The following is a 68511-nucleotide window of genomic DNA, read 5'->3' as shown; positions in this document are numbered from 1 at the left end:
GGATGATCTGAACTGCTGGATCTATAGGGACTAGGTCTTCTTTAACAAAACTGCTCCGAGACTCGAAGGTTCAGGATCCAAACGCAGTATTTATTGAACAGGGTAATCCAAAAACGTAATCCAGATAACATACAAGTGGTCATAAACACAAAGTAAGCAGTTCAAACAAACAAACAAACAAAAAAGGCAGAAAGGGGAATCCAAGAAATGGGCAAAGTAAAAAAAACAAGAACACAGGGAGAACAGAGAATGCTCAGAATTGCAGTAGAGACACTAAACAACTAACAAGACTTTGCAGGGAATGAATGTGAAAACCAGGCTTATATGGGGTGAGCTAAACAAGGTAAAGAGTGCCCTCTGATGGTTATCCCGGGCACTCTCACTGGTGATCATTACACCAACAGGGGGGTCTCGGCCCACAAGGGGGCCTCAGCGAGCTCTGTGGGGGGTCGCATCATATTTTTGAGTAGTGATCATTAAAGCTGCAGTCTGTAACTTTTTTTGTGTTCAAAATTTACATAATGAGCAAGTATATCATGGATCCATTTTCCAAACAGTGTTTTTGGAAGCCCTAAATTAATTTAGGAGCCCTAAAATATTTTCTTGGGAAAAACGGGGTCTCAGACAATAAAAGGTTGGAAACCACTGTCGTATCGGACTCGTTCTGGGGAAAAATGGTATCGGTGCATCCCTACCTGAAATACATGCAATAACCCTGATCAGTCCTTTAAATATACCTTGTTACATATGCTTAACGTAATTGTAATTGTACACCCAATCTGTTGGTCAAGACATATTATTCAGACCTTATTATATGGCCTTTCTCGTCCATCTCCCTCAGCTGTCAGTGCTGCTAACCCTACTGGAAATGATTGCTTTGCTGCATGAATTCACTATATTGGGCATATTACTCCGTAAGTATGAAGTACAAGTGCCCAACCCCATAGGAATATGTATATTAAATACAGAAACTGTGCTGTGCTGTTTGTGCATGTCAGCTACAAAACTTTTATTTACTGTACTATGCAAAATAATTTGATGCACAGAGTGAAGGGTTAAAACAGTAAAATACCACATTGAAGTATCACAGTTGACCCTGTTTTTTTAGCCATGATATGATAGTTATGCTGAGCTTTACATATCAGGAAAAATAACATCTTTATTGCTCATTATCCTTTAATAAAAATGAATGAATGTATTTCCTTCTGTTAATAAAAAATACTTCCCAGGTACTTTTTCACATTTGAGGTTTCAGGTGCGATTTCGGACACTTGCCTTTTATATTTTCTCTGTTTTTCATCATCTCTGTTCATTAGCCTAAATGTTCCTCCATTTACCTGCTGCTGTTACTCTGAACTACAGTATAGAGAAAGTCATTAAAATAAACAATAAAATCAACAGTATTTTATACCTCTGCCTGTGGTTTCTCATGTTTATTTAATCTGTGATATTTTCCATGGTTTCCACAATTCCACCATTTAAGATGGTGAGCTGTAAATAATCCATCATTGGTTTATGATTTACATAGGCATAAGGAATAACAGTAAACATGTTTTGTTCCAGATGAGCCAATCTTAAGGTATTTTCTTAAGGTAATTAAATATTACTCTGAGATTCTCCGAAACAAATGGTATTTCAGCCCGCCAAAACGGACGGGGTTGACTGTCTAAGTCGGCGCTGAATGACATATTGTCAGAATCTTTCGTCTGAGGAGTGGTAGCATCAACTCGTGTGCAAGCATAGTAGCATGGCCAACACATTCTCACTCGCAACTCGTCACATATGGAGGCTTGGTCAGGACCCCTTGGCATCACTTTTTTATGGGTACACCTTTGGCGTAATTTTTCAACATGCAGGGTTTAACAACGCTCAACTGCAGGTCAAACAGCATTCAGAAGTGAGTTTAACAACGCTCAACTGCAGGTCAAACAGCATTAAGATGTGAGTTTAACCACGCTTCTGTAACCCGCACAAGGTTACTAGAGTGCAACCCTCTACTCTGCCAGAGGGTGGCGCGTACACCCCGGGGAATTTTCTAAAAAAAACAACACACCTTTCCTCCGGTGCAGACATTGCCAGAAAGCATCAAGGACTGGTTGAAAGCTGTGAGAGAGAGAGTTAAGCCGCATGACTCTGCGAGCTCCTCAAGATACCTCCGATTGGTTTTTAGAGAGGGATAGATCATCTGAATCTGACCCTGGCGGTCAGTGGCGAGCCAACCGCAGAAGTCAGTGAAGGAAGGAAGCCGGCTTAGGTAGGCAGGGAATGTAAATAACTGTCTTTTATTTTGTATAATACATTTCTCAAACTTACCTGTTTTGTGTTGTCTGTTCTCTGCTGACCTTTTACTACTTCAGGCTCCGTAGTCGTACCTAGAGTTTCTGATATTAGCCCAACTTTAATTCATAGCTAATTCAATTAGTTATCAGTTACACTTACCTGACGCGGGTTACACTCCAAGCCACGTGCAAGTAAGCAGTTTAAGCAATATCTTGTCAGAGGTGATGCATGCTGGATATTTTATTTTTATCGGAGGTTGGTTTATATTGATAAAGAATGATATGACAATAAAGAATCAGTCTGAATATATAATATGCTATGATTGTGTTCAATTAATTCATGTTTTTTTAAATGTATTTATATTTATTAAATCCTCTAAATTAATAACGCTGACATCATTGTATTAGGCGATCCCAAGGTCCATTGCAATTCTCCACTCGGTAAGTAGAAGAGTTAATTAATAGAGATGGAGACAATTCTTAAATTTACACATCAAAAACTGTTGAATCAGCACAGGAGGTTGTGTTTAGAAACTTTAGACATGTAAGGTGGCAATTTCTTATGACTAAATGATAGAAGACATTATAGAAAATATAGCTGGCTGCACCAAATGTGCAGGCTAGCAAAGTTAGCTAATTCAATTCAAGTTCATTTTTGTTGCATGTAATCATCCAAGGTACAATCATAGGGGAATGTAAGATTTTCATTTTTACATTAACTCACAACTACTATTAAGCCACTTCAGCCAACATTATAAATGTTCAGATGAAGAACAGTGTTGCCAGATTGGTTTGTTTTCCAGCCCAGTAATTGTTAAAAATCCAAGCAAAATTATATAATAAATGCCCAAACTGTCACGGCTCGACCAGATCTACAGACTCCATCCACTAGTTCACTCTCCCCTGATTACTAATCACCACACCTGTACCTCGTCACCTGTTCACTATATACATTCACTTGTCTGATCTTGTCTTTCCATGGACACACAGACTATACCTCGATCCTTACCTGTTATCCTCGTCTTCCGATCCCGTTCCACGAACCTGCTCTCATCGTCAGTGTCAGTGACTCTCTTCCACGTCTGCCATCAGCCTCGTTCCGTTCTCTACCTGTGAAGGACAATACTGTTATTCATCAGCTAAGTTCCATTCAACTATCTTCATTGTGTTCAACTCACCTTTTACATCTGCTGGTTTCCGTGCTTCTGTTCATAATAAACTTCAGTTACATTATACTCACCTGTCTGCTTCATCACTCTCCGTGACACAAACATTATCTATGATAAACAATATCAATTAATTCATAACAAAAACATTATTGTGGCTCATCACAAATTTTCAATATTAAATAATAAATAAATTGAGTTTAATTTGTTCTTTCAGAGGCTAAATAGGAGTCTATGTTGAACAGTGCAACTGTAAAATTATTTACCCTTTCTGTCCTTTGCCTTAAAATAACAAAATTCCACCTGCCCAAGTCTATTTTATCACACATAGTGTTAACCAAAACCAACTATTTGCTATTCGAATCAACAATGGAGTTTAAAGAATACGATCGATGGACCGAGAACGAAGGTAAGGCTTTATTTGTTACGTAAAGTATACGCGGATGCAAGATGCAAGTAAAAGATTCCTTTATTGGAAAATAGCAACTCAAAGTCCAACACCGCTGACAGCAGGAGAGTGGTGACGCAGGGACTTCGATGGGCAACCCCGGAATGATGAGTGATGATCAGAGTGTAGAATCCACGAAGGAACTAGAAACAGGAATCCAGCCCGGCACGTAGTACTCAAAAGCAGACGAGAGAGCACACGAGGAGAACAGGAAACCGGTAACGACACGGGGAAGCTCCAACAACAATCTGACAAACACAAGACGAAAGACAAGGCATTAAATAGGCTGGCTGATGGAATGCAGCTGGTGCTGATTAGGGAATCAGGTAATCAGTGTAACGCCCACATGAAACACTCAGTACGAACACCACACACACACACACACACAAGACGAGAGAGAGACAGTGGATCTAACAACCATGACATTATTAAGCTTTTATATGTGGAGGATGAAATCCAGTGGGAAATGTAAAGTCGCATGCAGGCCTACGTCACCAGACTAATTTCCTAAACTTCACGGTACTTTAGACCCCGATGGAAATGCAGACAGCAACAGGTCTGGAGGAAAAAAAAGTTCCCGGGACAAATTGGTCCGGGTATTTTTCGGTGGAAACCAGGCTATTCAGAACACTGAAAAAAACAGGCCTTCTTCCTTAAATAAAGGTAGATGTCATGAAGTTTAACCTGAGATGTCCACAAATATACATAAATATAATTGAGTGATGATTGAGCATTATTGAAAGCTCTAGCGTAAGTTCTGCCAGGAAGACTCAATTGTTATGTCACTTATTACCTTCACATCTATCCAATCATGTTCTAATACTTGTAGTATAAAAGATACTTACACATGTCTGAGTTTGCAGATGCTTACACCAACATTTACCTCCATCCTCCTCACCACCACCGGGATGGTCCCTGTCCATACCTCCCAGGGGGTCGGCTGCGCCCCTGCCTTCGTCTTCAGGCAGGAAATGCAGATTCTGTTACCCTCGGATAGCGAGCTACAGACGGGGCCAATGCCAAAGAACCTCATAATATAAAACTTGCTTGCTCTTGCTGGTTTGTTAATAAATTAATGTGTTTTTTTTTACGTCATTTTGCCTCCCGAGTGTTTCTGGTAGAACTGATCACTGCATGAAAAGTGGGATTTTCGACAGTTACCGGCACTGTAGATTGTCGTGGAAGTTCAGGTTTACGACTGCAAACGGCAATTTACAGGCAACACTGCAAACTGTCGGAAATTGTCGGAAATTGACGTGGGACTTGCTTGCCCCGTGACCCCCCTCCCTCTAATGCTTTAACATGTAAATGAGACTGCTGTGAGCTTTACAAATGCAAATGAGGGTAGCAGGGGGAGTTTTATCCTAGGTGACTCAAAGGTATTAACTTAATTCTAAAAAAAATACAATATTTATTTATAACGCAAAATTAAAAACAGCCAAGGCTGACCAAAGTGCTGTACAGGGCAATAGATAAAATGCAGGGCAGAAACAGGACAATTAAAAAAAAAAAAAAAATAGTTGTGTCAAGGGGTATTAAAGTTTTCAAGGATGTTTTGAAGATGGAAATTGAGGGAGCTAGTCTGATATAGAGGGGTAGACTGTTCCAAAGTTTTGGGCCAGCAGTCGCAAAAGTGCAGTCGCCTCGTTTTTTAAGTCTGGATCTGGGCACGATGAGAAGACAGTGATCACTGGATCTCAAAGTACGAGATGGAGTGTACAGGCAGAGGAGATTGGTCAGGTATTGGGGGGCCGGTTTGTTAAGAGCTTTATACACAAATAGTAAAATTTTCAAATCAATCCTGAATGTGACAGGTAGCCAGTGGAGTTTGAATAAAATAGGGGTGATCGACTCATATTTGCGTGTCCCGGTGAGAAGTCTAGCTGCTGCGTTTTGAACTAGCTGTAGACGAGAGAGAGAGGCCTGAGATAGCCCAAAATAAAGTGAGTTACAATAGTCTAAGGCCATCCTTAAAAATATTCTTGTTTGCCGTAACCCGACCGACCCTGTCAATTTAGTAGCCTACCGACCCAATTATTTATTTTTTCCCCCTTTTAGTCCGACCGACTTGCCGGCTGAAACTTGTGTTAAGACCGACCGCTTTTTTGTAACTCTTTAAACAACTAATATAAATGCAATAAAATAATATTAGTTATTAAGTATTGTGAATATAAATTCCGTAGGCCTGCATACAAACATAAGCTATAGCAGTGTGATTTTTATTTCAAAATAAGAGATTTTTGTTTAACAGTAACACCAGTGACACAACTCCAGGGGACCACTACTTTCATTATAAATTTTATAATATGTATTCTGCATTTTTTTTATATATATCATTTACATAATATATTTGATAGTTATGTATACATTATTGTATTTTAAATGGTGTAAAAATCTGTTATTGACCTCAAAATAAAGCATTTTCCCTCTGTACATGACTGTGGGGACGAGCACTTCTGTGGTGCTTGAAATTCTATATAATTCATAAAAATCAAATATTGCCACATTGATGGCTCAATAGGGTGTAATTGTTCAAATAACATATTGTTTTATTTTAAAATGTAAAGAAATTGTAACCCTAAAGTGTTTTTTAAGTGTAATATTTCTGTAAAGGCTAGGGACAGAAAAATGGACATTTTCATAGAATGACCCTCTTACATTTTAGCTTAAATTGATATATTTAATGAAAGTAGCTAGATTAGTTACTATGTGTCATTAGCAATAGCCAATGTTATGTAAAAAAGACACAAAACCATTTATTTCAACAATTAATTTCAATCGGGCTTTGCCACAAAGGTAAAATGTGCATTCCATGCAAACAGCATCACAATCTCTTAGAGCCCAACCACTGTGCATAATACAACACGAACAGAAGATTGTATTTGACTCATGCTGCATACACATACGCAATGACAAGAATTATGCCTACTGTACATATAGAGTTACAACTACGATTAGAGTTGTTTACATAAAATGTACCTCGTTTCTATTTTGCATTAAAAATGTTTGTGGCCCCTTTAAGAAATCCCTCTCTTCTCGCGATACTATTCACTTGTGCTGGACGCGTGCGCGCGACCAGAGAATGGCAGCCATTTTTCATTGTTCAGGAGAGCTCCATGACGGTGCGTGCATCGATCGGATTATGTGTTATACGTTCTTCTTTCTTGGTAAATATTACTCCAATATCTTTAATATGCACAAATAAGTTGTGAAGCGAAGTTAAAAGAACATTTGATGTGTACATTTTTGTTTATAGATTTATTTGGAGCGCATGTGTGACGAGGGAACCTCGTGGTGATCGGACGGTAAAGGATTGGGTATGTACGTTTTATGGTTTATGGGGGAAATTACTGATGGCATGTTTATTTGATAAATCTGTTAATGAGTTGAATCTATATTCTGTGATTATACAGTATAACTTTATGGTTAAATGCATATTTCTGGTTCTGCATGGCATGATTAAACGTGGGTTGTGGCTTTGTTAAAGTGCTTTTATTTCTCTTGTAACTTAGGCCTAAGTTTCCTCAGCCACTGCCGTATTCCAGTTTGTGTTATCGTATTTAATTGTAGCCTAACATATTTTAGTTTGGAGAAATCAATTTAAATCTGACCAGTTGCAGTGTATTACACTGCATTTCAGTTTGAATTGAGTTAAGTATTCTGTGGATTTGGGCATTGATCCACTGGTTAAGCTTTTTGTGACATTTGATTGTCATCTTCAAATTTACTGTAAACTGTTTCTACAATTTCTTTTCTTTTTTTTTTTTTAACTAGTGAAATCTATTTTTTTTTCTTGTGAAATCTCTTCGAACAAGGCAAACTTTTTTCTTGCTTCCATTGACCGCTGTCACTTATTTTAAACAGCAGTCAGAATAAAACCCCAATTTCAAAAAGCATAGTTTGCTTCCGGTGTGTATTTCTGCAATTTCACCCGGTTGCATTTTTTCTCCTTTGTTTAATTTTACTGTGACTTATGTTGTTCTTATTAATTTTACTGTGACTTATGTTGTTCTTATTAATATCACTCTCAATTAATTGTTTTCCAGAGCCTTTAAGACATATTACACGACAGTGCGCAGGAGCTTCAGGTACAAACAACCAGATCTTGCATTGCAGGCGGAAGCTGTGGTGAATTCAGCTCGGAGTCGAGCGAGAAGAAAGACGGTAAGATTTATTTGATTAGATTTGTTTTTGGTCAATGTGACTATTTTTCAGGTGCATTAATAGATGTGTGTTGTCCATACGCAGTGCATTGCGCAGTATTGATTGTCTTTATTGGTTTTAACAGCTGCTAAAAGCGAGACAGAGTGTGCTAGCTGAGGATGAGGTGGGCCTTCGGAAGTGTGCTACCATAGACCTGATGTCTGATGAGGAAGACGGCATCGTCTGCGGGGTGTCTGGATGGATTGTGCGACCTCCGTCCTGTCGCAGCCAGGAGCTCACCGAGCTCTGTGCTACGCTGCAGTCGAGATTAGAGGCGACTCCAAAGTACAGAGCAACGCACCACAGACGTCTGCAAAATGGACCGAATTCAGACAGAATGCCGCTAGTTACCTGCAGCTGTATTTTGTCAGGCCTTGTGAAATGTAAGAGTTTTTCATGATTTCATCATAAAGCAAGAGGTCATGGGATTGATGGCTATTATTTGTTTAATAATTGTAAATAATCCTGTAATTTACAGGAAGCAGTATGCCATCTTCTCAACTCTGAGACAAATTGTGGGAGCTACGAACTGGAGCAAGGTAAAAAAAATAAATAAAAGAATCTTACATTCTTTTATTTTTTTACTTTCATAAAAACTTACAAACATTTTAAAGGTAAGATTCAAAGAATATGCTTTCATTCTCTTGTATAAGAAAATAGATCCGTTATAGTTTACGATCTTAATCATACATTTTGTTTCCATAGAGTAACCTCGCCTCATAACGAGGGCGTAACCTCACATTTACTCAGAGCTATGTCTGCAAGTCCAGATTTTCATGACGCTGATCATGACGACATTGTAAGTAACTTTTACTATTTTCTCCTTGTTTCATTTTACTGTGACTTGCGTTGTTTTTATTCATATCACTCTCATTTAATTGTTTTCCAGCTGCCTGTAAGACATACTACGAGACTGTACCTGAAGCTCCTGCGTACTAACAACCAGATCTGGCATTGCAGGCCGAAGCTGTGAAGAGTTCAGCTCGGAGTCGAGCGAGAAGAAAGGGTAAGATTTTTAGTCAATGTGACTATTTTTCACGTGCATTAATAGATGTTTTGTGTCCATACACAGTGCATCACAGTACTGATTGTCTGTATTGGTTGTTTTTACAGCTGCTAGAAGCGAGACGGTGTGCTAGGTGAGGATGACGTGGGCATTTGGAAGTGCGCCACCATAGATCTGATGTCCGATGAAGTTCAACCACCAGCCAGGAGCTCACAGAGCTCTGTGCTACACTGCAGTCGAGATTAGAGGCGACTCCTAAATACAGGGCAACGCACCACAGACGTTTTCAAAGTGGATCGAATTCAGAGAGAACGCCGCTAGTCACCTACTACAGCTCCGAAGATGAAAACAGACACTGAGCTTCCAATTTGTTGTGTGTGCAGATGATCTATGCTTTGTACATAGGTGTATATTGTTTTGTGTCTGTGCTAATAAAGCTCTTTCTTTGAATAAACAGCATGTCCCTGGCAAATTTTCCATTCCTTTATAAATTCATGTCCTTGATGGTAATAATAGTGTAGTCCATAGGTTAACAATGACATGAATATACCACAGAATAGCATATTATGAATATAAAAAAATAATTTATATATTATTATTTATATGAATATTATAATTTTTTGAATTTTTAATGAGCGAGGGTGACCAATAGTAACAGATCTGCCAACCAATCACGAGTGATTTTTCTTGTTTAAACCACGCGGGTTCAACCAATAGTGAGTGAGGAAATTCAAGCCTTTCTCTGGCGGGAGCTGCTATTCATATGGTAATTAGAGCCATTCACACCTCCGGCGCGAGCGCTCTGCATACGTCATGGTTCGTTTCCGGCAATATTCGGCACAGACGAACGCGACGTTCACAGGCTGTAAATTGTCGTTAACTGCCGAAAATTAGGGAGATTTGGGGTCGGAAATCCCAATTTTCATGCAGTGGATGTTAACAAGCAGATTCACTGAAGAAAAGAGAAACAACAAGAACTACCACTGACTTCAAGACAGGGTCAGATGAAATCAACTGAAGATAAAAGAAGACATTAAAGGGGTCATAAACTGGATTATTTTATTATTTTATAATGTTTCCTGGGGTGCCCTTATAATGTTAGTATGATTTTTGCATCAAAAATTGTCATAATCTGAAATAAAAGGCATGTTTCCAAGCCTGATTTTAGCCTCTGATTTGAACACTCTGTTTGAAGGGGCGTGTCTGCTGTGAGACTTCAGTGTAAACGCCCACTGCTGTGATTGGCTGCTGTGAGACTTCAGTGTAAACGCCCTCTGCTGTGATTGGCTGCTGTGAGACTTCAGTGTAAACACCCACTGCTGTGATTGGCTGTGAGACTTCAGTGTAAACGCCCACTGCTGTGATTGGCTGCTGTGAGACTTCAGTGTAAACGCCCACTGCTGTGATTGGCTGACAGCTGTGCATATGAAATTGCTAGCATTACATGTGGAACACTCTCAAATACTTTTACTACGTTTTTACTATTACAGCTATCGAGATTAACGAATCGTAAGAAGTTTTTAAAGTATTTAGTCTATTTCATCACATTAAAGGTTGCCGTGATGAGCATTGAGCAGATGAAAGACAGTCTGTTGATCGTGAAAGAATTGATTTTCTTGCTCAGACAAAAGCTGATATAAAACTCACCCTACAATAAAGCAATAAAATGCACCCTGGACAGAAGATCGCAAAGAAAGAGCACAGGACATTGTCTTGTCCAAACTTTTCTCCTTCCTTATCTCTGCATCCCCCTCTCCCCCTCTCCCCCTCCCTTCCTTTCCCCCTGATTCAAGTCACTAAAAGTTCACTGAAAATGTCTATATATCACATATGATGTATCTTGTGAATCTATTGTTCTTCCTTTTAATGTTTGGTATCATTTTAAATGTCTCAGTGCGATTGGTAAAATGGTCTTAATTTCATTGCAGTCATTGGCATTATGAGAAAGATTTAAAACTCAGGAGAATTCTGTTCTCCTCTTTGGGTGTTGTCTCTTCAAGATACTTCTGCACTCTCACTAATGCTTTCACCAAATAACAATGCAAACATGACGTAAATACAGTAAGAGCTTCGTTGTGCAGTTTAACAGCGTCATAACATAACGAGAAAGATCAAGGAAATGAACCCTTAAAGCCCAATTTATACTTCTGCGTCGAACATACGCCGTAGCTACGTCATAGGCTGTGTGTAGCGCACGTACCCTTCGGCGTACCCTGACGTGCACCTCTCCAAAAATGTAACAACGCGTCAACTCTACGCGGACGCAATCGCTGTGATTGGTCTGCTAGGACCGCTCCCTCGGGTTTCACATGCTCCCTCTGCGCGCGTGAACGTGGACAACGACGCAGAAGTAATTCTTTAATTCTCTCAAGATCCCAGCAGAGGAGGATTAAACAACTCCACAAACAGCTTTACCAGCTTCACTTATCATCACAAAACCTGCCACTAAAAGTCAACACAAAAACAACAGCAAAAATAAAAGCAAAAAATTTAAGAAAATAACGACAAATTCAGCGGCATAATTTATTCATGTCACAATGCATGCTGGGAGTCATGGATAAGTTTTGATTGGTGGTACCCAGCATGCATTGCGGCATGAAGCTTTTGATTGTCACTATTGTTGAGATTCATACGCTGATTCTTGATGTCTGTGTGAGTCTGAAAAATGTCAATCCAAAATGTTTTATACACAAACTTTTCAAAATCCTCAATATTTTCTGGTTATCACTGATGGATCTCATGAAATCAGTGAATCAGGCCATTAGATTACAGTGATCATTCAGACTGATCTCATGAAATGGCGTATGTATGACACGCCAATTCGTATTTCCATTTTTGGCGTGCTACCAACACGCATAATCGCTTTTCAGCGTGTTTATCAACGCCGTTGACTTAACGTTACATTACTCTCTATATAAATATATATGACTTACCCCAACCCCGTCCCTAAACCTACCCGTCACTGGGGTTAATACCATTTATGAGTCTTCCCCTACCATCCTAGTAAAAAAATATCGCTCCCCAGATGTAGATTTACATTTTGCTTCGTTTCGCTCGGACATTTAACGGCGTAGACATACACGCGGAATCACTCTGACATTTAACGGCGTAGACATACACGCGGAAGATGACGGCGTGGACATACACGCGGATAACTCAAAATGCGTATAGATAACACGCCACTTGACTTGAAAGTGGCGTGTATGTTTACGCAAAGTCATGATGTCATGTTGGATCATTAATTAATAAATAGTCAACACTGTCTGATCATGTTTCTTTTGGCTTTTTTGCCATAACAAATGTATTTTAAAGACACAGCTACTGCAACCAAAGGAAAACTACTGTAAAAAAAAAAAAAGGTTGAGAGAGTCAAGAGCCCAACTACAGCAAACACTGATCATCATGATGGTAAAGTCAAACGAAACAATAAAACATAAACATCTAAAGCTCTGTTAATTCTCAATAAGAACCTCTATTGCCACATGACAGAAATAAAGTCAATCTGGTTAGTAATAAGTGAAGCTGGTAATGCTATTTGTGGAGTTGTTTAATCCTCCTCTGCTGGGATCTTGAGAGATTTAAAGGTGCTGTGTGTAACTTTTTCACTCTACTAAAGCATAAAAATACCATAATATGTTACCATAATATATTTAGGAAACATGCTAAGGCCACATACACGTTTCTCTGAAAAACACTTCTACAGCCAGTTATTTTACTTATTATTTTACATGTTCTGTGTTGTCAGTCTGTTTTTGTTTTGGTCTGTGTGACTCCGCCCACTGCCAGTTCACCCAATAGTGTTTTGACACCCCGGATGCCAGTTGGCAGAAAACGCAACGTATTGCAGCCAGAAAACAAAACTGGGTCAGAGATTGCAGATTCCACACAACCTAAAAAGCCTCGATATCCATCTAAAAATCTCAATGAACGAGAGCATATCAAAACGCAGATGAATCAACTCATCAACTTACAGTGTTGTAAGTCTCCTCGGCTTTCATTGTCAATTGCGCTCGTTCCTGTTGCGTGTCCTTAAACTGGCAACTCGCAACTCGCGTGTGCGTCGAGTCTGAGCCAGAGTTGCCAACTATTTTCAAAGGATAGTAGCTAATGCCTGCCCCAAAAGTCGCTAGATGATGTCATACGTTAATTAGCATATTCATGACGTCATCACGCCGTACTTGTGTTCTGCCTGCCTAATTTGTTTTCTCTCCAAATTCATGCTCACATAATGTATTTTAATATAATATAATATAGCCGATTATCCAATAAAGCTGTTCTCATTTATATTTTTTGTCAGACAATAGAACAAGTATGATATAGTGAATTACTACTTTTTTCATAAGTGTAAAATTATTTGAAAAGTTCGGCAACTGGATGAACTAAAGCTCTGTGATAGTGAGTATTTCAAGTGATAAGCACAAGAAAAGAATGGAAATTAAAATGGTCAAAATAAATTCTTTAAATATAAAACAAAAGAGAAGCTGATAAGTGATAATTCTGTGGCAAAAACACTGCTCGCAATTCACGTCTGTCAGATGCCGTGCGCAGAATGTGCTGCTCCTCCTCTCAGCCATTCACTGAACAGGGTAGATGCAGAGAGGGGTGTGACGGCAGGGAGAAAGCAAGACCTTGCGCTTGCAGGACAGTACTGGCAACATTTGGAAAGTTACTGAGGTTTGTCCAAAAAGTCGCTAAAGGGGTCTGAAAAGTCGCTAAATCTAGGCGCTAAGCTGGCAGCACTGGTCTGAGCAGGAGGGGGCGGGGGAAACAATGATCTCTGAGATTTTGAATTTGGACTGCAGTACCTATTTCGACCACTAGCTGTCATTCTTACAGACCGCACCTTTAAATGTCTTCTTTTATCTTCAGTTGATCTTATCTAAGCCTGTGGCTGGAAGTCAGTTGTATGTTTGGAGAACATTATTATTATAAAAATCTGTTAGCTGGGCTTGCCTCATACTGTGAGCTCACCATGTGACACCACTGTGATAGTGCTGAGAAACAGGAAGTAAAATACCCCCCCAGTGACCGATATTTGAATCGCCTCCTCTCAACCTGCTCAACATTTTGAATTCACAATGAGCTCACATATTACTATTGTCACTGTGATCATCGTATGATTTCAAGTGTTGTCTGGGTACGCACCACTCATCTCACTGAGTGACGCAACCCTCACCACAGGCTTCTACATGTCACATATTTGGACTGCCTTCAAATTCAGTTTCAACCTGTTTTGTCATATTTCCATAACTTCAATGACAGTGTTATAGTTCCTGAATTTTCAACTCTACATTGAGCTCCTTCCAGTGAAGCAAAGTTATAGCACTATCTGCCTGAAGAAAAGCAGAAGTAGAGGAGAAACCTTCAACACTGATGTGAGTTGTTTTATTTAAAAAAGATAGATCATATATAAACCACATTACCTCGACCTGCAGAACTAACATCCACATTTTGGGAAGGATCAGGTAACATTTTCAACCATTTTTCTTATTATCGCTACCATTGCACAGATATCTCAATGAACATACCAGCATACATTTTTTTGTTAGAATAATTATAAACGTCTCTGAAATGTTACCCACCACTTACGAGAGATATTAAAGATATCATTAAATTACTATATGTTCTACATTCTCTGTTGTAGTATATAATCTGGAGATTGTTTGAATAGATCAAATGTCTGAGTTTTTTTCTTCTTTTTCTGGTTAGCAAAATACAAGTCTTTGCTGTATATCAGTCGTACACTTTTAACAAGGTTGAGATGAAATTTAGGTCAGAGGAATATAGACTGTGTAAAAATTTAATGTCACCCTCATAAAGAATCATAAAGGTGTGAATCAAATTGCAAGCATGTTAACTTTGTGAACTGGTTCAACCGGGTTGTTGAAAAGAGCTGTCAAAAAAAAAAAAAAGAGAGAGAGAATTCCACTATCAGGTCTATGAGGGATTCTCAAAGTTACCCATTACACTTTGAAATGTTTGGAAGTAAAACTGTCCTAAAATTAAAGTCTGTACAACAGATGCCATATTAGTCATTGTTTTATGTACATTTCAAATGGTTATTTTTATTTATTTATTTATTTAATCAGGGACAGTACACATTAATAGTACATAACAATATAAAATGCGCCAGATTTAGCCAACACTGGCTAATTTTCATCCGTTGTCCCTGTTAAACTTCAAGCACCTCCTGTATCAGTCAACAATTATCAAAAATTCCTAAAAGACATCTCACAATAGCTGCATTTTGTTTAATTTCTTAATGCTTTGTAATGTTTGGAAGTAAAACTAAAATTAAAACAGTGTACAACAGATACTGTAAATACTTAGACACAGTGCTCACTGGGTATTTTATAAGGTACACCTTGCTAGCAGTGGAGAGTAGCTATCAGAAGATGGTACACTGTGGTCATAAAGGGGATTCGCTATCAGGTTTCATGTTGTTTACGCCAAATTCTGAACCGACTATCTGAATGTTGCAGCAGAAATCCAGACTCGTCAGATCAGGCAACGTTTTTCCAACCTTCTATTGTCCGTGTGAATTGTAGCCTCAGTTTGCTGTTCTTATCTGACAAGAGAGGCACAGGTGTGTCTGAGACTTGTAATATATCACAACTATGCAGTGCTTTCAACCACATAATGTTTATTTTAGATTTCAGTCATTTAAACCCATATAAGCAGCAGCAAACCGATTCTCAAAACGATTTTCATTATAATTAATAATGGATATAATTCATTATTCATCTTGCGAATCTCCAATCCCTTCCTAACAAAACGGACAAACTTCTTCTCCTCACCTGCACTAACAAGGATTTTTTAAACTCTTCTTCGGGGCTAACGGGGGAAACGAGAGGTGGTGGATTGTGTTTCTACATTACCGAAAGTTGGTGTTTAGATGCTTCAGATGTAACAACACTGAAGAAGATGTGCTCTCCTAATTTAGAGGCCCATTTCATAAACTGTAAACCTGTCTACTCGCAGCGGGAGTTTTCCTTTTTCATTCTCGTGAATGTGTACATACCTCCAGATGCGTGTGTGAGCGCGGCGCTACAGCAGCTGGCTGAACAAATAGCTGAAACGGAACAAAGGTACCCAGACTCTCTTTTAATCATTCTTGGGGATTTTAACAAAGCAAATCTCTCCTGTGAACTGCCAAAATACAGACAGCATGTCATGTCCCACCAGAGACAGTAATATACTGGACCACTGTTAAACCACAATAAAGAATGCGTATCTCTCCGTTCCACGGGCAGCTTTGGGGCTCTCTGATCACTGTTTGGTTCATCTAATACCGACCTACAGGCAGAAACTGAAATCAGATAATCCTGTAATAAGGACTGTAAAAAGATGGACTAATGAAGCAGAGCAGGATCTACAGGTCTGCAATATACTTTAGTCAAGGGCTGGAGCCTGCACTGGACTCTGGTGACATATCCATTATCATGCCAATCTCTACAGAGTTGTCATGACAGAACTATACAATATGAAATTTGACAATACTGAGTCAAAAGCAGAAGTTGATTGATATATTTATTTATCAGAGAAAATGAATCAACCTCCTATGTCTGTACCATTTTGTTTTGTGACTGTATATTCAGTAAAGGCCAAATTTGGGTTGTGCATGTTTTCTACATGCCACTTAATTTACTGCATACCAATAGTGTAATCTTTAACCATGGGTCACAAAAGCTCTCTTCAACCATCTCACACTATGTGCATTATGTTTCATTTCCTAGAGGACAACTTAAGACAGCTCTCTACAACTCGTCATAGACATTTATGAGACACCATGGACCAAGACTCAGAGCGTAAGTAGTTACCGCAGTAAAAGCAGAGATAGCCATATGAAAAAAAGTCTGCATTACACTGATTAAAAGTGAAGTGGCCCAAATAAGTACTTGCTATTCTATAGAATATGCCGTTCTTGAATCTTATAAAATCATGTTCTTCCTTGTGAGCAGTTATCATGTTATTATCTCTCTACCAGGTGCTCGGTTTGTGGACGCCCACTGGGCGAAACTTGTCCAGAGAGTACATATGGTGATGCCGATAGCGGATGAGCTGCAGTCCGGTGGCATGCTGCAATATGAGCCATACTGTAAGATCAGAGCAGCAGATACTAACCAGGAGAAAATGAGAGAGTTTTATAAAGTGTTGCACTCTGGAGGAGACCAGGTTAAATCTGCCTTTTATTCTAGACTGGAAAAGCATGAGCCATCTCTGTTCAGAGACTTAGGTAAGAGCACACTAATTTTGGCTATTATACCACATGTGTCTAGACCTACAGTATGTACTGAGATATGTACTGTTAAAATATGTACTTTTACAGGCATTGCACAAAATGCAGAAGCTCTTGTAGAAACCTTAAATATTTTGTCTTAACTTTCCATCTTGTTCACTTATTTCTGTCAGGACCACTATCATCAAATACGATTGACAATTAGCATATGTTTTGGATTGGCGGTATGGTTATGTTCTGGGCAGCCTAGCATGGATAAGAGCAGGGAGAGCAGCAATTACCCCCTTTAGGGTACACAGAACAGAACCAACATGAATGTATTGCAGATATCATTAATGTCAATATTTTAATGTACAACATAATTCGAGAATTTAGTCTGATTCAAAGGGGAATCAGAAGGCCAAATACTGACCAAATATGAGGAGCTGGGGATGGAGGAGGGTAATTTGCTCCTGAGAAACGCGATAGCTGTTGATAATACTGGAGGAGCTTATATATGAATACAGTGATAGGTGTCGTATTCCTATAGGTAGATGTGCATCAGCTGAGAGTCTGACAGTCTTTGCTTTTCAAACCGTAAGATAGATAGATAGACAGACAGACAGACAGACAGACAGACAGACAGACAACGAGATACATAGCGAGATAGATAGATGACAGACAAACAGACAGTGAGATAGACTGATGTAAAATGTTTGAAAATATATGTGTAATCAGGGGCGTGTCTAGAGCATTTTCAGTGGGGGGGCCATGCTGGGGCACTGCCTCCAAACGGGGTGGCCGCCAGTGACCAAAAAAAAAAAGAAGCTATATTCTACAGTAGCCTATATTACATAAATCCTACTGATTTTATTTTTTTAACTTGAATAAAGTTACTTGTAAACAAATGTAGTAATAAAGCACATTTTTGATTAATTTAGTTTTTTGTCATCCCTGCATCCATTAAGTTAAATTTGAGAGCCAGTGTTTATTATTTTGTGTTTTCATAAAACTAACAAGTTTATAAAATAAAAGCAATTTTAATAACGAGCCATTTTAAAAACCCAGAAGCAGAAACTAATTTCTTTTAATTAGTTTGGCCATTACAATATACAGTAGTTTTATTCACAATCTCTTTCAAATAATAATAATAAAAAATAAAATAAAAACAAATTCCCCCCACTGTAATAATTCAAATGGTTTGGCCAAAACATCAGTGTTTCATTCAGCATTTCTTTCAGACTCATTTACAAAAAAGCTGAGTAACTCAGAGTTAAAGGGATGGTTCACTTTGAAATTAAATTTTGGTATGTTTTAGCTTACGTATGTTTAAGGGCATTCAAGATGTAGGTGTCTTTTTTTTCCGCAGTAGTTTCAATTTTTATATTTTTAGGTCAAACCGTTCTTGTCTGTCAGTCATATAATAATGCAGGTCTATGATCACTATCTCAAAGAGCATGCACAAATTAAGTCCAAATTAAACAATTCCCCATCGTAAGTACACATTGATGGCCTAAGACACGAAACGAGTGGTTTGTGTGAGAAAAAGAGCAGTATTTATATCGTTTTTACCTCTACACAACCACGTCCAAGTGATCTGAGGGCGCGCGCGCGCTTCATGGTGTTAGTCTGCGCAAGCTCCGGAAAGAGCCGGACGTGATCTCGGATGTGTACAAGAGGTAAAATACGATATATTTACTGTTCGTTTTCTCACACAAACCGCTCGTTTCGTGTCTTAGGCCATCATTGTATACTTAAGATGGGTTACTTACTCACAACTTGCGACCGTTGTTTCTCTGGCGCTGCACTTCTTTGAATCGCGAACTTTCAGTAGAGTCTATAAACTGATTGGCCGTAAAATGAACCAATCACAAGACATCTTATAGGGGGGGCACCTGGGGTGGCCAATCGATTTTCAGGGGGGGCCGGTGCCCCCCCTGGCCACCACGTAGACCCGCCCCTGTGTGTAATGCCTTAATCAATATATCAATTAATATATCACTGAATGTATCAAGTGTGTCTAATGTTCTACAGGCTCCACAGGACATCACACACACTCTGAAAAAACACATTCCTCAGGTGACTGATGAATTTTATAATAATATGTTTTAAATATTGCACTCCATCGACCTCGTAATTTAGTTGGTATTTCTCTGCTCTGGAATTTCTTACTGTATTTGAATCAGGAAAAAAAACTAACTCTTTGAACATTGACCGTTTCTACAGAAATCAGCCCAGTGATTCACAAATATATGAAGCGGATCTGCAGCGAGTATCAGTATGTGACTGAGTATAACTCACTGCCTGGTGAACATGTGCTGCTGTCTGAGCGCTTCACACAACCTTTGATCCTTCAGAAACATAGAGATCGAATAGAGCGAGAAGAAGAGATCTGCTCCAGTGGAGAGAGCTTCCAGCAGGTCCTCAGCTCCAGGAGCAGTGGAGACTCTGTCCATCTCAGCTCTCTGTTCGACCCAGATGTCAAAGGGATCAGTCCTAGATCTGTGATACTGCAGGGAAATTCTGGAAACGGGAAATCTTTCACTGTGCAGAAGATCATGATGGACTGGGCATCTGGTCACCTCTACAAAGGGCAGTTTTATATTGTGTTCCACTTAAAGTGTAAAGAAATAAATCGCATTCCTGGCAAGAAGAGTTTGGTGGAGATCTTGAGCTACAGTTGTAGTTTATCATCACATGAGATCTCACAGATTTTACAGCAGTCGCCAGAGAAGGTTCTTTTGGTCATTGATGGATTTGATGAGCTGAAACTCACACAGGACATTAATGACACATCAGCACACACTGATCTGCTTCAGAAAGCCCCACCTGTGGACACTCTTTGTGCCCTGCTGAGAGGTCGAATCCTGCCAGAGTCTTTCCTGCTGGTCTCCTCCAGATCTACAGCTACGGACACACTCAGTAATCTGCTCAAAGGACCTCAGCGTTTCTCTGAGATTGTGGGATTTTCAGAAAAGGGGGTGGAGGAGTACTTCCAGAAGTTTTTTCAAAATGAGGACCATTTCAGGGAGGCTTATACATATGTGAAGGCAAATGAAACCCTCATCACTGCCTGCTCAATCCCTGTCATCTGCTGGATCATCTGCACAACTATCCAGGAGAGATTAAAATATGGTGCAAATAAGACAAGCGGACTGGAAACCACCACCTCCATCTACGTGGACTTTGTGTGCACTCTTCTGGAGCATCACTGCCAGGGTTTGAGTCAGTCCATCCCGACCCTGCTGAGGAGTCTGGGTCAGCTGGCAGAGAGAGGGATGCTGGAACAGCAAGTCCTGCTGGATGAGAAAAGTGTGAATGAAACCATTTCAGACCCTGCTGGAAATCCATTCTTGTGCAAGTTCCTGTTTAAGAGAAGAATCCACCAGGAGACAATGTTCAGTTTCATGCATCTCAGCTTTCAGGAGTTCTTCACTGCTCTGTACTATGTCCTTCTGGATGAAGAAGAGTCCCAGAGGAAACTTATAAGGTTTTGCGATGATATTTTTTCAAAACCAGCTGTGGTGCAATTTGCATTTGGTTTGTTGAATAAGGATGTGAGACTCACACTTGAAGAACATGGTCTGTTCATTCGTCCAAAAACACAGGCTCATCTGAAAGAGTGGATTTTGAAAAAGGTTAAAGATTGTTCCTTGAATTCGGAAGCAGTATGTTTTGTTCTTCACTGTCTCTATGAACTTCATGAAGAAGACTTTGTGAAAGAAGCAATGGAATCCTGGAAAAAGATTAAACTATGTTGTTATTCCCTCAGAAGAACAGAATTATGTGCCCTGCTGTACTGCTCTCAGTGCTGTCAGAGCATTGAAGAAATCTCTAGCTTGTTTTTAACATCGGAAGATTTTTCTATGATTTTGCCTGAACTTCACAAGTTTAAAGAAGCAAGGTAAATGCGTTGGTCTAAAACAGATATTTGGTGGATGTAATTAATATCTAATCTCTAATTTGCTGTTGCAAGGTAAATTTAATTAGTCTGTACAGTAATGTTCTGGATTTGATTTTGAAGCTTGGGTATAGAAGATCCATCTGACTCTGATCTCGTTGAACTGATCTACGCTCTCACGAGAGGACAGACCCTGAGCTCACAGAGGTAATGTTTTAAAATATATTTTATACGTTTGGTGTGTTTTATGCACACGTGCTATCATCCTTTAATGTGCTTTTGTTTAACTTTAAGGTTCATGTATATTTTTTCTGTGCTTTGATTTGCAGCTTTCGTGTAGAAACCTTTCCAATAAAGTATTTTGATTATGCTGTCCACAAACTTGATCTGTCAATCGACGAAGAGCCGTCCAGGTGAAGAACAAGTGAATTTTTTCTTTATTCTTTTCATTAAATAGTTTTTTTCTCCTGATAACCAGAAATAATTTTATGATTAATATGTTTTGTATAACCAATTATATCATCGTCTTGTTCTCCCTTTATCTGGCATACTTGGTCTCCGCAATCTAACAGATTATAATTCTAATATAATAATGCAACTAAATTGGTCACCCAAAACAAATATGAAAATTAGGTACAATCTTTGTGTAAATCTTTTTTGACTATTGCTAATGATGCAAATATTGGCTGGTGCCCAACAAACCACCAATTAATCATAATAAAAAATAAATAAAAAATCACAAAAAGATATTCTAAGCAAGAAATCATTGACTCATAGACACAACAACAACTTGAATATTTTTTTCATTCTTTTTTTTATAGTATCTGCATAGAGATTTTCCTGCTTCACCATCCAGATTTGCAATCATTCAGTCTCACCTTTCCACACTCGAAGATAATCAACATCGACTGGACCAGACTTTTTCAGATAATTTACCAAAGGGATTCAGAAGCATTACTGTCATTTCTCTGTTCCTTCTCTAACCTGAAAAAGATGGAAATGAGCGTGAAGTGTCTAACTGAGATGTTGTCTATCTGGACCCTCCGGATGACCCAGAACTGCCCCAGTCTAACCGAACTCACGTGAGAAACATGAAACAACTCATTCCAAACCTGTTTTCCTCTGAGGAACACAAAAGAAGTTATTTTAAAGAATGCTTGTGTAACACACAGTTTCAGATCCCATGGACTTCCATTGTTTGGACAAGAAATACAATTAACCAAAACTGTTTTATTACCAGCATTATTCAAAATATCTTCTTCTGTGTTCTGCAGAAGAAAGAAAGACACACATGTTATGATGAATGGCATGGCAGAGTTTAATTTCTCTTAGTGAACTAGCCTTTTAAAACATTAAAAGGCTATGAATTAATGACACTGATCACACAGTCACTCACCTTTGAGGAATTGAAAACCTTAGAAACACAAAATGGTTTAGTAAACAAAGGAACAATTGTATTTTATATTATTATTATATTCATTTATTATTATTATTATTATTATTATTATTTTATTCATTTATTTGTTTATCTTGGCAGTTTAGCAATTTTGCAATGCTCTTGCTATATCAGATAACCTTACAAAGCCTTACATCTGTAGTTCATGGCCTTCATCCATTTAAACTGTTATGGAATTGTTTAAATGAATGTGCAATAAGCAAATGTGAAGAATGGCATTATTAATCTTAATAATTTTATGTGTATAATGTGTTTCCACATCTAGTGTAAATGCTGGCTTATTACTGGAGGAAGGAATCGAGATCTTGAAGATCTCACACACAAGACCAAGTTGTGTGATGACATTTTACGGGTTTGTATTGGTTTATCATTATATAGATTTTTCATGCAATTTCACATAGAGTTCAGCTTACAAGCTTTAAAAAGGAGACAAAAACACCATAAAAGAACGACTTTTGAGGCATATTCCATGTTTTCTGAAGTCACATAATACCTTTTTGTAAGGAACAAATCAAAAGTTTGAGAACTGTTATTCATAAATTAAGTTCCCTTTCGAAAGGGAATTTGCACTGCGTCGAATGACGCTTTAGGGGAACGCCTCAGGCGTGACAGGTGTCTGAAATCACTATCAAATCACGGCAATCACATTGACCGGTGACAGCTCGTGAATCATTAACGTGAATGATTAACGTGCGACCTGCAGTATATAAGGGCGCCTTGCAAACATGACAAATCATCTTTTCGTCTTCAGGGACTGTCTGTTTGTTTAATCGCTGGAGGATCGCGGCAAAATGAAACGCACGGAGAAGGCGGAAAGCTTCCAGAAGTGTGTAGACCCGTGTCCTAGGTACTTGACGCCAGGTGATAGACACGAACTGTGCGTTTTCTGTCTGGGCAAAGAGCACGCACAGGCGGTTCTCAAGGGAGCTGTCTGTGCAAACTGTGAGCGTTTTCCTTTGAGAACGCTCCGCTCTCGTCTAGCCCTCTTCTCGAGCGAGGAGGGCTTACCATCTGTACCTCGTGGTTCAAGTCCCGCTCGCGCTGAGTCAGAGCGGCGACTTGCGTCATGGGGTTCCCAGAGGGATCTCGCTGATCGTCTTGAGAGGGGTGTTAACCTCTCAGATGATTCGGCGAATGACGAGAGTGAGTTGCAGGTGGATGACGAAGAAGACCTTTCTCCGACTATCCCTGCAGCGGGTGCTCTTCAGGACGAGCAGGTGATGGATAATGAGGAGGTCACTCAGGTAGATCCTGAACCCTCTCAGCCACCCTGCCCCGTGTATGCTGAGCTGCTGGATGTAATGGAACGCGCCACTGACAGGTTGCAACTGCCATGGCGGCGCGTTAGGGGAGAAATCGCTCGCGGCAGGCTGGACGATCGATTTCTCCCCGGCCATAGACCACCAGCTCAGGCGAGCCTTCCATTCCTTCCCGATCTCCATACAGAGATCGAGAAGGCATGGAAGAACCCATACTCTGCTCGGATCCACCGACATCAGCGGGCTAGTTTCGCTGATGTTGAGGGGATCAGCGAGTATGGGTATGTGTTGATGCCGCCCATTGACGAGACGTTTGCGAACCATCTCGTGTCTGGGCGGGCGTCGACACTGAGTGCTCCAGCCCTGCCATCCAAACCGCTGAAGACCACAGCGCGTCTGAATGGCAGAGCATACACGGCAGCGGGTCAGGCCGGTGCCGCCTTGCACACTATGGCGGTGTTGCAAGCGTACCAGGCCGACCTGCTGGAGGATCTCGACCAGGGGGCAGGGCTGTCCCCTGAGGCGGTGGCTGAGCTGCGCCGCACCACAGATCTTGCTCTCCGGGCCACTAAACACACTGCCGCTGCGATCGGTCGGTCGATGGCGGCAATGGTGGCCACGGAGAGGCATCTGTGGCTGAACCTGGCTGGCATCGGGGAGAAAGAGAGGGCCTTTCTCCTTGATGCACCGGTTTCACCCTCTGAACTTTTTGGCACCTCCGTAGAGGCGGTGGTCGGAAAGTTCAGGGAGGCGAAGGCGCGCTCAGCGGCGTTTAGGACCTGCATACCGCTGAGATCCGGGTCCGAGCTCAGACAGGCGGGAGAGCCTGGCCCTTCACGGTCCGAGGACCGTAGATAGGGCCAGAGAGCTAGTGTCGCCTCTCGTGCGCCCCCTCCACTGAGGAGCAGGTCGCAGAGAAGGCGTGACTCAGGATCTGAGGGAGGTGATCCAGTACAAACGCTCACGCCGTCAGTAATGGATCATCTCCCTGGAGGGTGGTTACAACCCAGCCCTCTCCTTCTTTTCCTGACTCCCCAGGCGTTCTTACATCAGGCCTGGGGCTGGGCCGATGATGAGAACAATGTTCTGATGGCCCGCCTCCGCTTGGTCGGTGAGAGCGCCTCTTTCAGGTATGTAAGGGCGGTAGACCCCAGGTTTATAACAACTTCTTGGTGAGTCTTCGCCTCGCATGCCGCAGGTGAGCTGAGCTGTTTTCTTTAAGAGTAGTTTTGTGTGTAACCAACACTAATTGTTCTCTCTACAGACCTCGTTCCCTGTATAGAGTTACGGGGTCATGAAGGTAAGGTAAGAGAATATATTTTTATGGATTATTTTGGGCCCTGAAGTTCCCCTGCTAGGTGGCTAGAACGATTTAGAGAGGCACCAGTTGCATGGGCTTCTCTTGTGAGTATGTGATGGCTCCCCTACTGTATGTAAGATAGAACGAGGCCACCGCTCTTTCTAGTTTGAGCTTCAGATAGATCTTACGTCCGGCCCACGGGTCCGTTGACTTCTTTCCTGAGTACATCGCCCCCTTGAGCTCTGTTTGGGTTTTTCAGTAGGGCTGAGCGATTCTGCAGCCCCTCTTTTAAATGATGATTATTTCTCTGATAGGCTGTCGCTCCTCCGAGCCCTCAGGTAGATCTATGCTTGCAGGCTGGCCCTCACCAGGGCTGTCTCCTTAGCTGGCCTAGGCTATGCCAGGGATAGTGGAGGTGCTCTGCTATTGCATTTCTGCCTCTGACCCTAGCCTTTGAAAATGAAATCGGTGTTTAGCATCCCTGTTGACAGGCTCCTCCCTTGGGAGTCGTTAGGCCAAGGCCCGCCCCCTTCTTTGCATTCGGGGGCGACAAGAGTAATGCAGCGTGGTGCAGAGGCATGGTTTATAAGATCCCGGGTTAGGCCTCAAATAGGCCTCCCCGGCACTATGTGTCTTTATTGAGCAGGGTTAGGCCGTCTTTCACCTCACGAAGAGACTGGGTCTGTCTGCCCGACCCTGCCGTGCAGAACTAGCATACGGATCAGGGCCGCCAGTATAGGCTTCACTCACCTCGCTGAGCTACTGCTCGAGCATCGGGTTGTAGGTGGTTGGCTCACAAGTAAGCCCCACTCCCCTAGGTTGGGCACAGATACATTTCTGTCACCCTTAGAGCTGCTGGCAGGCCTGCACCCTGTTAAAACTCAGGTGGAGGTGAGAGTTTCCCCTGTGTTACAGGGTAGGTCTGAGTTCCTCACTTCAGTTCTGTATTATTATCCTACCTCGCACCACTTTTTTGCCAAAAGAAGTACGCTCCCCTGAAGCCAGAGCATTGCCATGAGCTGAAGCCCATGCTTACAAATGGTAGGCCCCTGACTCTGGGGCCTCCATTGAGGCAAAGTGCCGTATGTTGTACTCCCCTTGCTTAAAGGGTGCTAGCACTATTGCTGAGTACACTGCCATGGGCAATGTGATAGGTACCAGAATGCTGTAGGCGCTGTGTAAACAGCTTATTTGCCAGCGAAGGCTGCGCCGTTAGGTGGTAGGCCTCAGCAGGCCTCCTTGAATGGGCAGCCCCCAAGAGGGCGCTGTAGGCCAGCTTACTTCACGTGGTTGGCCTTGGTGGTTCGGGCAGTTGACTCACTGATGGGTAGTAGGCCTTAAACAGGCCTCCTCGGAGATGAGTCCCAACATTGTGGGACATACCTTATAGTCGCGACCAGGTAGATTGCCGTATTAGGCCTCCTGTGGGTAGGCCCAATTGTTATGTTGGTGTAGTATGGTTTTCCAACAGTGTACCTTTGTAGCAGAATAGACTTGCTATCAGCTAGAAGGCCGACCAGGCCTCCCTGATAGGCGAGTCCTCAGCTGGCTGGCCTTAGCAGGCCACTTTGGAACTGTCACCCGGACTCAGGTGGTTTCCAGGTAGTAGGCCTCACCAGGCCTCCCTGAAAGCGAATTCCCATCTAAGATAGTTACCAGGTAGTAGGCCCCACCAGGCCTCCCTGAAGATGAGTCCCCACATATGGTGGCTGTCAGGTAGTAGGCCTCACCAGGCCTCCCTGAAAGGGAATTCCCACATATGGTGGCTATCAGGTAGTAGGCCTCACCAGGCCTCCCTGAAGGTGAGTTCCCACATACTGTGGTTATCGGGTAGTAGGCCTCACCAGGCCTCCCTGAAGGTGAGCTCCCACATACTGTGGTTATCAGGTAGTAGGCCTCACCAGGCCTCTCTGTGAGTGGTTTCCCAACGATGCTGGGTTTTTGGGAAGAAGCTGCTGAGAGCGAGCTTGTGCCCTGGCTCAACTGAAGTGTTCGTCCTCTGCTACTGGTTCCCTCTCGGAACTTCTGCCCTACAGCCTGGTTTACCTACCAGGCGGACCATTGCTCCCCTCACTGAGGGTCACTATGAGTGTTTGGACTCCTGAGTCTGGTCAGACGGTCGTAGGCCTCTTGTGAGGCCTCCCAGTTAGATCAGCCCTTAGGCCTTCATAGGCCTCCTTAGTGTTTTGAAACACAAACACTGGGTAGATGGAAAGCACTATGCTGAGTCATACTCTCCGGGATATCCCATCTCTGAGATCCGGGCCGAGTAGGTCTACTGCCAGCTTCGCAGTCCCTCGGGTTGGATGCTTTACCTAGGCAAATATCCAGAGGCTCTGTCTCCGGACAGACAGGAGGTTGGCCAGACTGAAGTGTCCGATGTAAGTGACACCAGGTCAGGCCTCCCTGGTGGCATTTCGGTGATACTTTCCCCGAATAGTGACTGGCTGGGGCTCCCTCGGGTTCCCTAGCCACATTCCCTAGAAGAGACCCCTTCTAAATTGAAGTGTGGTCCTAGGCCTTTGAGCAGGCCCAGGCAGGCCTTCGGTAAACTATGTTTATGGAGGTTTTCCTGTTAGGCTTATAGCTTGGGCTATGACCGTAGGGGATGCTGTCACTGACAGCCCGGTGTGACCTGAGGGTGAGGTTCCGGCATTTCATTTGAATTTGCTGGTTCTGACAGTGCCACTGCCAGTGGGCATGCACTCCCCTTAGCATGGCGGCGTGGGTATATCGTTCCCCTAAAGCGTCATTCGACGCAGTGCGAGTTCCCTTTCGAAAGGGAACGTCTCAGGTTACGACTGTAACCTATGTTCCCTGAGAACAGGGAACGAGACACTGCGTCGAATGACGCCTGCCATGCCTCGGGGCCTGCCTGCCAAACAGTCCCTTCAGATGATAAGGTGATTTGTCATGTTTGCAAGGCGCCCTTATATACTGCAGGTCGCACGTTAATCATTCACGTTAATGATTCACGAGCTGTCGCCGGTCAATGTGATTGCCGTGATTTGATAGTGATTTCAGACACCTGTCATGCCTGAGGCGTTCCCCTAAAGCGTCATTCGACGCAGTGTCTCGTTCCCTGTTCTCAGGGAACATAGGTTACAGTCGTAACCTGAGACGTTTTCTTTACATCCACCCTAGATCTCGTAGTTCATTAACAATTCAATAACTTAAATGTTGATCTGTTTCTCACACATATTATTGTTATAACAATAATTAAAAGCAAATATTAGTTTTTTTAAAAACTCTGTATTGATGCTGTGCTTTGTGCTTTCTGATTATGAAGGTACAAATGCAATAAACCGTCTCAAAAATGCACAGATTATAAAGGTTTGTTTGACTGCAACCAGAATGTGGAGATTCTTCTGAATGACCAGGGCTTTTCCAAGGAGAATTTTTGAAAGTAAGTTAAGACTGAGATTAACACTAAGAAAGCACCAATAAAAAAATGAGACCTGTAATATGACACGAGCCAGTAACACCAACGTTTTCGTATGATTTATACAATTTCATTTGAACATTGCATACTAAATGTTGATCCTATCCTACAGGTCAGCTTGTTCATATTTCTCTGTCATGATTAAGAAAAATGGAGAAAACTGCAAAATCAGCATCTTTACCTGGAGCTGTGGAAGTGAATAAAGACACCAAACAACTCTAAAGTCATTTACATGCATTGCAATCATAAAAGCTGTGTGGCAGTTTGTTTGTATAGTGTTTTTCCACGCAGCTTTACAGAGTTTTACGATGTTGATGCTTTGTCCAAATGTTATATTTTAGAGCAGAATGATTTTTTTAGAGTGCATGGTTTATGTGTGAAGAAGATATAAACTATCAAGCATTTGAGATTTGCTTTATAGTAGCCTATAGATCATGTGACAGATTTTGTATTAAATTCAATAGTCTATTTAATATACTATATTGCCTATATATAGTTGTTGGGTTGTTAATTTATGCTGTGATTATAAATCTGTAAGGTTTTGTACAATTTATAACATTTTGGTGTACTAACAAGCCTATTTACTAATTAATGATGTTTATTACTGCTAACGCATTTTATATATATATATATATACAGTATATATATATATATACACACAGTATATATATATATATATATATACACAGTATATATATATATATATATACATACATACACAGTATGTGTATATATATATATATATATATATATAAAATACAGTAGATATATGATGGGATTTAATATTTTGTTCATATTACCCACCCCTTCTAGTCTGGGTTTCCCCATGCTGCCTTGAGCGCAGCGCGATTTTATTCACGCTGCTAGGCAGCCTGGATACCATGGACAAGATTTTCGCCTCAGCTAGGGAACCAATCACAGAACGGGGAGGGAGCAGCAAGACGATGACGACATCTATGCGACACACCGAAGCAGATTGTTTATATCTATGGATCAAACATGACAGACGTAAAAATATATGCATAATTTCAGGAACACATCTACAAAAATATGCCTGTATTTCAAGTTGATAAAATAATTTCAAATCCACGTCAGTTTATTTGTGCCCGACGCTCCACGCCCTCCCAGGATCTATAACGTTACCTAGGCTACTTTCACTTTTAAAAATTCTTCATAACCGCGCGCACGCGCGCGATCTGCTTGCAGTCGTCGAGATAGATGCTGAGGAGTTGAAGAAAAGAATAGCTAGTGGAGATTGTAAAGTTGTCGACAATACGTCATCAAAAATCAAGTCCAGTGTGTGGGAGAAATTTGGAGTTATCTGAAGAAAATATTGTGAAAGTGAATAAACAAAATACAAAATAATTCTGAGTGGTAATCACAGTTGAATTTTTGAATGAATTAAAAACCCTCAATACTTACAGGTGTGAGTCTAGAAATGTCCCATTCAAACAACGCCCTACAGTAGCATACTGAGTACTGTCTGTATGATCTAACCTGTCACAGTGGTGTTTAGGTCAGTTTGTTTTCAGTTAGACTTGTTTGCTTGTATTCACATGTCACATGTCATCTTCACTGTCATTATCAGGGGCCTGTACCATGAAGGTAGCTGAACAAACTCGGGGTTACAGGATTAGTTTTGAGTTGACAAAACCAAACCGATGCAATCAGGCTTTATTGGTACCATGATGCAGCTCATAAACTTTCTCTGTCAACTCAGGCTTTGATCCTCCACGCGCGGATGCACATAAAAGAGTGACGACGACACTGAACAACCAATTGCGGGTAGAGCGAGAGCGATATATTTTTCCGCGGAGGAGCAAGAGATAATCATTCAGAATTACGATGCATTTAAATATGTATTTCAAGCTCGAAGCAATACGGTCTCTGCTGCCAAAGCAAGAGAAGACTGTTGGAGAAAGATTGCTGTTTGTTAATGTGTAAGTTAAACAAATACGTTCTATATTTATGTAAAATGATGTATGTGTAGCCTATAGTGTAATATAGCCTATAGCCTATTTTATAATATATAAAAAATGTGCATGTATGTACTAAGAAAGATTAATATTCATTGATTTTTTTTTATTTTTAGATGCAACCCCAACTCCAAACGGCCGATTATGGATGGGATTACAGGTGCTGTACAATCTGACCCTGGTGCTGGCTCCTCTAAGCAAGTAACACTGGGTACGTGTGCAATACATTACTACTTTTTTTAAGTTTTAAAAATGGCTGACTGTATGTTCTGCAGTAGAGGGAAATACAGTGTCCCTGTTGAAGCCAGCACACTGCACACATACACACAGTCTCCCACACAGAGGTCAGTATGCAGCAGACAGAACACCAAACATAACCTGCTTTACAACAGTTATGCTTTATATTGGCCTATTTTTATTTATTAGTGTGGAGGAAATGAAGACACTCTGTCTGTGTGTTCTCAGACAGTTGCTGATGTGAATTGTAATGCCAATTTTTGATTTTCATTGACTGCAGTATGAATCGCCATTTGCAGTAAGACTTTGAAATAATATTATAGCTGACTTGTGTTTCTGAACTAATGTGAACACTGTGAGACAAAGGGGGAGACAACTGAAAAGGGAACCTCTGACCCCTTGGGATCAGAGGTGGTCCCATTTGGGACTTCTGAGTTTGTAGGAATAAACTCAGAAGAATTAGATCACTAGAAAACCTGTCCTTCTATAGGTAAGAGGCTCTGTTTCTTCCTCCCTCGTGGTCGCACTTGTTTCACAGACTGTACTGGTGACTTCTGTGTGGCAACTGGGCCTTCTTGCAAGAATAAAATACTTTTTAATGATCATTTGAATTTCAGAGTGTCTCTTACGCAGTTGATGATTGTTTAATGAATTTTTGGCACAACAGAATGCACTGGGCTTTTTACTATGGCAAACATTTGAATGTGTGGCATAAAAAAGGGACTGGCCCTTACACATCTCTTTTATTATAGGATTGCACAACCTGCCCCAGAAACTGAGGCCTCTACCTCAATGGGCTTCAGGAGAAATGTGAACAAGGTAAGGATTTAAAACCTTTGACATAAATGAGTAAGTCCTGTGTTTGTAGGAAGTCAAGGAACTTTTTTTTTTTTTTTTTTTTGGAGAAAAACATTTATTTTATAATGTGATTATTATTATTTTTTATATATTCTTTTTATTAACATTTTCGTTATTTAAAAAAAAAAAAAAAAACACAGCACAGAAAACAATATTAATAACCATATCTATGGGCATATGGACAATTTACATACAGCATCTCGTCATATGATTGTACCTACATTTTATCCAGTTTGTGTTTATGACCTTTTAATCTTCAAACATTTTAGAATATTCTCCCATTTTTTAAACATGTGCGATTTACCATTGAGACAATACCTCAATCTTTCTAGAGTTACAACTTCTGATATCAGAGATTTCCACATCTGAGTAGAGGGGGCATCGCTACTAACCCATTTGATCATTATAGCCTTTCGAGCCAGCATTAGGAGAAACTGAACAGTCTCTTTGTGAGCTCTCAGAGGGTCAGGTATAAGCCCCAGTAGGCACATAAGTGGGCTGAATGGGGCTGTCTGTCCAATCACCAAACTGATTTCCCTGCATTCTGCCTGCCAAAATACCTTGATGTTCTTGCACTCCCAAAGACAGTGATATCTAGTGCCCTTAACTGCGTTACATTTAGGACAGTTCGGAGAAACACCTGGAGTGTACTTACTTTATATATAAGGTGATATGTAAACATTATGTAGAATATTGAACTGCATTTCTTTGTATCTATTACAGATTGATATTCTAGAGGGCAGTATTACTATTTCCTCCCACGACTCAGAGTCAATTGACATTTTAAGCAACATATTCCAAGTTGTTCGTAAGTGTTTCAGTTTGTCTACTGTTAGAGTCTGTAACTCAGAATAGAATCTAGACACAAAACGTCCACGTTTCCGACAGTCCAGTAGAGTTTTTTCAAGCAAGTAACAGTTCGTTGGTAGCTCCAGGGATCCAGTCTTTGATTTTATGTAATGCCTGATCTGGAGATACTTGTAGAAATCTTTGGCAGGTATATTATATTGAGATCTTATATCTTCAAATGTCTTGAATTTACCTTTGTCCCACAGATCATACATTCTCCTAATACCAGCTTCTTGCCATGACTTGAGATTGAGACCAGCGCCCTCTGCTGTTAAGTCTGGGATATCTACCAGAATTGCAAGAAAGTTAAGAGCCTGAGACTTCCCAAATAATTTCTTCAAAATACTCCATGTGTCAAGGAACTTTTTGTGATTTGAGCCTCCAGAAAAAACTTGTAATGATCATGTTTGTGGTGGAATTATGTTTCAGGTAGAATCAGACTCAGTCAGGGCCCTGTACAAAATAGTCAGGTCCGAATCTTCAAGATTGTGTAACCCTGTAGGCATTTTTGAGGAAAAGTTGTTATACCACATTTTTAGAAAGTTCAATGTCTCCTGAATAAGGATCCACCGTATAACATTGAAATAAGGGTCCCATTTTCTTGTAATTGTTATTGAAACAACAGGTGCATTATTCACAGCCGAAACACTACAGGTGGATAGGGTAAAATTTTTAAGTTATAGATATCACCATAAAACCTTTCCAGTTTTTCACTTACATAGAGACAGACATTTTTTGTATTACAAGTTTTCTGAAATGTCATGTTTACATATGCAAATGAGGCATACCAGTATATATATATATAAAATTCGAGGGGCAGGCATACCAGTACGCGGTTCTCCCTTTCGGGCTAGCCCTGTCTCCTCGCGTCTTCACGAAGGTTGTCGAGTTAGCCCTTGTTCCTCTCGACGACTGGCTGATCCTAGCTCACTCTCGAGACAAGGTTTGCGAACACAGGGACCTAGTGCTCCGGCACCTAGCTTGTCTGGGCCTTCGGGTCAACTGGGAGAAGAGCAAACTCTGCTCCGTGCAGAGGATCTCTTTTCTCGGTATGGAAATCGACTCGGTCGCCATGTGCGTGCAGCTTACGAGCGAGCGCGCGCAGTCACTGCTAACTTGCCTTCGTCAGTTCGAGGGCAAGAGTGCGGTTCCACTGAAACTATTTCAGAGGCTCCTGGGGCATATGGCATCCGCAGCCGCAGTAACGTCGCTCGGTTTGCTTCATATGAGACCGCTTCGCGATCAAGTCCCGAGGTGGGCATGGCAACACGGCACGCTCCGAGTCCCAGTGACTTCGATTTGCCGTCAGACCTTCACCCCGTGGACGAACCTCAGTTTTCTATGGGCTGGAGTGCCCATAGAACGAGTTTCCTGGCATGTTGTTATATCAACAGATGCCTCCACAATGGGCTAGGGCGCCATGTGCAATGGACATGCTGCCCCGGGCTCCTGGACAAGACCCCAGCGCCTTTGGCATGTCAATTGCTTGAGTTGCTCTCCTCGCGACAGCACCTCCCTGGCCAATTCCTCTGAGAAAGAACCTGCTTTCTCAGGGACGGGGCACCCTATGGCACCCTCGTCCCGATCTTTGAAATCTCCACGTGTGGTTCCTGGACGGGACGAGGCAGGTTTGAGTACCCTACCACCAGCGGTGGTGGCTACCATCACTTCCGCTAGAGCATCGTCCACGAGACATGCCTATGCGTTGAAGTGGAACCTCTTCGTCAACTGGTGTTCTTCTAAACTTCAAGAACCCACGAAAGGCCCGATCAGTGTCGTGCTTTCCTTCCTGCAAGAAGGGTTGGAGCGAAGGCTGTCTCCCTCCACCCTGAAAGTGTATGGTGCCGCCATTGCCACACATCATGATGCAGTTGATGGTAAGTCCATTGGAAAGCACGACCTGATCATCAGTTTCCTGAGAGGAGCGAGGAGACTGAATCCTCCTCGCCCTCCTCTCGTTCCCTCTTGGGACCTCTCAGTGGTTTTAACTGCCCTGCAGAGTGCTCCCTTTGAGCCTCTGCAATCAGTGGAGCTTAAGTTCCTGTCAATGAAGACAGTGCTCCTGGTTGCATTGGCCTCCATCAAGAGGGTAGGGGACCTGCAGGCATTTTCGGTTGACGAAGCGTGCCTGGAATTTGGACCGGCTAACTCTTACGTGATCCTGAGACCCCGGCCTGGATATGTGCCCAAGGTTCCCACCACACCCTTTCGAGACCAGGTGGTGAACCTGCAAGCGCTGCCCTCGGAGGAGGCAGACCCAGCCTTGGCACTGCTCTGTCCAGTACGCACCCTCCATGCTTACGTAGACAGAACGCAGTGTTTCAGGACTTCAGACCAGCTCTTTGTCTGTCATGGTGGGAAGCTGAAGGGAAAGGCTCTCTCCAAGCAAAGGTTGTCTCACTGGATAGTGGACGCCATTGCCTTGGCTTACCAGCAGCAAGGTCGACCATGCCCCCTTGGTGTGACGGCCCACTCCACCCGGAGTGTGGCATCCTCTTGGGCTCTAGCGCATGGCGCCTCGCTAACAGACATCTGTAGAGCTGCAGGCTGGGCGACACCTAACACGGCCTCTGGGCGACCCCCACGTGTGTAGTCCAGTGTAAGCCTCTCTGAGCATGTGTCTTTCCCTCGGCAAGCCACCTTGCCACCCCTGGGTTTGAAATATTCCACCTGCGGCTGGACACCCCAGTGATTCTCAATATGCAGCCCCCTGGGGTCATGTGTATTCCAAGTTCCCCCCTTCGGGCTGGGCATAATTGCATATTTCCACTGATATATGCTTCCCAGTGTACCTTGGTACCTTGGCATAATTCCAGCAGCCATTAAAAAATGTCCCTTTCATGTTAATGTTGTTTTTTCATTGTTTACATGTTTAAATATTCTGAGAATGCATAGTTTAGTTATAATGTTTAATGTTTAAACTGCAATAAATGCATTAAAACGTTTTCTTTTTTTTTTGGCAGCCATTTTGTTTTTATTGTTTATGGCAAAACAGTGATGTTTACAACTTGTTATACGGCAGAAATGGATTCAGCACCTAAAAATCATATAGAAACAACACTTGAAGTACTTTTCCTCAAAAATGCCTACTGCATCTTATCCAGGGCTATTTATCTATTTTGGGACTCGACTATCGTTTTGAGTTTGACATATGGTGTGGTTCTGTGTGATTTGGACAACTTCAAGTTACGCCCCCTTCAAGTTACGCCCACTTCAAGTTACGCCCACTTCCTGTTACGCCCCTCTCTTGCAGTCCGCAGACAGAGCCATCTCCAGAGGAAACCACAGGAGCTCCGAGCATCACTGAGCACAGAGTAAGTCATGATTTCCTGTTTTAATGTTATAGAAAATTCAAAACTTGTTTGACACAAACAGTGACAACTTGACTGCTGTTAGAGAATGTTTCCCAGATAATTAGCATCAGTTTTTCATGAGTGTCTGTAACTTAGCCAGCAGTTTTACAGCCTGTTCACTGACAATACCTGCTCAGAACAAGTAGTCTAGGCCTAGTCATATTTTCCATTATCATACGATGACTGACATATTGACTGCTGTTAGAGAATGTTTCCCAGATAATTAGCATCAGTTTTTCATGAGTGTCTGTAACTTAGCCAGCAGTTTTACAGCCTGTTCACTGACAATACCTGCTCAGAACAAGTAGTCTAGGCCTAGTCATATTTTCCATTATCATACGATGACTGACATATAGTCACATTATAAACATCTCTCTCTCCAAATAGGCTTAATAATTGTATTAGCACTAAATAAATTAAAGTGTATTGCATAGTCTATGTTATAGGTCACTTTTAAAATCATGTCATATTTAATAATTATATCCTGGCCATGGATGCATTAATCATTGCAAATTTCAAAGATGTCAGGTAAAAAGCAATTAAGGATCCTCTCATTCGCTCTGAGAGGAAAGCCCCCTAAAAAGGCCAGGTTAGAGGATTGCGGCTGTCACTCTTACCTGTCTTCAAAACTTGAGAGCCCTGCCTTAATCATCTACCGGGTGTCTGTTAGATCACAACACTGGAGTAAAGTCAGAGCACTATTTGTTCTTCACGCGCACAGTAACTGAAATTTAAAACTGTTAAAAGAAAATGCTGAATAAACTATTGCATAGATAGATACTGTATAACACACTACGCATCAATATGTCTTTTCTTTGTGCTTTAAACTTTTCAAAGCGGACTCGACGCGCTGCGCGCTGTGACTCATGTTGCTTCCACGGTGGAAGTTCCACCGCATCATTCTGTGCTCGGGATGCGCATAAGCGCTTTGTGCCGCACTGTACTGGAGCCTTTCATATCATAATACAGTGACGCAATGAACGATTATTAATAGCCGTTCTTGTTCTGTCCTATCTATCATATGTTGCTACCTCATTTAACAGCTGTGCTATATATTTTAAAAATGTCAAAATTTTATAGTAGGCTATATATAAAATAATTGACTACCAGACTTAGTGTTACACTTATTGTCTCTTATTTGTTCCCCAATAAACGTTTTTATTTTATTTTATTTTTCACAAAATGTTCCGATTTTATACAATTATTGTGCACTAGTGATTTTTCTAGACTAAATTTGACTGCTGATCTAGTTTATAATAGCATTTATGTCAGATTATGATCATATATTTTTTGTTGTTGTTTTTCTTTATAACGAAGTTGTCTGTATTAAGTAGATTGTGTTTAACACACAAAATAGTGATTATTAGTTCAACACAGAGTTATAGAGATTCTACTTGATAAAAAAAAAAAAAAAAAAAAATCCGGTATGGGATCGGTATCGGTCGATACTCAGAATTTTTGGTATCGGATCGATTCTGAAAAAATGGTATCGGTGCGTCCCTACTTCCCACTGTTGACTTTTAATCATCTTTATTATACTGAATGCCCTTTTCTTTGATGAAAAAAAAATATAAAGGCGTGGGTGTTTGAGGTGGCATATCTTACAGATGCTTCCCTCCTTACAATCATGGCTGATCACCTTCCTGGTCATATCTGAACTTTAGAAAACTCTCGTCTCTGGGCAAAAGGGAAACTGGTCAGGGGCTGAAGCCTGCACTGGACTCTGGTGACAAATCCATTATCATGCAAATCTCTCCAGAGTTGTCATGGCAGAACTATACAGTATGAAATTTGACAATACTGAGTCAAAAGCAGAAGATGACTGATACATTTATTAATCAGAGAAAATTAATCAACCTCCTATGTCTGTACCATTTTGTTTTGTGACTGTATATTCAGTAAAGGCCAAATTTGGGTTCTGCATGTTAGATTCATTTTTCTACATGCCACTTAATTTACTGCATACCAATAGTGTAATCTTTAACCATGGGTCACAAAAGCTCTCTTCCACTATCTCACACTATGTGCGTTATGTTTCATTTCCTAGAGGACAACTTCAGACAGCTCTCTACAACATGTCATAGACACTTATGAGACACCATGGGCCAAGACTCAGAGCGTAAGTAGTTACCACAGTAAAAGCAGAGATAGTCATATGAAAAAAAAAAAAAAAAAAAAATTCTAAAATGTTAATAGTGTCCTATGTGAACATGTTCTGCATTTATTTTTCCAAGGTTTTTTTTTTTTTTTTTCTTGAAAATCATATTTGAATGTGCGGAAACTATAGTTGCCGGTGGGCAAATATGTTGTATGCACCCCCTCAATGTAAAATATGAATAGGAGGAGAACATTTGGCATTTATCTCAAAATAACTACTTTCAAAAGATCAATCTTTATTCATAAACAAATTTATTATGTATAAAAGTCGAAGAACATTTGATGCAAACCCCAAAAAACTGCATCTATCTTATAATCTCTTGAATATGAAAACACATCAAACAACAAATCCATTTGCCTTAACCATTGTGTGCTGTTCAGGGTCCTTTTGACCCACATTTCTAACTTTCATTCATGGGGATAACATGGATAATTTGACATAGTTTAGTGTAAGATTTTTGCCCATCTTTTGGAAAATGCTGTTTTAAAAGTAACAAATTATCACTTTAACCAGTAGATGGCTGCAGAACGATTTGCTATTTGACTAACTGAAAGACATATTTTCACAAGTTATTCCAGTTGTATTCATATCTAGAAATCACAATTATAATAATAAAAGATACTTTTTGTCAAAGTTTAGGCACTTTTTGTACTGAAAAAAAGAAATCTGTTTTTCAGTAATGTTATATTATGATTAGAATCAAATTAATTTTATCAATGGACAAAATTCATCCTCAAAATCAGAAACAACACAGAACACACATAGACAGAAATGAATTGGCACACTTTACATTTGTAGAATTATATGAAAAACATGTAAAATGTTTGAAATAAATGATAAACTCTAAAAACTCCAACTTTTCTCTTTGTAACATCCTGATCAGGTTTGATTCTAATCATAATGTAACATTATTGAAAACTGATTTTTTTTTTTCAGTACAAAAACTGCTAAACTTTGACAAAAGTAACTTTTATTGTTATAATTGTGATTTCATTATGTAGATATGAATCTACCTGGAAAAACTTGTGAAAAGAAGTATTTTAGTTTGAAACTTTTAGTACGTTAAGAGCTCTGCAGCCATCTACTGGTTAAAGGGATTTAAAAAATATATATATTTTTTTAAACTGCATTTTAAAAAATTTGGGCAAAAATCTTACACTACACCTTGTCAAATTATCCATGTTATCCCCATGAATGAAAGTTAGAAATCTGGGTATTTTATACGGCGCATTTTACATGATTTTCTTTTTGGAGAATTTTTCTTTTCATTTTTTGAACATTTTGTGGAGTAAAATTACATTTGTTTAAAAAAAAAAAAAAAAAAAATATATATATATATATATATATATAAATATATTATATATAAAATATATATATATATATATATATATATATATATATATAAACAGTGAGGAAAATAAGTATTTGAACACCCTGCTATTTTGCAAGTTCTCCCACTTGGAAATCATGGAGGGGTCTGAAATTGTCATCGTAGGTGCATGTCCACTGTGAGAGACATAATCAAAAAAAAAAATCCAGAAATCACAATATATGATTTTTTAACTATTTATTTGTATGATACAGCTGCAAATAAGTATTTGAACACCTGTCTATCAGCTAGAATTCTGACCCTCAAAGACCTGTTAGTCTGCCTTTAAAATGTCCACCTCCACTCCATTTATTATCCTAAATTAGATGCACCTGTTTGAGGTCGTTAGCTGCATAAAGACACCTGTCCACCCCATACAATCAGTAAGAATCCAACTACTAACATGGCCAAGACCAAAGAGCTGTCCAAAGACACTAGAGACAAAATTGTACACCTCCACAAGGCTGGAAAGGGCTACGGGGAAATTGCCAAGCAGCTTGGTGAAAAAAGGTCCACTGTTGGAGCAATCATTAGAAAATGGAAGAAGCTAAACATGACTGTCAATCTCCCTCGGACTGGGGCTCCATGCAAGATCTCACCTCGTGGGGTCTCAATGATCTTAAGAAAGGTGAGAAATCAGCCCAGAACTATACGGGAGGAGCTGGTCAATGACCTGAAAAGAGCTGGGACCACCGTTTCCAAGGTTACTGTTGGTAATACACTAAGACGTCATGGTTTGAAATCATGCATGGCACGGAAGGTTCCCCTGCTTAAACCAGCACATGTCAAGGCCCGTCTTAAGTTTGCCAATGACCATTTGGATGATCCAGAGGAGTCATGGGAGAAAGTCATGTGGTCAGATGAGACCAAAATAGAACTTTTTGGTCATAATTCCACTAAACGTGTTTGGAGGAAGAAGAATGATGAGTACCATCCCAAGAACACCATCCCTACTGTGAAGCATGGGGGTGGTAGCATCATGCTTTGGGGGTGTTTTTCTGCACATGGGACAGGGCGACTGCACTGTATTAAGGAGAGGATGACCGGGGCCATGTATTGCGAGATTTTGGGGAACAACCTCCTTCCCTCAGTTAGAGCATTGAAGATGGGTCGAGGCTGGGTCTTCCAACATGACAATGACCCGAAGCACACAGCCAGGATAACCAAGGAGTGGCTCTGTTAGAAGCATAATTATCAAGGTTCTGGCGTGGCCTAGCCAGTCTCCAGACCTAAACCCAATAGAGAATCTTTGGAGGGAGCTCAAACTCCGTGTTTCTCAGCGACAGCCCAGAAACCTGACTGATCTAGAGAAGATCTGTGTGGAGGAGTGGGCCAAAATCCCTCCTGCAGTGTGTGCAAACCTGGTGAAAAACTACAGGAAACGTTTGACCTCTGTAATTGCAAACAAAGTCTACTGTACCAAATATTAACATTGATTTTCTCAGGTGTTCAAATACTTATTTGCAGCTGTATCATACAAATAAATAGTTAAAAAATCATACATTGTGATTTCTGGATTTTATTTTTTAGATTATGTCTCTCACAGTGGACATGCACCTACGATGACAATTTCAGACCCCTCCATGATTTCTAAGTGGGAGAACTTGCAAAATAGCAGGGTGTTCAAATACTTATTTTCCTCACTGTATATATATATATATATATAAACTACATTTTGTTGCCTGGGGTCTCTCAGACCCCAAACAGCCTGACTGTAAACCGCAAACGAACAGCGCACAAGGGTTAAAGTTGTGGAACATAGTGCAGAACAAAGTGCAGCCATAACAGGGCATTGCGTATCAAATAGTTAAATGAAAATAAATAAATACAAATAAATAAATAGAATGAAGAAAAAAATATATCTATATACAATATACAAAACTTCAATTTATGAACAGTAGAGATGTCATTTAAAGGGTTAAGTTATGTTTATGCACTAAACAAGACCAATAACCTTGATTTATTAACCTATTAACACAGTATACCCCATTTTCCCATTAGATATGTACTTACAAGGCATTTGCCCACCGGCAACTATAGTTGCCGCTTGGACTTTTCACTAAGTATACAAAAAACTATAGATCTCTTGTAAGATTTGTTTTGTTTGGATGATTCTAGAGACCTTCATGATTATGTATATATATATATATATATATATATATATATGTCAACAAAAAATACTTATTAGTAACCTGAAAATGACCTTTCTTTGGGAGGGGTTGCCTTCGCCATGCTTCCTAGAAGTAGGGCTAGGAAGTTGACAGCCTCATGTGACAGGGAGGAAGTGAATAACTTTTTTTTATTTTCTTGAAATCCTTTATTTGGTTGTTTGCTTGCATGTCATTGAGAAATAAAACGTGGACAACATCTAGAAAAATACTTACAAAAGGAAAATGACAACTATGCATTGTGGCAACTATAGTTGCCAGTGGGCTTAAATGGGTTAAAAGTGAAGTTGCCCAAATAAGTACTTGCTACAATAAAAAAAATGCCCTTCTTGAATCTTATGAAATCACGTTCTTGCTTGTGACCAGTTATCATGTTATTATCTCTCTACCAGGTGCTCGGTTTGTGGATGCCCACTGGGCGGAACTTGTCCAGAGAGTACAGATGGTGATGCCGATAGCGGATGAGCTGCGGTCCGGTGGCAAGCTGCAATATGAGCCGTACTGTAAGATCGATGCAGTAGATGCTAACCAGGAGAAAATGAGAGAGTTTTATAAAGTGTTGCACTCTGGAGGAGACGAGGTTAAATCTGCCTTTTATTCTAGCCTGGAAAAGCATGAGCCATCTCTGTTTAGAGCCTTAGGTAAGAGCACTACTGTGTTTGCGAAGGACTCAATAATCACACCGTGTAGCTTTGTTTATGTTGCCCTTTATCAACTGACGTGAAACTTACATTATACGACCATTGCCGTAAATCAATGCAATAAGCTTTAAAGGCACAGTAACCTGTCACTCGCAGTGCATAACAAAACATAGTCCAACGGGACCCAATGCTGAACATTTTCAGACATAACATTTTCCCCCCACCCCCCTGGAAACTGAAACATAACATTTAGCGCACATTCCCCAGTGTCACTATCACCCTGTCACATAGTCCCCATGCCAGACAGGCGGGACCCTCATTCTCTGAGGGCATGCTGGCCGTGAAACGGCATCAAGCAATGCTGGTGGATTACCCCCCAACCGGTTAGCTCTTGGCCTAGGCTGCCAACCCAGAGCCGCTGCTGTGGACAGAGGTGATGCAGGTGCTGAGGGAGCTGTGACTCTGTGCAGGCGGTTTGAGTGCCAACGAGTCCCATTCTCCAGTCTGTAAGTGGTCGGCCCCAACTGCTTAGTCACCCGCAGGGGCTCTGACCAGTATGACTGCAGCTTATTTTGGCGGTGGAGGTGTTTGATTCTGACCCAAACCCCTGGAGAAAGTGAGGGGGTCTGCACTCTGTGCGTGGCATCAAACCTCTCTTTCATCCAAGCCTGCAAACCTTTTACCTGAGCTCTGGCTTCTGGAGCCCTGGGCTCCCACGTGCAGGAGCTGGCTCAGCTCTCAAGCAGTCCAGTGGTTGCTTTAGTTCGCGCCCAATCATGAGCAATGCAGGTGACACTCCCGTGGTGGAATGCTTGGACGCCCGGATGGTCAGGAGAGTTTGGTTGAGTGCGTCGCTGAAGATTTTCCCTTCCTCCAGACAGGCTCGGATTCCATTTTTGAGAGTTTTATTCAGTCTTTCCACTTAAGCATAAACTCCAGACTGAAGTTATACTGGTTCAGCCTGTCAGCCCACCTTAGCAGTCTCATGGGCCTGTGCCCCGAGCCTTGAGTCGCCAGCAGTGCCATCAGCGCTTGGATGATCTGTGTGGATGGTAAAAGGCCTCCCATATAGGTAAACATGCCAGCGTTCGCATGCTCACAGGCAGGCCAGGGCCTCCCTCTCCCCCACCGAATACTTCTGCTCAGCTGTAGTAAGTGCCCGTGAGGCGAAAGCCACCGGGCGTTCCACCCCCTCTTGAGTCTGGGAGAGCACAGCGCCTAGCGCCACCCTGGAGGCGTCGCAGGTGACCATGGTGGGCGCGGTCAAGCTGAAATGGGTCAGTGTGGGTGGGGATGTGAGCTGCCGTTTGATGATGCGCACAGCTTCGTGGCAGGCCGGGGTCCAGTCCCACGTAACATCCTTCCTGAGCAGCCGGCGCAGGGGGGCCGTTGAGTCAGAGTAGTGTGGCATGAATCTGAGGTAGTAGGCAGCCATCCCCAGGAAGGAAGACAGCTGGGATGGTGACTGTGGGTCTGGTAGGGACAGAATGGCCTCAGTGTGTGACATAATCGAGGCGATGCCCTCCTTCGAGAGCCTGAAGCCCAGGAACTCGACCTCCTCAACCCCGAACATGCATTTCTCAGAGTTCAGTGTGACCCCATGCTGTTCGAAACGCTGAAAGACCTGCTCCAGGCGATCATCATGCAGTGCGGTGGAGGTCACATGCACCACCCCATCATCTAGGTAGATGGAGACACCCTGGATACCAGCCAATATGAGTGACATTATCTTCTGAAAACAGCTCGGGGCTGATGACAGTCCAAATGCCATGCGTTTAAATCTGAAAACCCCCACGTGCGTGACAAACGCTGTAAGGTCCATGCTGGCTGGTGCTAGAGGAATCTGCAGGTAGCCGTTACGTAAGTCCATCTTACTGAAAACAATGGAGCCGTGGAAATGGCTAGTGAGCTCCTCAGCCGTAGGTAGGGGGTACTTATCAGGAATGATGCCTTTGTTAACGTCTGTGAGGTCAAAACAGAGTCGCAGTCCGCCCCCTCCTCTCTTGGCTATCACCAGGTTAGACACCCACGGCGAGGCATCGATGGGCTCTATGACGTCCACCTCCACCAGGCGATGCAGCTCGGCCTCCACCGCGTCACGGAGAGCCAGGGGAATGCGCCGTAGGGGCTGGATAACAGGGCGGACTGCCAGGTCAACAGTGAGCTGGTGTACAAATCAAGTCATGTGGCCCAGCCCGTTGAATAGTTGTGGGTAGCGGTCAGACCAGGAGGCGGCGACCTGCAGGACATGCAGGCCCCTAGCATCACTCACAGTAAAACCCAGGGCAAGGAACAAGTCTAGGCCCATAATGCTAACTCCCTTCCGGGTGATACAGAACTTGGTGGCAGGCGCACATTATTGATCATATCTGACCGGGAGGCAGGCCACACCCAGAGTGGAGATGGGAAAATGGCCGTAGCCTAACAGTGGTTTAGCCGCTGCTTCCAGAGGCACGTGACTGAAGAAGCGGTCATATGTGCATTTGTTCAGGATTGACACTTTAACCCGTGTCCACGAGGAGTGGAATGAGAGCTGTGCCCACACGGCATGTGCAGAGCTTGAACGAAGGCTGTGAGGTCTATACAGTGTTTATGGGAACAGCAGCAGTATCATGGCAAGCAGGAGAGGAGCGACAGCAGCGTGCAAAATGGTTCAACTTGTTGCAGTTACAACAACGTTTTCCCTGGGCAGGGCATGACTGATCTCTGGTTGCATGTTTAGGGGAGCCACAGTTGCTACAGCTTTTGTGCCCACTCTCCCTGGGCCCCCTGTCCACTCTCTGTACGTCCAAACTGTCACTCACCCTGTCAGCCGCCGCTGCAGTCCCTGTGTGCTGAACTGAAGGTGGTGATGACATCACAGGCTCGTGCACAGCGCGGCCGAACTTGCGCGCCTCCATTAGGGCCGTTTCCAACTGCTTCCCAATTACTAAAGCGTCCGCTAGTGTCGTGGAGTCTGGCTCTAGTAAAAGTCTCTCCCTCAGTTGGTTACATGACGTTTTCTCTATTAACTGGTCAACTATAAGTCCATCCTCCAAAGCCCCAAACTCACAAAGTCTAGCCAGCTCACGTAATGCTGATACATAGTGGGCAACGGTCTCACCCGGCTTTTGGGTCCTCTGGCAAAACTCAAAACGGTGCATCCGCCGGCTTCTTCCGGAGCTGAAGTGAGCCTTCAAGGCGGCCGTGGCTGTGACGTACTTATCATCCGATAAGGTGAGCGTGGCGAAGATTCGCTGTCCTTCCTGCCCGAGACAATGGCGCAGAAGCGCGCACTTCCTCGCCTCCGCTAGATCCCAAAGCCAGCAAATAATCCTCAAACGACATCAGCCAGCGATCCCAGGGAACAGCTGGATCACCGGGAACAGGTAGGAAAGGTGGCGGTGGTGGTAAGACAAGTTCAGACATCCTCGTTCGCCAATTATTGTGTTTGCGAAGGACTCAATAATCACATCGTGTAGCTTCGTTTATGTTGCCCTTTATCAACTGATGTGAAACTTACATTATACGACCATTGCCGTAAATCAATGCAATAAGCTTTAAAGGCACAGTAACCTGTCACTCGCAGTGCATAACAAAACATAGTCCAACGGGACCCAATGCTGAACATTTTCAGACATAACAAGCACACAAAATTTGGCTATTATACCACTTGTGTCTAGACCTACAGTATATACTGAGATATGTACTATTAAAATATGTACTTTTACAGGCATTGCTCAAATTGCAGAAGCTCTTGTAGAAACCTTAAATATTTTGTCTTAACTTTCCATCTTGTTAACTTATTTCTGTCAGGACCACTATCATCAAATACGATTGACAATTAGCATATGTTTTGGACTGGCGGTATGGTTCTGTTCTGGGCAGCCTAGCATGGATAAGAGCAGGGAGAGCAGCAATAACCCCCTTTAGGGTAAACAGAACAAAACCAACATGAATGTATTGCAGATATCATTAATGTCAATATTTTAAATGTACAACATAATTCGAGAATTTAGTCTAATTCAAAGGGGAATTAGAAGGCCAAATATTGACTGATGAGAAGTGGAGCTGGGGATGGTGGAGGGTAATTTGCTCCTGATAAACGCGATAGCTGTTGATAATATTGGAGGAGCTGATATATGAATACAGTGATAGGCGTCGTATTCTTATAGGTAGACGTGGATCAGCTGAGAGTCTTTGCTTTTTAAACCGGAAGTAGAAAATTGCTCTAAAAAATTCAAACTTATGGGTTTGAAACTTAAACATTATGACTTTGAGTCTGTACGTATTTTTTCCCTTCTCAAAAAATGTGTATCACCAATACTGTTAGCTTAGGGCAGTTGTGGCACGAACCTTACGTGGTGGTGGTCTAATAAATTTGTTCAGCAATAGATAGATAGATACCGTAAATCCTGTAATAAAGGCCCGGGCCTTTATTTTACTCAAGCGCATCGCGGCCCAGGCCTTTATTGGAAGGAGGCCATAATTAGAGACAGGCCTTTATTTGTATTTGAGCAAAACGGACTACCAGTAGAATGAATAAAAACGAGATTTTGTGTCTATTTTAACCTATAAAATACTAGGTTAATTGATTGAAAACGTACAGTTAGTTACCATATAACATTATGGTATGCATACAGAACATTAACAACAAATAAATATAATATAAATAATATTTTTTTGTGAAAAGCAATGATTCATTTTGAAACAGTATTTGTTCCAGCAGTAGTAACGTTAGCTCCACAACAGCACGCATCTGTGCATTCATTGATTTCATTCATTCATTCACACACTAGAAACGTCTTTTTGCGTGTAACTTACAGATATTGCGATTAGAACAAAGCAAATAGAACTGACCTATTTCTCAGCTGGATCCGTTGCTCCTCGAAATAATACTTCCAAGCACTTCTGAGGTAAATTTTCCAGGATTATTATTACTTAGATAGATGTGTGTTATCCAGCTGATTGTGGGTGTTCAGGTTTGCGTGGATCGCCTCAGATTATTTGCGTTTGAATAACGCGCGCTCTCCGTAATTAAGAGATCAAAGTCAACAGAGTATTTTGAAACTCGTTTGCACTTAAGAAAAAAAGCGAGCCTATCGCGCCAGTGCGATTGTCGATCCCAGGGGGTTAAAAAATAGATTTTCGCCAAAAATCCTCTTTGGCTCTGCAGCTGCCATGGTAAACAACATTAGCCTACCGGTGACTGAATTCTCACGTGCGAGTCAAGAGCGAAGTGATTGACATGACCAGGCTACCATAGCTATGGCTTGGATTCATTAGCAAACATTGCCCCCCTGTGGTATTTGCATGTTACTATCACAAGCATAATGTTGTGGCCTGCCCAGAAAAACGTTGTATCTAATAATAGCCCCGGCCACTATTAGAGACCGGCCTTTATTTACCTCCGCCAACAGCGAGACCGGCCAATGTTAGAGACCCGGCCACTAATGGAATACAGGCCACTATTAGAGGTTTTACGGTAGATAGATGTAAAATGTTTGAAAATATGTGTGAAATGCCTTAATCAATATATCACTGAATGTATCAAGTGTGTCTAATGTTCTACAGGCTCCACAGGACATCACACACACTCTGAAAAAACACATTCCTCAGGTGACTGATGAATTTTATAGTAATATGTTTTAAATATTGCACTCCATCGACCTGGTAATTTAGTTGGTATTTCTCTGCTCTGGAATTTCTTACTGTATTAGAATCAGAAAAAAAAAAACTAACTCTTTGAACATTGACCGTTTCTACAGAAATCAGCCCAGTGATTCACAAATATATGAAGCGGATCTGCAGCGAGTATCAGTATGTGACTGAGTATAACTCACTGCCTGGTGAACATGTGCTGCTGTCTGAGCGCTTCACACAACCTCTGATGCTTCGGAAACATAGAGATCGAAAAGAGCGAGAAGAAGAGATCTGCTCCAGTGGAAAGCGCTTCCAGCAGGTCCTCAGCTCCAGGAGCAGTGGAGACTCTGTCCATCTCAACTCTCTGTTCGACCCAGATGACCACGGGATCAGTCCTAGTTCTGTGATACTGCAGGGAAATTCTGGAAACGGGAAATCTTTCACTGTGCAGAAGATCATGATGGACTGGGCATCTGGTGACCTCTACAAAGGGCGGTTTGATATTGTGTTCCACTTAAAGTGTAAAGAAATAAATCGCATTCCTGGCAAGAAGAGTTTGGTGGAGATCTTGAGCTGCAGTTGTAGTTTATCATCACATGAGATCTCACAGATTTTACAGCAGTCGCCAGAGAAGGTGCTTGTGGTCATTGATGGATTTGATGAGCTAAAACTCACACAGGACATTAATGACACGTCAGCACACACTGATCTGCTTCAGAAAGCCCCACCTGTGGACACTCTTTGTGCCCTGCTGAGGGGTCGAATCCTGCCAGAGTCTTTCCTGCTGGTCTCCTCCAGATCTACAGCTACGGACACACTCAGTAATCTGCTCAAAGGACCTCAGCGTTTCTCTGAGATTGTGGGATTTTCAGAAAAGGGGGTGGAGGAGTACTTCCAGAAGTTTTTTCAAAATGAGAAACTTTACAGGGAGGCTTATACATATGTGAAGGCAAATGAAACCCTCATCACTGCCTGCTCAATCCCTGTCGTCTGCTGGATCATCTGCACAACTATCCAGGAGAGATTCAAATATGGTGCAAATAAGACAAGCGGACTGGAAACCACCACCTCCATCTACGTGGACTTTGTGTGCACTCTTCTGGAGCATCACTGCCAGGGTTTGAGTCAGTCCATCCCGACCCTGCTGAGGAGTCTGGGTCAGCTGGCAGAGAGAGGGATGCAGGAACAGCAAGTCCTGCTGGATGAGAAAAGTGTGAATGAAACCATTTCAGACCCTGCTGGAAATCCATTCTTGTGCAAGTTCCTGTTTAAGAGAAGAATCCACCAGGAGACGATGTTCAGTTTCATGCATCTCAGCTTTCAGGAGTTCTTCACTGCTCTGTACTATGTCCTTCTGGATGAAGAAAAGTCCCAGAGGAAACTTACAAGGTCACTTTTAATGGATGGTTTCTCAAAACCACATTTTGCAGCTGTGGTGCAATTTGCATTTGGTTTGTTGAATAAGGATGTGAGACTCACACTTGAAAAACATGGTCTGCTCAATCGTCCAAAAAAACAGGCTTGTCTAAAATTAAGTGTTTGTCTGTTCATTCGTCCAAAAGCACAGGCTCATCTGAAAGAATGGATTTTGGAAAAGGTTAAAGGTTGTTCCTTGTCTTCGAAAACAGTATTGTTTGTTCTTCACTGTCTCTATGAACTTCATGAAGAAGACTTTGTGAAAGAAGCAATGGGATCCTGGGAAAGGATTAATCCAGATGGTAAATTCCTCAGTAGAACAGACTTCTGTGCCCTGCTGTACTGCTCTCAGTGCTGTCAGAGCTTTGAAGAAATTTCTGAATTGTATCTGACATCAGAAGATTTGTCTATGATTTTGCCTGAACTTCACAAGTTTAAAAAAGCAAGGTAAATACGTTGGTCTAAAACACATATTTGGTGGATGTAATTAATATCTAATCTGTAATTTGCTATTGCAAGTTAAACTTAATCTGTGCAGTAATGTTCTGTATTTGATTTTGAAGCTTGGCTATAATGGATCCATCAGACTCTGATCTCGTTGAACTGATCTACGCTCTCGCGAGAGGACAGACCCTGAGCTCACAGAGGTAATGTTTTAAAATATATTTTATACATTTGGTGTGTTTTATGCACACGTGCTATCATCCTTTAATGTGCTTTTGTTTAACTTTAAGGTTCATGTATATTTTTCCTGTGCTTTGGTTTGCAGCTTTCGTGTTGAAACCTGCAAATTAATGTATAGTCATGTCTTTTCACTTGATCTGTCAATCAACAAAGAGCCGTCCAGGTGAAGAACAAGTGATTTTTTTCCTTTTTTCTTTTCATCAAATAGTTTTTTATCATGATAACCAGAAATAATTCTGATTAATATGTTTTGTATAACCAATTATATCATCATCTTGTTCTTCCGTTTATCTGGCATACTTGGTCTCTGCAATCTAATAGATTATAATTTTAATAGTAATAATGCAACTAAATTGGTCACCCAAAACAGTTACAAAAAATAAGGTACACACTTTTATCTTTTTTGACTATTGCTAATGATGTAAATATTGGCTGTAAATATTGTAAAACAAATCACATAAAAGATATTCTAAGTAAGAAATTATTGACTCATAGACACAACGACAACTTGAATCTTTTTTTTATTCTTTTTTTAATAGTATCTGCATAAAGATTCGCCTGCTTCACCATCCGGATTTGCAATCATTCAGTCTCACCTTTCCACACTCAGAGATAATCAACATCGACTGGACCAGACTTTTTCAGATAATTCACCAATGGGATCCAGAAGCATTACTGTCATTTCTCCATTCCTTCTCTAACCTGAACAAGATGGAAATGAACGTGGGGCGTCTAACTGAGCTGTTGTCTGCCTGGACCCTCCAGATGACCCAGAACTGCCCCAGTCTAACCGAACTCACGTGAGAAACATCTGGAATCACCTCTGTCCTGTTTCTATGTGAATTTGTCTGTCGATAAGTACTGTGTATCTAATATTCAAAGGGAAATTCTGTCATCATTTACTCGCCCTCATGTTGTTCCAAACCTGTTTTCCTCTGAGGAACACAAAATAAGTTATTTTAAAGAATGCTTGTGTAACACAGTTTCAGATCCCATGGACTTCCATTGTTTGGACAAGAAATGCAATGAACCAAAACTGTTTTATTACCGGCATTATTCAAAATATCTTCTTCTGTGTTCTGCAGAAGAAAGAAAGACACACATGTTATGAATGATGACAAAGTAAACATTTTTAGTGAACTAGCCTTTTAAAACATTAAAAGGCTATGAATTAATGACACTGATCACACAGTCACTCACCTTTGAGGAATTGAAAACCTTAGAAACACAAAATGGTTTAGTAAACAAAGAAACTATTGTTTTTTATTATTATTATTGTTATTATTATTATATTCATTTATTATTGTTATTTTATTCATTTATTTGATTTTATTATTTCTATTTAGTTATTTATTTATTTTGGCAGTTTAGCAATTTTGCAATGCTCTTGCTATATCAGATAACCTTACAAAGCAAATGAAACCGCCCATCTGTAGTTCATGGTCTTCATCCATTTAAAGTGTTGTGGAATTGTTTAAATGAATGTGGAATTGTTTAAATGAATGTGTAATAAGCAAATGTGAAGAATGGCATTATCAATCTTATTCATTTTATCTGTATAATGTGTTTCCACATCTAGGATAAATGCTGGCTTTTTACTAGAGGAAGGAATCAAGATCTTGCAGAGGTCAAACACAAGACCAAGTTGTATGATGACATTTAATGGGTTTGTATTGGTTTATCTTTATATAGATTTCTAAACAATTTCATGGAGAGTACAGCTTACAAGCTTTAAAAAGGAGACAAAAACACCATAAAAGAACGACTTTTGAGGCATATTCCATGTTTTCTGAAGTCATATAATACCTTTTTGTAAGGAACAAATCAAAAGCTTGAAAATAGTTTTTCATAAATTAAGTTTTCTTTACATCCACCCTAGATCTCGGAGTTCATTAACAATTCAATAACAACTTAAATGTTGATCTGTTTCTCACACAAATTATTGTTATAACAATAATTAAAAGCAAATATCAGGTTTGTTAAAGACTCTGTACTGATGCTGTGCTTTGTGCTTTGATTATGAAGGTTCATTTGCAATGAACCGTCTCAAAAATGCACAGATTATTGTGACCATCGGTCTCGCTGCAACCAGAATGTGGAGATTCTTCTGAATGACCAGGGCTTTTCCATGAAGACTTTGTGAAAGTAAGTTAAGACTGAGATTAACACTAAGAAAGCACCAATAAAAAAAATGAGAACTGTAATATGACACGAGCCAGTAACACAAAAGTTTTCTTATGATTTATACAATTTCATTTGAACATTGCATACTAAATGTATACGTTTATTTTATATAGCGCCTTTCTCAAACCCAAGGTCGCTTTACATAGTAGGATTGCAAGGAAACACAACAACAAACAACCAAAACAATACAACAAAGACACGATATCTGTATGAAGCTATGAGTTGGGTGTGGAGAAGTGATCATTAAACAAAAAGGTCTTGAGATGTGCTTTAAAGAAGGGAAGAGAAGGACAGTCACGAAGAGGTTGTGGGAGGCGGTTCCAGAGTTTGGGGGCCAAGGCACTGAAGGACCTGCCACCCAGGGTGGAAAGTCTGGAGCGGGGGATGGCCAAGAGATTTTGGTCAGAGGATCTGAGTGAGCGGGAAGGAGTGTAAGGGGTCAGGAGGCCGCGGATGTAGGGGGGAGCAAGGTTGTGGAGTCCTTTGAAGGTGAGTAGTAGCACTTTGTATTTGATCCGGGACGGAACTGGTAGCCAGTGGAGTTGGTGGAGAATGGGGGTGATGTGTGCTGATCGTCTGGTATGGGTGAGGAGCCTGGCTGCCGAGTTTTGATTATATTGTAGCCTTTGAAGTGATTTAGCAGGGAGACCAAGGAAAAGTGAGTTGCAGTAGTCTAGACGGGACATAATGAAGGAGTTAGCCAAAGTCTGAGCATCACTAACAGAGAGGAAGGGTTGGAGGCGAGCAATGTTACGGAGGTGAAAGAAGGCAGTCTTAGTGAGTGATTTGATATGAGGATCAAAGCTAAGGGAGGAGTCAAGCAGAATGCCAAGGTTTTTAACAACAGGGGTAGAGTGGACAGGTGAACCATCAATGTTGAGAGTGAGACTGGGAGATTTGGAGAGGATGCTTTTAGGGCCAATCAGGAGAATTTCGGTTTTATCTGTGTTGAGTTTGAGAAAATTGTTTTGCATCCATAATTTTAAGTCAGAAAGGCAGTCAGTGAGGGAGCATGGTGGTGGGTCAGAGGGAGAGGGAGTGGTAAGATAGAGTTGGATGTCATCTGCATAACAGTGGAAGTTAAGACCGTGGCTGCGTATAATCTGGCCAATAGGGAGGATGTATATGAGAAAGAGGAGGGGCCCAAGAACAGAACCCTGGGGGACACCACGAGTGACAGGGGACTTGGAAGACTGATGTGGACCAAGTGTTACAAACTGCTTTCTGTTTGAGAGGTAAGACTGAAACCAAGTGAGTGCTGTGCCAGAAACGCCAATAGCAGACAGACGGGCAATTAGAACATTGTGGTTGATGGTATCGAAAGCAGCACTAAGGTCAAGGAGGATGAGAATGTTAAGTGAACCAGAGACAGCAGACAGGAGGAGGTCGTTAACTATGCGTAGAAGGGCAGTCTCTGTACTGTGACATGAACGGAAGCCAGATTGAAAAGGTTCATACAGGTCATGGTGATTAAGAAAGGTGTGTAGTTGTGAGGCCACCACTCTTTCCAGTACCTTGGCCAGGAAGGGGAGGTTGGAGATAGGGCGGTAGTTTAATAGTGATGTTGGGTCGCAGTCCGGTTTTTTGAGAATGGGTGTGACTGCAGCAGTCTTGAGGGCAGCAGGCACAACACCAGAGTTGAGGCAGGTGTTTACAATCAGTGCAATGGGTTCAGATAAGGATGTGTTGCAGGCTTTAAATAGAGGGTTGGGGGCAGGGTCAAGCTGACACGATGAAGAGTTGGACTTATTAATAATGTCAGTGATAGTGAGGGAGTCTATAGCGGTGAAATGGGAGAGCTGAGGGCCCAGAGAGGGAGGAGAAGAAGAGAGAGAGATAGCATTGGGGTTGAAGCAGTGGTAAATTTGGCTAATTTTGTCATCAAAGAAGTGTAAGAAGGCCTGGCACTGCTCAGGGGTCTTTTTCTGAGAAGGGAGGAGGAGTGATCATATGAAAACGGCATTCAATGAGCTTATGGTCAGAGACACCTGAGATGGAGCCAGAGACAGAGATGTCATTTAGACCAGAAGAACAGAGCAGATCCAAAGTGTGGCCATGAGTGTGAGTAGGAAAGTCAACATGCTGTGTCATACTAAAACAGTCCAATACAGAGTTAAACTCTGAGGTGTAAGAACAATTAGTATCCACATGAATGTTAAAATCCCCTAAATAATCATAGCAGAACAAAGAGATGAAATAACAGTGAGAAGTTCATTCAATTCAGACAGAAAATGTACAGATGGTTTAGGGGGGCGGTAGATTAGCAATAGTAGAAGGGGTAGGGTAGAAACAACCTTCACAGCAATACACTCACCTAAAGGATTATTAGGAACACCTGTTCAATTTCTCATTAATGCAATTATCTAATCAACTAATCACATGGCAGTTGCTTCAATGCATTTAGGGGTGTGGTCCTAGTAAAGACAATCTCCTGAACTCCAAACTGAATGTCAGAATGGGAAAGAAAGGTGATTTAAGCAATTTTGAGCGTGGCATGGTTGTTGGTGCCAGTAGGGCCGGTCTGAGTATTTCACAATCTGCTCAGTTACTGGGATTTTCACGCACAACCATTTCTAGGGTTTACAAAGAATGGTGTGAAAAGGGAAAAACATCCAGTATTCGGCAGTCCTGTGGGCGAAAATGCCTTGTTGATGCTAGAGGTCAGAGGAGAATGGGCCGACTGATTCAAGCTGATAGAAGAGCAACTTTGACTGAAATAACCACTTGTTACAACCGAGGTATGCAGCAAAGCATTTGTGAAGCCACAACACGCACAACCTTGAGGCGGATGGGCTACAACAGCAGAAGACCCCACCGGGTACCACTCATCTCCACTACAAATAGGAAAAAGAGGCTACAATTTGCACGAGCTCACCAAAATTGGACAGTTGAAGACTGGAAAAATGTTGCCTGGTCTGATGAGTCTCGATTTCTGTTGAGACATTCAGATGGTAGAGTCAGAATTTGGTGTAAACAGAATGAGAAAATGGATCCATCATGCCTTGTTACCACTGTGCAGGCTGGTGGTGGTGGTGTAATGGTGTGGGGGATGTTTTTTTGGCACACTTTAGGCCCCTTAGTGCCAATTGGGCATCGTTTAAATGCCACGGCCTACCTGAGCATTGTTTCTGACCATGTCCATCCCTTTATGACCACCATGTACCCATCCTCTGATGGCTACTTGCAGCAGGATAATGCACCATGTCACAAAGCTCGAATCATTTCAAATTGGTTTCTTGAACATGACAATGAGTTCACTGTACTAAAATTGCCCCCACAGTCACCATATCTCAACCCAATAGAGCATCTTTGGGATGTGGTGGAACGGGAGCTTCGTGCCCTGGATGTGCATCCCACAAATCTCCATCAACTGCAAGATGCTATCCTATCAATATGGGCCAACATTTCTAAAGAATGCTTTCAGCACCTTGTTGAATCAATGCCACGTAGAATTAAGGCAGTTCTGAAGGCGAAAGGGGGTCAAACACAGTATTAGTATGGTGTTCCTAATAATCCTTTAGGTGAGTGTATATTCAAAGGGTGTCACTTCAAATGGCCTAAGTTCTTTAACAGTCAGATCTGAGCGGTACACTACAGCCAACCCACCCCCTCTCCCTACAGATCTGGGTTTGGATAAGTAGCAGTAGCCAGGGGGAGTCAGCATGTTTAAATTAATGCAGTCACCGGGTTTTTGCCAGGTCTCAGAGAGACAAAACAAGTCACATTTTTTGTCCACGATGATATCGTTTATTAGGGCCGTTTTGTTTGTGATTGAGCGCGCATTTAGGTGGCCAATGTTTAAGTTCTGACATGATGACGAGGCAGGAGGAGGCAGCCTAGGAGGGCGACGAAGGTTGTCAAAGTTAATTCCCCTGTTCTTTGGCTGGTATCGTTGACAACGGTCGGGCGTGTAAACAGTTGGGATTTGAGCATCATGTTCATAGATGAGAGTCGGTTCTCTTTTGAAGCGATAAGCATAATACGGACGACGAATAATTCCAAGCGAGCAGCAGAGTTTATACAGCATCGGATCAGGGGGGGCGTGGCAGTGAAAATGTTTGAGAGTAGCAGGGGTGTAAACAGGCTCCATTGCCAAGTTACAAAAAACACACAGGCACAGCATAAGGCGAGCTGAGGGGACATTAATCCAGCTGCCAGCGGGAAACATGACATCGACACAGTAAAGTTGCCACAAGCAACACAGAAACACCACGCTAATGCTACATGTTAGCCAACCAGGCTCACAACACAACCCAGTCCACAATGTAATCAGCGCAGTTTAGTACGCCAACCACTGAACAGACTGGGGACAACAACGAGCCAAGCGGGTAGAGACACACTCACCTCTGCAGTAGTCACTGTGAGGGGAGAGAGGAAGAGAGCTCATGCAGGGGAAGAGCAGGTGTGCCGGGCAGTGGCAAACAGAACTGGAGGAGCAAGTTTGTAGCAAAGTTTGTAGCAAAGTTTGTAGCATTAATCCACGGATTGATACAACAGCAGCAAGCAACAATGCTCCAGCGACAGAGCAGGAAGGTTCTGCAGACACCGGGAGGAGATGCGGTAATCCACTAGATTTCTGGGGTAAATGACATAGAGAAGGAATCCAGCGATAGCAAGGAAGGAGAGACACCCGGTGAGCAGCGGCAGACACACACGCTCAACCGGAAAACGTTTTCAGAGATCCTATCCTACAGGTTTCTACAGAGAAATGTTGATCCTATCCTACAGGTCAGCTTGTTCATATTTCTCTGTCATGATTTATCTCTTGTCTCTCCATTTCTAAGGCTCTCGTGTTGGAACTAATGGTACAGCTTTACCGCTACTGTAGGAGAAAACTGCAAAAGTAGCATCTTTACCTGGAGCTGTGGAAGTGAATAAAGACACCAAACAACTCTGAACTCATTTACATGCATTGTAATCATAATAGTTGTGTGTCCATTTGTTTATATATTTGTAACCCTTTTCTCAACTAATTTAATTTAAAGTTTCCCTAATCAAGAAAACCCTGGATTCCCGGCAGTTGAATGGTGAATTTGGCCGGTATTTTTTCTTTCAATGCAAATTAACGTAAAGTATTTTTCCCTATACCAATTACACAATACTTTTACTAAAATGATAAATTAAATAATTCTTATTTATAGTTTCCTAGAAATCAGTACCTTGTTAAATGAATAAACTTATCAAACTCCAAAGAAATACCAGAATACAAATGTTAAGGGAAAAAAACTAACAAATATTTATTTTACATTAATGTAATAACCCCCTTTAAAAGAAAACAAAACAAGGAAACACCTTTTTTTATATATGAAGACAGATAAACACTTATACCCAATGGTATGTAAATTACTTATTCTTTTTTTTGTAAATAAAATATGCAAAATCACCTGTTCAGTCTCAGAACTGTTCCTTGTCTCTTTTATGTTTGTTTTTACACTTGCATTTTTACCTTTTTCCTTTTCTACTTTAAAACACTGTCCTCAATCAGCAACATACAAGTGGACAAATTCAGAACCCTGTTAGATATAGGCTAAACACCTTTCTACTGAGACATGTAGAGCAATAAGGGAAATAAAAACAATATTTCGTTCAAAAACAATTAATCACTTGAAAAAAAAAACACGATTCACCACATAAGTGTTTTTTTCCCTTTCAGTGTGAAAATCAGTTATGAGTCAGTGACGCAGTCAAATATACACGAGTCTGTGACTACGTTTACATGCAGCCAATATCCGGGTTATGGTCGGGTTAGGGTCACTATTTGGGTTTCTGAAACATTCGGAATAACCCGTTTACATGCGTGAGCAGAGAGAGTTACTCCTGTATACATGGAATTTGTAATCAGTTGGGAATATCCCGATGTAAACGGCGACGCACGGTTAGCGTCAGGACGTACGGACAACCTTAAGACGCAATATGCGTCATTTCCGATTATTCTTCCTGTATCCAAAGACAACAACAACAGCAGCAGCACCCGGATAATGAATAGTTCGGGGCAGATAGCGATCGCCTTTGTTTGCGCTTTCCTTCTCGCTCCAAAAGTGTGTTGCTGTGCTGCGTCTCGCCATGTTTACCTCTTCTTCTTGTTTACTTCCGGTATACTGCACGCGGGTTTTTGTATGCGCCGTCTCTACTCAAAAGACCAAGATTCCTTGCGAATAGAACATGCGCAGAACACAAATCAATGTTCCTTTTGATGGGGATATGCCGATACGCGTTTACATGACCAAATATTCGGGTTAGAAAAGGGGTACCCCAGGGGTAATATCCGGGTTTTTAAAAACCGGGATATGAGCATATCCGGGTTTTTGCCGGTGTTTACATGGCCGTGCGCGACCGGGTTATTGCTAATATCCCGGTTTTGAACGGGTTATTGGCTGCATGTAAACGTAGTCAGTGACGCAGTCAAATATACGGTCGTTCGTTATCGTTGGGGCCCAGTTCGTTGGTGCACATTTACAGCTGACGAATTCAATGTACTCCCGCACATTTAACAGATCCGAAAATGAGTTCACTTACGTCCATCCGACGAAAGAAGCAATGGGAAGTCACTTACGATACGAACAGTTTCACACAAGCAGTCCCGATAGCGATGAATGCAGTTGATCCACGTCCCACGACGACTAACCACACAATCTTTCCAGTCCTGGAAGAATTCCGAAGTCCACCACGAACGTCCAATAACTTCGACACAGTTATTGACCATGAATTTGAATGTCACTAGCTGTTAAGCCCTCATCACGCACATCTTGACTCAGCGCCATGACTCAAAGATCACGAAGAAGATGACAGAAATACAAAAATAAAACACTTCAAATAGCAAAAACAAAATAAACCACACGTCGTTTCTCTACACTTTGGGCCTTATATTACACAGAATATATTAAGTCTCCAAAATGACGCACTTCTCACACAAGCAGCCAAATAGGGGTTATGCGGAACGCCCAACGTTCGAACCGGAAAACGGGTATAAACATTTCCGGTTTGCATTACTGTACGCATCTGCAGCGGTAGGTTATCTCTGAGGTAACTTATTTTGCGCTTTTTTAGAATACAATTCTTATTTCTGTTTTAATAAAAATGTCACGAATGCTTAAGTATCAGAAAATAAAATTTTATAAAAAAAAAAAAAATGCAGTCTTCATTTGATTGTTTTAATCGTCTGCAAGCAAATATAAAAGGTTAAACTACTATGATAGCATACAAGTCTAAACTAACTTACTGATAGTTAGCTAACTCTACATCGGGTGCCATTAGCAAAAGCTACATATACTAACTTACATACCTTCATAATCATGAATAAATGAGGAGGCGTAAAAACTTAAATCCTTTATCTACCGAAGTACTCGGGGCTCTGGACGTCCGTTTGGCAATACGATGTACATCTGAAATGGATAGAATGGGTAGCTCCTGTAAACACCGGCTATAAAAGGTCGCCATTCCTACGCTGTGTTTACCTCAGTAGCTGACGACTGGAAGTAGTTATACCCGTTTTGTAGAACCCGGAAGTATGTTCCGCATAACCCCTATTGCGTCTTCTCATGCCATGTGCGATGCTCCTCCCCCTTCACGTAACTTAACGCAACGTGCGTCCGTAAACTTTCAACAATCTCAATGCTGATTGGTCAACATTAATACACTTCAGTTCAACAGAACACCTCATTTAAGTAAAGGAAAACAGTACAAATGATAAAGAAAGAATGTTGGTACATTTTGTTACATCACATTATCAAATAAACAAAAACAAAATATCAAAAGTATATATTTTAATACTCTGAAATTTTCAAAATAAGGCGTATTTCTAAGGCATATTTTAAGGGGTCCCTACATATTGTTTTTCTAAGCAGCTTTACAGAGTTTTACGATGTTGATGCTTTGTCTAAATTTAATACTTTAGAGCAGAATGATTTTTTTTTAGAGTGCATGGTTTATTTGCATTTGAGATATGCTTTATAGATCAGCGGTTTTCAAACCCTGGGTTGCGACCCTCGGGTGGGTCGCGAGACTTAAAAAAAATGGGTCGCCAGGATGATTTAAGGAAAATATAATTAAATAAAAAAAAATTTGATTTCATAAAATCATAGTCTATAGGCCTATATAAAAGAAACACGCAAAATATAGCTATTTAAACAATTAATAGATTATTAAAACGAAAGAAAAAACTGACAGCATGCTGCTGAGTTTGGTTCTTTCTGTGAGGCGCGGCGCCCGTTTGCTATTTATTTATATAGTGTGCACGCGATGTTCCTGGACGTGGATGCGCATCGACACCTGCTCCTCCGTGGTATCGCGGTTGCGGCACAGGCGATGAAACACCAGAAACAACAACAGGTGACTTTAAGCTATCTTTATATGTAACCCGCTCTTATTCATACTTAATGCTTTTAAACCATTCATGCGTGACAAGACAAAAGAGAACGCGCTGTCAGTGAATGTTCTCCTGACACACACACACACGACCCACAGATAGACGTACGTGCGCCAGTATTGCACAGAGAGCGCGGTATCAAGTTCTCTTTCGCGCTAGAACGAACAACACACATGTATGCCAAAATGTCCGTTTTGTCGAGTATCCTCACAAGAACAGTCTTAAATGAGTTAAATAAAATCTTAAATGAAAGTAAAGAGTAGTGAGAGAATGGGATGCGTGAGATCGTCAGCAGCGGCTGGTCCTAAAGTGGCAGCAGCAATTCTCTGTCAGTAACGTTAACCAAAGGACAAAGAAAACAGAAAATTGCTCTTGACTAAAGAATGCTTGTAGCTTTAATAAGGATTTATCTATATTTCAATTTCTGTTCATACTTGTTAGACAGGAAAGGCACGGGTAAATATGACATTTATAATGGGTTTATGTAAGGTATGTTTTAAGTTCACTTAAATTAAAAGTTATATTTTTTGAAGCCTAATAAATATTTAAAATTTGGGGGGATAATCATTGTCATTTTTTCTTAGAAGCCCATAATAAATAATAGTTTAGCATCCAAATAAATTGCGAATATGGAAAAAAAAAATTATTCGAATGAGAGAGTTACATGAGCCTGTGATCACGGGTGCTAAGATGACGTCATCACTGCCGAAGTCTTTACAATCTGTTTATGGACTTATGTATCTTTATTTGTTATTTATGGTTTTGTGTTTCTTTTGACTATGGTGCAGTCCCTTAGGTTCATTATTACATAACATTAATTTACAATAAGTTTAAGACATGCTGTTTGAGTTGGTTGCAGATAGGTGCACATATCAGCGGTCATCACAACATGTTATGTCTACTATAGTTTTCCTTTGTTTGTTCTCATTAACCACACAGAGACAAGTTGTAGTTATGCATTTTTGTTATTTATTATTTCAAATCTGTATTTATCCCCACATTGCAAACAGTGACCCCACATGTTGTCTACTCACCATTTCCTGTTCCTGTGACTCCTTAAAGGAGGGGGCGGGACTACAGTTTCCCTTTTTCTTGTGTTGGGTTAAACCATTTCTATTAATAGGGAAGGGAACTTAACCTTTGTTAATGTAGGTATGGAGAAATGTCTTCTGGTGTTTACAATTAGTTTAAATATCTGAATGAGTTTATTTGAATTGTTTTTGGAAGTTAAATGGTCATATGTTTCAGCTACAAAGGTTTTTGGTATTGTTGCCCCTGCAGTTGGTACGGTCTTGAGTGTAATGTGCCTGCCCTAGGCTATATAAGACAGTCTAAACTGAACCTGAGGACGGTAAAGAGGGGGTCATATTGCTGAATGTATTCATGAAGATTTTGCTGCCTGTAGCAATTTGTTTTTCTTTGTTTGTTGATACATCAAAGTTTGCACTGAGTTAAGTGTATGTTTATTTTGGTTTAATTTTGTAATTTTTTCTTTTGCCATAACACTGTGAATATATTCACCCCTACTTCTTCACTGGCATGAAATAAAAATCGTTGGATGATATCTGAGTCCTGAGCCTATCTATCTCCACGGGACACCTTATGACAGAGCCCCTTTCACTTTCGCTTTAAATTATTTAGTTTTGGCTTGTTTATAGAATTTTTATTATTATTTTTTTTCATTCTTGTTCTGTTCTGAATATCATTAAATTTAAAGGATTTGTTGTCGAATATTTTTAGTGTATTTTTTAAGCATACAGCAAACGATAGTATGCTATTAATTGGTTAAAATTTTTACAATGGTTAATGGTTAACCGGTTAATTAGCATCCCTGTAGCTTTAGCTAGATCAAAAGAGTGCAGAATCAACTTTGCGTTGCGATCGCGTCACGGATAAGCCACTGCACGTGAATCATCAAAAGCGGTTGTTAAGAAAAGTGTTGAGCTGATTTTTTGTGCCAGCTGTGCACAACAGAGCACTTTTAAATGAGAATAAAGTCTAATGCGCCTTTAGCCCCATTATATTCTGTATGCTTGGCTTAAGAATAGGCCTATATAGACCTATGGGTCGCGTCAATTAAAAAAAAAAAAAAAAAAAAAAAAAGGTTTGAAAACCACTGATATAGATCATGTGACTGTGATTGTATTAAAATAAATTGTATATAGTTGTTGGGTTGTTCATTTAGGCTGTGATTATAAATCTGTAAGGTTTTGTACAATTTATAACATTTTGGTGCACTAACAATACTTACAAGCCTATTTACTAATTGATGATGTTTATTACTGCTAACACACATATACATACACACACACACAACATACATATACATATATATATATATATATATATATATATATATACACATATATACATACATACATACACACACATATATATATATATATATATATATATATATATATATATATATATATATATATATATATATATATATATATATATATATACACATATATATGTGTGTGGGTGTGGGTGTCTAGTCTTGCGTGTTAGCAGTAATAAACATCAGTTTAAGAAAAGCCATAAAACATAATAGTAAAAATCTTTAGTCCCCCAGTGTGCCAGCCAAAGGCGACTGTGGCAAGTTATGAAAAACTTAATCCTTTAATTTTTTGATTGCTGGAATGTTAAGCTTCTCATTGATGTGTTTGGTGTAAACTTTTGTCTTGTATAAATGTAATGGTTTTGTTTAGTTTGTCGGCTGAGAGCCGAAAAGTCTGTATTATTCATATAATGTATGTATTATTATATGTGTAAAATAAAATATGAAAAAAATAATAATTCTGAGTGGTAATGACAGTTAAATTTGTCAATTAATTAAAACTACTAAATTTGTCAATTACTCAAATGTAATACTACTCATAGTTACTCATTTCAAAAGAAGTATTATTACTGATTAATTTCTGACAACAGTAATTAGTTATACTTCTAGTTATATCACTTTTCCTTCACTCCCCACAGAAGTCGTAATTTTTTTTCTTCCCCATAAAATTATTCTAAAAATGTAATTAACAACATATTTCTGCCTCATTTGACAAAAATACACATTGGATCGCAGTCATGTTATTACAAACACTCAATGACGATTGATAGTGACTTTTAAGTAAAAGTGTTTTATTAATCTCAATAATTGTCATAGCTTTAAGCTAATTATAGCCAACTTCTCTGTTATCCATTTGTTTCGAATAATGTATTTTATTAAAAAATAAATAATAATAATCATAATAATAATAATAATAATACATTCGTAAGAAAATGTTTCATTTTCCAAAAAGATTTTTAATTAGTAATATCATTTATATCGGAAAATTAGGAAAATAAATTTTGGAATTATTGGATTGTTGGATATCAATTCTGAGGCAGTGGTGAGGCCAGAAATCTCCAAGTGGGTGGACCTTGGTGAAATAGGGTGGAGTCGGACCTCTATTTTATATATAATATAATATAATATAATATAATATAATATAATATATATCCAATAATTCGAACAGAAATGTTGAAAATACTTTTTTTTGGTAGGCTATAGGCTGAAACACATTTAGGCTATGTATAAAAAATAATAGCTATTGAAAAACTAGAATATTGCTAGAATATTTAACTGGAATATTTAATTAGATATGATGAACTAAAGTTCGCAGAAAAAAAAAAAAAAAAAACACAGACCTGAAATACTATATGGGACTCTAATCGTTGAATCTGTTCATTAAGAACAATTCTCTAGAATGAATCAGACTTTCCAAAGCTACAAATGAGAGAGAGAACCGTTTAGATCTAGCCAGATTCTAGTCAGAATGTGAGTCTGATACTCCATTGGGCTGTGATTATGGGGCGTGTTTCAACCGAACCAGGAAGGAAAATGTAGTAAGTGACGCATGTTCTTCATTCATGTTTCCGATCGACAAATCACAAATGCCTTGATCGCGGTTCTCTCTTCCTCTTTTAAAATGAATGCGCTGTGGATATCTTCTATAACAGACGCGATGGCGGAATCTACACATGATGTTTTATAAACAAAGTTCGGGAGGAGCATGTTCAAATAATCAATCCAATCAACTTGTGATCAAACAATTACTATGTCTACCCTAGTATCAGCATGAGAGGAGGCATATATATTCACTCTGTCAACTCACCTAACATTCCTTGACAGTTTTCAGCATCCCTCCACTCACTCTCGGCTTGTCCTTCCACAGCCAGGAATACGGGGGAGTACTTTGGGTTCGGCCGAATACCAAGCCCGGAGCCTCTCCTCGGACAGTAAGCCAAATATGCATTTATTTTATCTGACTTATTTGTAAGTGTAAACTCGTGAAATCTCAATCCTCCAGCAGCAGTCATCTTTGTTGTAAACGAATTCAACCCAAGCGCTCTTTGGTGACGTGGATGATTATGTTACTGTTGATCATCTGTCCACCATCGTATAAACCCCGCCCTGACAATTTGATTGGTCCGAACTACTTTTATTCGGGCATAATAGCTCCTCAACGGATCAAGTCCAGACCGAACTTCCTGACCTAAAGTTTTTGTGGGCGTGTGGGCGGGGCTAAGTTCGGGTGGATTCAGGCTAGTTTAGATCAGGGGTCGGGAACCTTTTTTGAACAAAGAGCCATTTTTTTTTTTCATTTTTGGTTAATGCATTTTTCCAAAAGAGCCACAGTAAAAAAATATTATAATATTATTAAAGCCGTGCTTTTTAAAAATTATTAAGAATGCAACACGGCATATTTTTTCAGATTAGAAAAGAGACGTTTTAGATTAGAACCTCATTAATTGAATCTCTAAATATTGATGGGACAGTGACTAATAGCCCTCAAGAAATTGCACATTTCTGTGCTGATTTTTACTGAAATCTTACTATCAAAATTATTCTGAAGAGGCAGCTTGTACTTTTCTTGAATCTGTTAAAAATTGCAAGACTATTTTGGGTAATGATAGAAACATCTACGATAGTGAAATTACTTTATTAGAAGTTAATAATTCAATTATAGAACTTAAAAACAATAATCACCCGGAACTGACGGGCTTATCGCGGATTTCTACAAACAGTTTTGTAAAGAATTATTGTCATAGAGAGTAGATATTTACATATGTTGATTGACAACCTAGCCTGGTAATAGGATAGGCTGAGAGGAAGAGGGGGCGGGACTTGAATCCAGTAGCTAGAGACATATTGAGACGGTGTCTGTTAAGACGGTGTCTGTTGCAAGCTGTTAAATAAATAAGTTCTTAGCAACAAAGTCGTTGTAAGAAAGACTTATTTGACATGGTGTCAGAAGTCGTGGAGTAGTAGAAATGGCGAAATTTGCTCCACCCACGAACTTCACATTTGATAGGCCTCAGGAATGGGCAGCATGGCGACAGCGCTTCACGAGGTACAGGATAGCCTCGAAGCTCACGGAGGAGGATGGCGAGGTACAAGTGAGTACCCTTATATATGCCATGGGACCAGAGGCACAAAACATATTCAGCTCGTTCACGTTTGAGAGAGACGAGCAGAAAAAAGAATTTGACGCCGTGCTGAACAAGTTTAATGACTATTTCATCCCGAAAAAGAACATCATCCACGAGAGGGCGTGCTTTTACCAACGCATACAAAGGCCGGGGGAAAAGGCAGAGATGTTCATCCGTGCACTCTACGAATTAGCAGAGAGTTGTGAGTTCGGTGCCCAGAAAACAGAGAACATCAGAGATAAGCTTGTGGTTGGCATCAGAGATAAAGAGCTTTCAAGAAAGTTACAGCTGATGACAGACCTTACCTTAGACACGGCGGTGCTGATGGTGAGGCAGGCGGAGTACATCGCCCAGCAAGTGAGCCAACAGGAGGAATGTGCACCAAGCAGTGTTCAGGAGGTTACACGCAGACGACCTGAAAGGAAAGGAAGATGGGATGAAAAGAAGCCAGCGAGAGAAAAAAATAATAGAATGGTCGGTGGCGGCAGGTGCGGAAAAACAAAACATCACACAAAGGAGAAATGTCCCGCAGCAGAAACTGAGTGTCGAAAATGTAAAAAGAAAGGACACTGGGAGCGTATGTGTAACTCAAGGACAGTTAATGAGGTAACAAGAGGAATACACACACAGGCAAGTGATGACGATTCATATTACCTGGGAACGGTAAGCAAAACTGGGGCTGACGACACAGAGAACTGGTTTGTGAAATTGAACGTGCAAGGCTCGCGAGTAAAATTTTTAATTGATACCGGAGCTGACGTGACCGTTATGAATGAAGAGACTTTTAACTCGCTCGGAAGTAAAGTGAAGCTGAGTCAGACACATGCGAAATATGACAGTCCAGGTGGAAGGATAAATTGTTTGGGACAATTTGAAACGACCACGGAGTACAAAGATAAAAAGTTCAAGTTCACAATTCACGTCATGGAGGGCGATACTGTGAACAATTTGCTAAGCAGAGAACAAGCAGTAGAAATATGGGCTTAGTTAAAAGAATCGAGCAAGTCAGCGCAGCATTCGGTGAACAGGGAACAATGAGAACCGAACCAATTAAAATAAATCTAAAAGAGAATGTAGAGCCATACGCAGTCCACACCGCGAGAAGAGTGCCGTTACCAATACTTCCCAAAGTTAAGGCCGAACTCCAACGAATGGAGGAGAACGGAGTCATTGAAAAGATAACGCAACCCACAAACTGGTGCGCGCCGATGGTACCAGTGATGAAACCTAACGGGAAAGTGCGCATCTGCGTAGACCTGAAAAAACTAAACGAAAATGTAAAAAGAGAACGGTTCATCCTACCCACGACTGACGAAATTCTTGCCAAACTCGCCGGGTCCAAAATATTCTCATCATTGGACGCTGCAAGCGGCTTTTGGCAAATCCCCCTACATAGTGAGAGCAGTCTTCTCACTACTTTCATAACGCCGTTTGCTAAATATTGTTTTAAGCGTTTACCATTCGGCATTAGCATAGCGCCAGAAATATTTCAGCGCAAAATGAACGAACTACTAGGAGGCTTAGAGGGAGTTGCGGTCTACATGGACGATCTAATCGTTCACGGCGAAACCCAAGAATAGCACGACGAGCATCTGAGGCGCGTTCTGGAGAGGATCGAGCACGCAGGGCTCAAGCTCAACAAAGAGAAGTGTATCTTCAGACAGAAGGAGCTTTATTTCCTGGGACACGTCATAGACGAGAGAGGAGTCAGGCCTGACCCGGGGAAAGTAAGGGCTATCTCAGAGCTGCAAGCACCACGAAATGTGAGTGAACTGAAACGGGTCTTGGGGATGATAAACTACATGGGACGCTACATTCCAGACTTGGCAACAGTGGGCGGGCCGCTGTTTGATTTATTAAAAGGGACTGTAGCATGGACATGGGACCAGTCTCAAGAATACGCTTTTCAAAAGCTTAAAGAAACTTTAATGACTGCACCTGTTCTCGTGTACTACGATTCGGGGAAGCCCACGGCGGTGTCTGCAGATGCGAGTAGCTACGGGCTGGGAGGAGTCCTACTACAGCTGCACGGAGACAGCTGGAAGCCGGTGGCATATTGTTCGAGGAGGCTAAATGAGGCAGAAACCAGGTATGCGCAAATAGAAAAAGAATGTTTGGCTGGGGTCTGGGCGTGCGAGAGATTCGAGAAGTATCTTATAGGCCTGGACAGATTTCGCCTTATTACAGACCACAAACCCCTCGTACCATTGATTAATAAAAAAGACTTGGACGCAGTACCAATACGCTGTCAAAGACTTTTAATGAGACTAATGCGATTCGCAGTGACCGCGGAATACGCACCTGGGAAGACATTGGTAGTAGCCGATACACTGTCGAGAAGTCCGATAGGCGATGATACAACGAGCAGTAGACCTACAGCGAACAAGATAGCCTGTTACATTGACGCAGTTATAGCCGGCTTGCCCGTGTCACAGTCAAAGTTGAGCCTGATCGCAGCAGCGACTGAAAGAGATGAACAGTTAC

At 41.1% G+C, this 68511-nt stretch overlaps 2 protein-coding genes and 1 long non-coding RNA gene across 3 annotated transcripts; all 3 read left to right on the top strand.

The window, feature by feature from the left end:
- The first annotated feature begins 7042 nt into the window (after positions 1–7042).
- LOC311298989 lies at positions 7043–9752 on the top strand. Its single transcript, XR_014629022.1, has 6 exons — positions 7043–8057; positions 8182–8479; positions 8575–8635; positions 8802–8895; positions 8986–9102; positions 9210–9752. It is a non-coding gene; the product is annotated as an uncharacterized lncRNA (long non-coding RNA).
- A 7084-nt stretch (positions 9753–16836) lies between these two features.
- Positions 16837–21638, top strand: LOC311297882 (NACHT, LRR and PYD domains-containing protein 1 homolog; the record flags this gene model as incomplete). The annotated part of the gene is made up of 6 exons (XM_084420357.1): positions 16837–16910; positions 17090–17338; positions 19355–19399; positions 19547–21224; positions 21345–21428; positions 21551–21638. Exons 1-6 carry the CDS (start codon positions 16892–16894, stop codon positions 21636–21638), a joined length of 2163 nt encoding a protein of 720 aa, XP_084276483.1. The 5' UTR covers positions 16837–16891.
- Positions 21639–35881: 14243 nt separating this feature from the next.
- Positions 35882–57788, top strand: LOC311298683 (NACHT, LRR and PYD domains-containing protein 1 homolog). Its single transcript, XM_084421813.1, has 11 exons — positions 35882–35912; positions 37999–38070; positions 42039–42287; positions 47841–47885; positions 48035–49772; positions 49889–49972; positions 50095–50172; positions 50549–50809; positions 51589–51675; positions 52035–52154; positions 56978–57788. The coding sequence occupies exons 2-10, from the start codon at positions 38052–38054 to the stop codon at positions 52150–52152; spliced, it is 2679 nt and encodes an 892-aa protein (XP_084277939.1). The 5' UTR covers positions 35882–35912; positions 37999–38051; the 3' UTR covers positions 52153–52154; positions 56978–57788.
- Positions 57789–68511: the final 10723 nt, after the last annotated feature.

Source organism: Rutilus rutilus, assembly GCF_951802725.1.
Source record: "Rutilus rutilus genome assembly, chromosome: 10".
Classification (NCBI taxonomy): Eukaryota; Metazoa; Chordata; class Actinopteri; order Cypriniformes; family Leuciscidae; genus Rutilus; species Rutilus rutilus.
The sequence above is the reverse complement of the archived record's forward strand: the minus strand, read 5'-3'. Positions and strand labels throughout refer to the sequence as shown.

Bases quoted from the DNA above. Each gene is read 5' to 3' on its own strand.
- LOC311298683 (XM_084421813.1), top strand. The intron at 49,773-49,888 runs GTAAATACGTTG...TTGATTTTGAAG, and splicing joins CACAAGTTTAAAAAAGCAAG to CTTGGCTATAATGGATCCAT. The intron at 50,173-50,548 runs GTGAAGAACAAG...TTTTTTTAATAG, and splicing joins ATCAACAAAGAGCCGTCCAG to TATCTGCATAAAGATTCGCC.